Source organism: Anser anser (genome assembly GCF_964211835.1).
Source record: "Anser anser genome assembly, chromosome: 13".
NCBI lineage: Eukaryota > Metazoa > Chordata > Aves > Anseriformes > Anatidae > Anser > Anser anser.
Genome location: NC_139734.1, coordinates 6,357,523 through 6,427,565, shown reverse-complemented (window position 1 = coordinate 6,427,565; position 70,043 = coordinate 6,357,523). Strand labels below are relative to the sequence as shown.

Genomic DNA, 70,043 nt, shown 5'->3' with positions numbered 1-70,043 from the left:
GTCCAACCTCTGACCTAACACTAACAAGTCCTCCACTAAACTCACTGAACTCACTAAGTTCAACATCTAAACGTCTCTTAAAGACCTCCAGGGACGGTGACTCAACCACCTCCCTGGGCAGCCCATTCCAATGCCTAACAACCCTTTCAGTAAAGAAGTTCTTCCTAATATCCAACCTAAACCTCCCCTGGCGCAACTTTAGCCCATTCCCCCTCATCCTGTCACCAGGCACGTGGGAGAATAGACCAACCCCCACCTCTCTACAGCCTCCTTTAAGGTACCTATAGAGAACAATGAGGTCACCCCTGAGCCTCCTCTTCTCCAGGCTAAACAACCCCAGCTCCCTCAGCCGCTCCTCGTAAGACTTGTTCTCCAGACCCCTCACCAGCTTCGTCGCCCTTCTCTGGACTCGCTCAAGCACGTCCATATCCTTCTTGCAGCGAGGGGCCCAAAACTGAACACAGTACTCGAGGTGCGGCCTCACCAGAGCTGACTACAGGGGGACAATCACTTCCCTAGACCTGCTGGCCACACTGCTTCTTATACAAGCCAGGATGCTGTTGGCCTTCTTGGCCACCTGAGCTCACTGCTGGCTCATATTCAGCCGGCTGTCAACCAGTATTCCCAGGTCCTTCTCGGCCAGGCAGCTTTCCAACCACTCATCTCCCAGCCTGTAGCGCTGCTTGGGGTTGTTGTGCCCCAGGTGCAGGACCCGGCACTTGGCCTTGTTGAACTTCATACAGTTGGCCTCAGCCCATCGCTCCAGCCTATCCAGATCCTCCTGCAGAGCCTTCCTACCCTCGAGCAGATCGACACACGCACCTAACGTGGTGTCATCTGCAAACTTACTGAGGGTGCACTCGATCCCCTCATCCAGATCATCGATAAAGATATTGAAGAGGACTGGCCCCAGTACTGAGCCCTGGGGGACTCCACCAGTGACCGGCCTCCAACTGGATTTGGCTCCATTCACCACAACTCTTTGGGCCCGGCTATCCAGCCAGTTTTTAACCCAACGAAGCGTACGCCAGTCCAAGTCCCGAGCAGCCAGTTTCTTGAGGAGAATGTTGTGGCAAACGGTGTCAAAAGCCTTACTGAAGTCAAGGTAGACCACATCCACAGCCTTCCCTCATCCACCAAGCGTGTCACTTTGTCATAGAAGGAGATCAGGTTCGTCAAGCAGGACCTGCCCTTCATAAACCCATGCTGACTGGGCTTGATCGCCTGGTTGCCCTGTAAGTGCCGCGTGATGACACTCAAGATAATCTGCTCCATGAGCTTCCCTGGCATTGAGGTCAAACTAACAGGCCTGTAGTTCCCCGGGTCTACCCTACTCCTCTCATATAACACGAATGGGAAAGTTCAGTCTTGTGACTGAATACTGAAAATGAAGTTGTTATTCACTTAACACTAAAAAAAAAACCAACAATAAATAAATAAATAAAACACACACACAAAAAAAAACGGAAAACACCAGAAGACTGGTGAAGAGGAGGATATTCATTTTCAAAAAGAGATTAAAAGTGCTAAATACTTTCAGCTTGGCTTACAGATAACTGAGGGTTGACTAATATCCCATGCCGTAAACGTTTAAGAGGATGAGAAATTATTGACGATACAAGGAAGGAGTACTGGAAGTAAAAGGATCAAATTAAATATAGGAAAGTTAACTATCTGTCAAATAATTGTCATAATGGAAATGTGACAGGCAAAAAAAACCAAACACATAATGTGATAGTCAATAGCCCCTCATTTATGATATTTAGAATTAAAATGGCTAAGATATGAGAAGGCAATCTGAACTGAAAAATCTGGCATATATATAAATATATGTACCTAACTATACATATAAAATGAGTATTTTACTTGATAGAAAATTGTATAATTAGTATTTTTAATATTCTATTTTTATGAACTAAACATGCAGATTTATAACTTCCATTTTATGTAGTAATGCATTTTTTTTTCTCTACTTTTAAGGCTAGTAAGGTACTTAACATATTTGAAAGTATTTTCCCTGCATGTTTTTTTGCCTTTACCTCCTCTTCCTCATTTTACGACTCTCCAAGGCTGTTAGTTTTGATTTCCTCCCCCTACTGTTTTACTGTTTTTACCAGTTCTGGTCTTCCAACTCTGATTCTCTGAAACCAGTAATGATTACTTCTATCTGCACAAGGCACTCACTGCACAAACCCTGAGAGAGACAGAAAGAAGAGGCCATGTACTTTGATGGGAAACATCTCAAAGTAATCTAACCAGGATAACAAAGCTCATGACGTAGACGCAGAAAGCTAACTGAAGAGTTTTTATAAACTTAAATTGTTCAAAGTAGCTTGCTATGAAAAAAATATGCATGTGTTTTTCATAGATTTAGCTATAGAAGCAGAAGATTTCCTTGTATAACGCAGACAAAAATCGATGCCTGGTCCAGAGTTTGCAGTCAGAATAAATGACAGAAAAAGCTCAGTAGAAAAAAGAGAAGCTACAAGAATGGTAATAACTCACCGCAGAGATTTGTGAATAGAATGGTTGAAGTTTTTCTAAACTACTTCCCAAAGCACCATAAAATATTATGTTGCTAATATTAAAATTCTAAAATAATAAATGCTAAAATACTGCTGCAAACTAATATCACGTTAATCTGAGAGGTGTACTTGTGTATACTCTGTAGTATGGTCACCAGTCTTTCCATGAATGGTGTAGACAGCAAACCAGGTCTTGAGAACACTTTCACTATACCCTAACATGCTGTACAGCTATATCAGGGATGTCTCAGTATCCCTAACAGCACACTGAAGATAAAACAAATGAAGACACCGCTGACATACTGGGTGTTGGCATGAAGACTAATTTGTTAATGTTTTCTCAACACTTTGAAAGCATCATCTGGCTAATAAATAAGTACTCACATAAGTGAGTACTTAGGTTTTTCCTGCAAGAATCATACATCAGGGCATAGTGCGGACCCACAAAAACTCTGCTGTGGAAGTATTATATACCTCATAAAAATCTAGGCATTTCAGAAGCAATAAACCAGAATTAATTTATTTATTTCAAAATAGATGAACAGGAGGGGAAATATAGTCAGAATGGACGAAAAATGACATTTGCAGATGGATGCGAACTGTGAAATACAGTGAGGGAATGAACTGCAATAAAACAAGGTTTTATAAGAAGCTATAAAATTGGTTCAGATGATTCTCACAGGTATATTGATTCAGACCTTTTGAAGCACCTGTTGTTATCCCAGAATCCTCAAAGCCAAAGTTGATATCATTCCTTATAAGCTCATTCTCATCCTGGACGTGTTTGATTATGACTGTGTTTAATCCTGATCAAGAAATAGTAACAAGCCACATGCTTATTTATAGTCTCGGAAAAAGCAGAGTTGGCAATATGCGTGCTTATATGAAGAGTTTCACTGTGTGAAGAATTAATCCAAATGGAGGAAATATCGCTAATAGGTAGACTATAGGGTTGCGACTTCTTTCTGCTGACATACCAGAAGAACAATTAAGAAATCCCATTTATTGTACAGGCAGAAGATAGCTCCAGCTTACTGCATCCAAGGAGAAAAGCATTTCTAAAGATAGTATTAAGGTGCACTAAACCCTAAGGGGAGTGTTAAAATGAGTTAAGAATCCAAAGTTACGAATCACGGGAAACTCTTGGGAAGGAAAGGTCTGAAAGAAAAGCTGGGGACAGCTTGGATACGTATGTCCCAACTGAAGATCCCCTTTTGGTGAAAGCTAAACCCAGGACAAGCATTTCACTTATGGATCTCAGCCACAAAGCTATGACACCATCTGTCAGCTGGATAGCTGGAGGAAGCAGAGAAAAGCTCAGAGCTGATCTAAAGCATAGCTAGATAAAAACATGTTCTTAATATATTGCTTCCTGCCTGCCTCTAAATATAGGAACTGTGTTGTTAATATATGGACTTCCATATGCAGTTTCTTCCTTCATTTTTACCTTCTCTTCATATTGCCTTAGGGATGGTTTCAGTGTATTTGGTAAACAGTAAGGTGGTTCCCAGGTATGGGCACAATATGATGGTCCTCGAGTCCGTCTTAGTGCTCTATTGCACAGTGCCTGGTGCAACTTCCAGCTCTTACAGGCAGCTACAACACTATGGGCACATCTCTATGAAGCTTCACAAAGTGGTTTTGGAGCTGGTAATAGGTGTTGATGTGGAAGAGATGTCTCTCTGTGATCAAATTCAGTGGAAGCTCATTAGCATTCAGCAAGGCAATTGAGATGGTGCCTGCACACTGAGGAATCACAGCAAATTTGAACCAACTGAGAATTAGTGAAACTGCAGAGGGTATAACTCATTATTTACAATTGGACTGCTCTAGCAATTTTGTATAATGAACTATTGCACTAATAATGAGTGGACTTATTCTTTCAGATGAAAGATGCACCTTTTGTCATATGCCTGACCATCTTTCAGTTTTACAGTCTTAAACTGACACACTTTTGCTCTTTGTTCAGGTTCGCCCTGGAGAAACCTCAAAACTTCCAGTTACTTCTGATGTGTGGCCGTTCTTTAAGCATTCTAGTCCCTCAGTAAAAAGAAACCTAAACTACACTGCAGCAGGATATTAAAGCTCTCTAGCATTATGCCCTCAAATCTCTGAGTTTTCTGTTTCCTAAGGGCTGCAGCTCTGGCCTCATTTAGATCCTTGCAGCTTTGACAGCTTGGCACACATACATGAAATGTCTTAGCCATGTAAGTGGAATAAAACTATCTGTAAAAATCCGTCAAGGCTACGCTCGCAGGAGATTTGCACTACGGCAGAGAAGTACTTGAAGTGGAATACGCATGGTGGTGATATCCTGAGATTTACATATAAAATATCAGAATCGTGAATATGCACAAGTCCAGTGGTTAAGCTTACGGCTTACAACCAAAACACTGGAGTCAGCTACACTCTGTCAGTTATGTACAGGGAACTGTTAACAAATGGCAGTTAGAATTTAAAACCTTTAATAAAGTCTAAATAATAAAACAGGTTTCAGATACTTTTTCCTCTTTAAAGGTGTTTAATATGATTACAACATTGGAATGAACTTCACTTATATTGACAAGTACTTATTTCTTCCAGCTGTAATAAAGCGGGGCACAATTTCATAAAGACTATTTCTTGAGCTAAGATGTGTAATTATTAAATGGTCCTATAAAAAGGATGGAATCAACTCTGAATGCTAAATAATCCACATGCCAAGGGGAGACGGACAACTGTATTTCAAATGGGAACATTGATGATTCCACTTACAGCATGCATCAGACTAAATGAAAGTGTCCCCAGAGTTGTGGAAATCAAACTGAAACCAGAAGTCAGGCTAGAGGTTATAGAAAAGTGACAATATCCTACTCAGTCGTAATTTGTAATCAACAATATGAGAAGGTAAAGAACACAAGGAAGGGAGTGCTTCACTGAAGTATATTAAGAGAAAATTAATGGGAAGAAATTTGAGAAAAAAATGGGAAAATAGGACAAGTTTGTGAGGGGAAGAAAAGAGAAACCTTCCCTCAGACTGATATGAAATTAGTTTTGACAAATATAATGTGTTGAAAGGCACAGTCCTGATTTGGAGATAGTTACTGTTACACTTATTTCTTGAAAAATATTAACTCCTATTATTCCTAAGACCTTACCTTTAAGGGCAGAGCAGCTACACACATTTGAGGTGCAGTGTGAATTACATTTTGCAGACAAATAACGAGTGTAAATGAACTATATACTGAAATGTATGATTGCGTTACAGAAGTGTCTTTTAGGCTTTCTTCTTAAAAATATGTTTCTGTTAACCTCACTACATAGACTGAAGCACAAAAACAGATTTTCCACTATGACTTCTCCTGTGTTTTTTAATGGTAAACAGCTTACATGTTATATTACTATATTGTTGGCTATTTTACAAGTTATTTAAAACGTATCATATTATTTGTATTACAAATATCACAGGGCTACAGAACTATCCAACATCCTAACTAGAATGCCAACCACTGAAAAAGATTGTTTAACTTCTCATTTTATATCCACAAACACCCTAATTACCAGTGACTAATGATTTGAAGTATTTCCATTTTTGTTGATTCAAACACTTGAACAGAGCTGGATAGCGTTAACACTATGCTAAGCATATATCTCTTGAAAAATTGCGCCCCATTACAATGTCTCGAAGACCGGCGAGAAAAAAATAACCCAACCAAAATTAGTAATTAAAAAAATCCACATCTCAATGAAATATTATGAAGTCACACCGATAGCATATACAGTATCATATATAATCAGCAGCATGGCATTTCTTTAATATTATGGGGCTGATGATGGTTTCAGCTTGCTAAGAGGCAATGAAGAATAATTTGATGACTCACTCATGTTTCTGAGGATTCCTTGAGCTTTAAATGCCTCAAGCATTAACAGCTTCACTATGCTGTTAATAAAGAGGCTTACAAAGTAGTACCATGAATTTTCCTCAAATAAGGATAGTTTGTTTATGCTTTCCTTCTGTTGTTCTTCAATAGTTTTTTTTTTTTTAAATAAGTAATATAGAACAGCTAATTATTTAAACATACACTGAGGATCAGCATCAATATATGAACATTATATACTGTATGAACCTAAAAATAAATTCTCCTGTTTGTTAGTACTGAAAGCAGTGACTAGAGCAGATGGCTAGTCTACAGTGTTAAATGAAAAAATGGAAAATAACACTCCATTTACTCTTAAATGATAGAACATGAAAATAATTTTTTTCATATCAGCACATTTTCCAATAGAGCCTCACTGAGAAAGGAATTGCAAATGTATGTAATGCAATGCATTGAAAAGTAATCAGAGCATTCATTTAACAGCAAACACTGAATTCATTACCAGCTTGATAAGAGACTCAGTCCTGCAACACATGCTAACATAACTGTATCTTTAAAGATATAATCTGCAACTGTGTTTTTGTATCAGCATGAGAGAGGATTTTTAAGCACAGATCTACAGGGAGGGGAAAAACACTCATTAAAGCTCTTGCATGAATTAGTCTCACCAGAAGGCAAATTCTTGTAATTGTCGCAGGGAATTTAATAGGGCTGTGGTGTCTATGGAATGCTGTATGAAAGCTGCTAATAAAGATCGAGGAGCGAATTAATTCATGCATTTAGCCAACAGCCAGCAGTGCTGGTTTGATGAGTACTAAGATGCTCTAATCCTTGCAGCTTCTGGGAAATAGCAGGGGCACCATCACACCCCTCAGCGTATCCCATGTTAGGGGATTTCCAGGTGCTAAAGGTATGTCTGGCAAAGGCTGTGGGGAATTCCAGCATTTCAGAGAGAAGGCATCCAACTGATGCAAGCAAAAGCTGCCTATCAGAAAGGTCCACTGGGACCTACTGACACCTGAGGTAACTGACTACAAACGCTGATGGTTTATTTCCTCTTGAACATACCTAATGGCTTAAAAAAGGAAGATGTTATCTTTGCTGTTTGTGTAGTCAGGATAAAATCAGACCTAAACTCATCAGGATGAACCCCATCACAGAACTATCCAGTAGATGGCAGTTAACATAACAAGTTTTGTGGAGCCACAAACCTATCTGTTCTGTCAACAGAACAGTTCCTTATAGCTCAAGGAAAGAGCTCCTGAACAGCTTAGGGCAGAAGCAGTATCCTGTATTTACATGAAGTCACAGTGGGAATGCCTGCAGGTTTTACATACATCAGTTACGCTTGTGTTCAGCACGATCAGCGGCCCTGTTTGTGCGGAGGGCTGCGGAGGGCAGGATCACCAGCATGACCTAGGAGGTGAGGACGGGGCTTGTACAAGCCATAGGGAGAGAAGGCTGAGGGATGATGCAATTGCTGTCTTCAAGTAGAGAGTTTCCTCTTTCTCAAGAAATTGCTATTTCCCTTCCATTTTTTTATCTTTAGCATGGAACACAGAAATACAAAATACTTTTATATTTCATGCCCCATCAAATCCTTTCCTATCGCTTTGATACCAAGTCCAACATCAGCACATGCAGAGTTGCACACACAAACCAGTTGTCATTAAACTGACCACATAGATTCAAGATAGGAACAACAGAAGTACACTTCCTATGCAAGTATGATAATCACTGAGAAGAAAACATATACTTTCAGTCTACACTACACACTTTGTCTTTCTGTACTAAGAAATGACTTTCAGAGACTAAGGGCAGTATTGGAGAAAATATTTAGAAGTATTGTTGCTGGTTTTGCCTATACCATAAATGAATTTGTCTTCTCAGCTCTCCCCATCTCTGTGTTATCTTCCTTCCCCTGCATTTAATATATTTTCTTGTCCCCAGGGGACTGGAAGTATTAACTTTAAATACAAAGCAGATAGTTAAAGTCTGATATATTGACATTAATTACTGGCCATGCAGTGTCACCTAATTAACAGTTTGAATTTTAGAAGTTTCAGTGCTTGGTTAAAAATAAGCATTCAGAGAACTGTAACTAGGATACAGTACAATTTACATGTGTTTGAAATTTAAGTCTTGACAGTTAACAAACCTAAAGTCAAAGAAAAAAAATACACCAAACTTGACCTGACTGTATGAATGTCAAGAAGATGGAATGTAATACGTCAGCTTATTAATCCCATAAAACAGTCTTTTTATAAATAATACTATGCCTGGTATACAACTCCTGATTTTCCCGGAAAATGGATAGAGCTTGGTTCTGCTTCAATGTCTAGACACATGGTGATTAAGTTAGGCTTCCGATTAAATAATCTCTGACTTCTACTAACATGTGGCCTGGATAGCACCATGTTATAACATGTCCCTCTCCACCTAAGAGAAGTCAACTGTTTTTCCTCTGAACTTCATTAGGCAGGGCTGGCACAGCACTGGGATCTTAGAAGATGCTTCCTCAGACAGCAGTGGTACAGGCACGTGAGATTCTGGCCTAGAGGAGGCAGCAATGGGATTAGCATCAAAAACTCGGCCAACAGTATGTTCTTGAAGGAAAAACCTTAGACATGAACCCAGTTGTGTATTTTCTCCCTTATGTGACACACTTGTTGAAGTCAGTAATGAACTTTTCACTGAATTCAGTGTAAGTGTGATTGCTCTTCAATTGTTACAGGTATTGTAGTTCACTTGCGTTCTGGTACCAACTCAAGGTCCCTCCTAGGAAGGAGGGAATGCCAAGTGGGTCAGGTGTTTTAATAAACTATTATTAGTCCCTGTCTTAACAAGTTTATGCATATTAATTTAGAGACAAAACGGGCACAGTTAAAAGGACAAATGTTTAAGGTATTAGAAATTTAGTTAGCATACGTCTGCTGGAAAGCTGCCATGATGCTCTGATACGACACCAGCACAGAACCTGCCATCCTCTGAGCTTTATGGCACTAAAACGGGTTCCAGCACTCTGTGTGGACACCTGTGCTGGTATTGGAGTTTCTGCAGTTATAATGCCCATTTTTTCAGACTAGTGGTCTGTCCTCCCAACTAGCTCTTGCCCATATCCTCATTCCACGAGTTATCATCTTCATAGTCTGTAGTTTCCCAACAGATACGCTCTTTAGTTAAGTAATAAAGCACAAAAGTGTTAAAATTTGCCTCCAAGCATATTGCAAAATGCTTCTTACTCTGGCTCACCTTTTGTTTAGTGTCTCTGTGTTTTGCTAGCCTAGATGGTCTGCTGCTTGACACTTCAGCAGCAATTCCTCTCAGTTTGATGGGAAATAGTCAAACCAGAGCGCAGGAAATATTGCCATTTTTTTCGGTTTTGTCTCTAGAACAGCTGCTACAGGTAAATTCTTCCCTCCTCTTCCCCTGTCAAACAGAATAAAAAAATTACATAAATTTCCCAAATATATATATATATCAAATGACAAAAGAGGATGAATTGTTTCTGAAGCCTCACTTCTGGTAATAAAAAAAGAAAGAAAGATTCACATAAATCTAACAATTGGGCCTTTGTATTCAGGAGAAATTCACAGCTACAGATTCAGACTTGGCTAAATCATACCTCTTCTGTGAACCTGCTACTATCCATTTCTACAATAGCTTCCAGTTTCCCATCCCTCAGTTTGTCTTTCAGCTTGTTATCTCTCTGGGGTGTTGCTCATCTTTAATAAAGTCAAGAGTCTTGCAGTCACCTCCTAGTGAACTGAACAGACTAATACTCCAATTCCCACAATTGAAAGTTTTGTCTGTAATTTAAGATTAGGTTCTGTTTTCATACTGAATTTTGCTGATATTCAGAGAAATGCATTTGTAGGTACATTAGGCAAAAGTGAATATACATAAATGTTTATTGCAGCAGATGGCTACACAGACTGCTGCAGTCATTCCACCTTCTCATCAGTTTTGTCTTCTGTTCTCTCTGTGCTACATTTTTAAGTAAGCCACAATCCCACAGTAAGTTCTTGTTAAGTGTTGTTTTAACTCTGCAGAGTTCCTGCAGGTTTGGTTCTCAGTTAAATAGATTGACAAGTTAATTAAGATGTGCCAAGGCTTTGATTTTTTTTTTTTAATCCTCTTCTCCTAACAGACATCTGCCTACAAAATTACTGATATACATCCCTTAATTATTGCAGAATCAAAATGTGCAAGTCAAATGAGGGATGTGTGTTTGTGCCTCTTTGTTTAAGGCTCTGCCAGCACTTCTATTACCAGCACCACTGTCAGGAGTTCACAAATTCATTGTTTAGAAAACATCCTGCCTGAAACTTTGCACGTGAAACATGAGCACAGCAGTTTTTTGCCCTACTGAAAAGTAGTTTACAAAGCCTAGGTTGAGTGTTTATAGACGAAATGATGAAAACCGTCATTTCTGTGTCAGCTTAGTTCAGAATCCCTCATAATTTTCCTCACTTATAGGTCATAGGCAGCATATAGGGCAGGTGAGGAAACTATTTGCTTATATCAGGAAAAGTGCAGCCAGCAGGACCATGGAGGTGATCATACCCCTGTACTCTGCTCTAGTGAGGCTGCACCTCGAGTGCTGTATTTGGCTTTGGGCCCCTCAGTACAAGAAGGACATCGAGGCCCAGGAACATGGCCAGAGAAGGGCTACGAAGCTGGTGAAGGGCCTGGGACACAAGTCCTGTGAGGAGCGGCTGAGGGCACTGGGGGTGTTTGGTCTGGAGAAGAGGAGGCTCAGGGCAGACCTCATTGCTCTCTACAAGTACCTGAAAGGAAGGTGTGGGGAGCTGGGGGTCAGCCTCTTCTCACAGGTAACTAGTGATAGGACTAGAGGGAATGGCCTCAAGTTGCCCCTGGGGAGGTTCAGGTTGGAAATGAGGAGAAATTTCTTCTCAGAAAGAGCAGTCAGGCATTGGGACGGGTTGCCCAGGGAGGTGGTGGCGTCACCATCCGTGGGGGTGTTCAAGGAAAGGCTGGATGTGGTGCTTAGGGACATGGTTTAGTGAGTGACATTGGTGGTAGGGGGATGGTTGGACCACATGATCTTGGAGAGCTTTCCCAACCCTAATGATTCTGTGATTCTACAGTTCTATGAAAGCACACTACATTGTATGACATTTCATGATCTTCGGTATGGAGCAGCACCTGTGTAACGATGTGAAGCAGCAGAGGCTAAACCAGTTTACTCCAGTATATTTGGGGTTAAAATCACCAAATAGCCCTTTAACACGCTCCGAACAGGCCAGCGGGGACACCGCGGAGGTAAAGGCAGGGCTGCCGAGGGGCAGAGGAGCCCCAGCCCCACTCCAGGGGCAGCCATCACCCCACAGCTACCCAACCCGAGGGCCGGGCAGCGGCGTGGGGCCTGCTCGGGCCCCACACGGGGCTTGAGGGACGAGATCGTGAAGGGAAAGAACCGTGAGGAGGCCATGGCGGGAGGACGGCGGGCGGCGGAGGGCTAGCCTCCCCTGAGGGACTCCCCATTCGCCTCAGCCGAGGCCACGCCGCCACCAGCGCCCCCCCGCGCCGCTCCCCGCCGCTTGAGCGGCAGCGCGGGCGTCCATTAGGGCGGCGGCGCTCCCCCACGGCCCGCCCCTCGGCGGCGCAAGCCGGGGGCCGGCGCTGAGCACGCGTGGCTGCCGGTGGGGCCGGGGCCCGGCGCATGGAGGCGATGCCCTGCCGCAACCAGCGCCTCGGCCCCGCGCCCGGCCCGCAGGACGAGCAGCAGCCGCCGGTGGTGTTGGCGGCGGCGGGCGGCGGCTGCTCGCGGTTGATCCGCTTCGCGGAACCCGATGAGGGCGGCGAGAGCAGCCCCAGCCCGGATAGCAGCAGCAGCAGCAATAACAACGGGGGGGTGCTGGTGGAAGTGCGCAGCCCCGCGGCGGAGATCGGGGCGCAGCTGAAGCTGCTGCCGATGAACGACCAGATCCGGGAGCTGCAGACCATCATCAGGGACAAGTGAGCGCCGGGAGGCCGCGCGGCGGGGCCTGGCGAGAAACCGGCGGGCGGCGGGGAGCGAGCGAGGGAGGGACGGGCGGCTCCGGCCGCGCTGGGGCGCTGGGGGGCGCTGAGAGGAACGGGCAGGGCTGAGGGGGGCACCGAGGGGCTGAGGGGGGTGTTGGGGGGCAGAGGGGGGCTGGAGGGGACTGAGAGGGGTGGGGGGGGCTGGGGGACGCGGCCCCAGGTGGGGAGGGGAGCGGGACCTGAGGGGAGCCCCCCTCACCGGCTGCCCGTGACAGAGACACCGTAAAGTCAGAGAGTGGCTCGGGTTGGAAGGGACCTCAAAAACCATCTAGTTCTAGCCATGGAGAGCGCCCAGATTGGATCCGGGAGTGATACAGCGCAGAGGAGGGTTTTGCTGAGGGGCCCCTACCTCCTTAGGACGCTGCCCTTTCTGAAGGCAATGTTTTCCGTGCTTGTCGCTTTCTGTCACCAAGTCAGTGCTGCCACCACACCTGGTGGGACACGCAGCTGTCATCCCGCTTCTGCAGCTCTTCAGGGCAAAAATCTCCATGAGATTGGGCCCTGCTGCTGAGCACCTCCGACACGAGGTGCTTAAGGCACAGGGAAGCAGCAGGTCTCGCATCGCACCTCATGTCAGGAGCTCTCCTCCCACCCGTCCTGTTGGTGTCTGATTGTTCTGCACGTGGAAGGTGATACTACAGCGTGTTAAATTTAGCGTGCAATGTAACACAAACGTATGTAGAGGGCATCCATTGAAAGCACAATTTGCCTCCTGTGATGCGAGAAGCCCCAGCAGATACAGAGGTGGGGAACAGTTTGTCAGTGGAGTGTTCCAGGTTCCCAATAAACCCTTCCTGTCCTGCAACACACGGGCTTCCAACATCTGCAGTAACCAGTTTGATTCTTCCCCTTATTTCTTCTCTGTTCTATCTGCATAGGCTATGTTTTGGTATTTCCCAGCTCTTGAGTACTTAACTTTGCAACTGCAATACCACTAACGTATTTTTATGTAGAACTAATCATCAAAGACAATACCTATGTTAATTGTGCTGGCTTAGATGTGCCTTGTTACCTTAAATTAGGGATTTTTGACTCTTCAAAGCGTTGTGGAAAAAGCTGATCTCATTGCAGGCAGGAGCACACGGAGCTAGTGCTGGCTTGCTGCAAGGAGGGCAGTTGTGGCAAGACCACACAAAAGATCTCTGCAGGTAAGAATGTCTTCTGGCAGCCTTCCTGCAGAGCAGAAAGGGAAGTTTTACGTGGGCCAAGCAGAGAGACAGTGAGGCAATCCAAACTCTGCTTGTTGCATGGCCTACAGAAGGGTTTAAGGTTAGTGAAAAGGAAATAACATGTGGCTTTGATATCTAGGTAAATACTAGCAATGTAGTTACTGTACCCACCTAGGTATTTTTATTATTGTTGCAAGTAAATTTTTAAGTCTTGCAAATATATTGAACAAGTTTCTGGGTGTATTGAATTTAACCAGAAAACAGCGGCTGATATTTTAACTCTGAGGAGATGTTTTTTTTTTAGAGTTGCATCAGGCCATTGCACAAGACTCTAGTAAGGCGAGGTGTAGAGTAAGCCTTGGAAATAATGAATCGCTCCTAGCAGCTGCAGTGCCAGCGCACCACGCTTTATTCTAAACGTGGCACTGCCCTAGCAGTGGGGATGTAGCCGTCGCTTCCAAGCTCCCTTCCTGCGCAGCGAGGAAAGCTGGACAGCAGGCTGCTCAGAAAGGCTTTGTGTGTAACAACGGCAAGGAAACACTGTTTTTATATTCTGGCTCAGAAAGGCAGTGGCATTTCAGTGAAGAAAAGGCCTCAGATGGGCCTACTTTAATGCCCGTGGTTCAGAAAGATGGTAAAATGTGTGCTCAGCTGCACAGGTGCGAGTATTTCTTATGCAGGGGTTAGAAACTGTTGCAGTGACCTTTCCTTGAGCAGGTGTGTGTTCTGCCTTACGAGGACTCTGTCCAACTGTGCCATTCCAACCAAGTGCTAAAAGAAGCTCTTCATAAGAAGTTTCATAGTTATGAATAAGGCGCTACGGCTAAGAGGAGTTAATGGTCAAAAAATCTGATTTAAACTGACAAAAGGCTGTGTTTGTATACAATGGAGAAGAGGGAAAAGCTGTGTCGCTACAGGGCAGTTAGATACCATTAGTGTAGCTCTGTGTCTGGAGTAGAAAAGGACAGGCAGTCCCACAGCTGGGCAAGTTCAAGGGGGGCATTGGGATTACTTAATGCTCGTAAACACAGATGTTCCAGGTACAGCAATCATGGGAAGGGCAGAAATTACAAAGCAAGCTGCTGGGAGAAACACCAAAAGGAGGAGAAAACAGTCAGTTTGGGGCTATTCCTGTGCAGTGAGGAAGGGATAGTCATTCTTGGTGCAGTGCAAGCTCTAATCAGGCATGTTTACATCAGCCTAAGGATGGACAGGCTGGATGCAGAAGACCTTAGGGACTCTGTGTTGCCCATAGAATGAGCCGCACAGAAAAGTGGAAAGGAATTCAGGATTCAGAGGAATGCAACACAGCCTTTCAATTGGAATAACTGTCCAGTAAAAAAACAAGACAAAAATCACCTTCATGTTGCTGGTCTCACGTCCTGTGGCAGGTTCAGAGATGGCTAACTGAATCAGCAGTGAGCATTTCATAGGCTAAAATTACAGTTTATGTACTTAGTTTCATTTTATGTAGCTGTAACTGCAGTTAATGAGGTCTGCGAGCCAGAATTAGGGAGGCAGAGAGGTGGCCTCGGCTTGTGTGCGTGGGTGTTTTCCCCTGGCTCGCTCAGTTCTGGAGCCTTGTCTGTGCCAAATGGGTGGGCAGGTGCCTGCTGACACTGTCGGGCGTGAATTCTGAGTCCTCTCTTAAACTGATGAGTTTAAGTACAGAGTGCCCGGGAGCAGACAGTCAGAGCCTCTTCTGAGGAGGGTGTGACCTCGCAGTGGTGTCTGGCCTGCACAGGTTGGAACCAGCGATCTGGAAGCTGAAATGAATAGTGTGGCAATGTGCAGCCCAGAGCGCTGGTTTCTGCGGGAGGAAATTCATTAGCTGAGATGGGTAGTGCCATCTGAACTCCCAGTTTAACAACAGACGTGATTTAAATGTAGGTATTTAAGGGTTGTTGTGTCTTTTATGTGAGATCATTGTGCTGTGTTCTGCTGCGGCTTCTTATTCCCCAGGGAGCGGAGCGGACGGCACGGCAGTGCAGACAGCAGAGCAGACAGCAGAGCAGCAGGACGCGCAGTCCTGACTGCTATACAGAGCGCGATGATTCAACAGCGTGCCACTCAGCTGTGATGAGCAGAGATGGCTTTGCTGCGGGCAGGCAGGTTGGGATCCCTTTCACATAGCACCCCCCATAGTGGCACTGAAATACCGAGTACGTACACACACGGCTCTGGTCCTCCCTCAGAGAGAGGATGTGCTCCTGTTCTCAGCTGCATCAGTGCCTACACTTCTTATAAAGGTCTTTTATGAACTCTGTTTGGGGAAGCAGCTTTTTTCCAGCCTTGCCTTCACAGCACCCTGCTGTCTCTGGGGGAGTTCTCTTGCAAGGTGAATGGGAGAAACAGGAATTACCAAAGTGTGTCAGACCACGACCTGCCTCCAGCCTTGGCAGTGGTTGGAACCAGTCCCAGTTACTTTATTAAGAAGTTTGTAGTCTGCTGTAGATCATTACTTTGTATCCTTGTATCTGATTTTTAAGGTGAGCAGTTCCAGCGTTTTCACATGAACCTTTTTTTCCTGGCCCCTAGAAATTAATTTTCTCATGATGTGGGGCTTGAAATCCGGTGACAGCTTTCCAGCTGAAGGTGTGCACAAGATCTGTCATTTTCAGTATTATTATTATTTGTCTCTAATTTTTATGCATGCCACCACTATTGTCCTCCATCCCCTTAAAAACCAGACAGAACTGACCAAGGGTGTTCTGTGAACAGAGTGTAAAAACATCAGCCTCCCTGTGTGAGGACAGAGTAGTTCGTTTAAAGCCTCGTAATCTGTATTAATAGCCCACAGTATTCACTCTAAACTTTTATTGCTTTGCAATCAAAACCAGAGTCGTGACATGGTCAGGTTTGTCTTACCCCCTTTCATGAAATACGGGTAAGTTTTCTGACATGCTGTGCTCTAGTCTGGAAAAACCTAAGAATACACCACCTACACACTGTGCTACTTACTGTCATATTTTTTTTTTATATTTGCACACACCACAGTTGGGAATATGAATCCCTTTAAAAATCTTAACAAAATCAGTTTGTGTGATTGCAAGCTTGTTTCTTGGTTATTTGATGGGGCTTTCTTCAGTTCTGGTTTTCTGATTAACATCAAAGTAGCAGAACATTAAGAATATCCTGTCATTGCTAGAAAGAGCAAAAAACAAACAGCATTTTGAATAACAAATACTGTAGTGCTAGCACAAGGAAAGAAATCAGATTAGGCTGCTAGTCTTTTAAAACCTCATTTTCTTAATGTGGCAAGGTGATACTAGTAGTACAGGGAGCAGGCAGACACACATCCTGACTTCCACTCTTGTAAATAGAAGATGTTGCAGAACCTTGGGGATTAAGTGTAAAACTATCTGTGGTATTTCAAGAGACATCCAGAGAATCTTAGCTTGAAGATGAGAGAGGGCTGTGCCTGGTGTGATTAACAGAAAGTTTCACTGAAAGTGACCTGCCTGTGATGGTGATTCCTTGTCAGAGGATTTTTAAGGCTAACATGCTGGAAAGGTCGTCTCCTTAGCTGGAAGTTTGTCCTACTTCTGTGCGGTGAGAGTTGGTCTTGACCCGGGAAGCCAGGTGTTCCAACCTGGCTTTACGACTGCAGCTGTCAACGTGGCACGTTCGCACAGCATGGAGCAGGAAGAGGTGAGCTTACCCTTCCTGTCTTCTGGACGGGCCACCAGCCAGCAGGCGTGGTAGCAAAAAGTTCCACCTAAGCCAGGAGAGAGGGGTTTTCACAGCGCTGCTTGCTTACCCCTGCGCATTTTAGGCTCAGGCTCACTAGGCTTATCACACTGTGAATGAGTTTCAGATAAGATACGATATCCTGCTTGTCAGGTGCATTGGGTCAGTCTCAGCGCTTGGGACCTGCTTCATCATTGTCCTGTGGTTCGATTGACTTAAGAACGGGCAAAGCAAAGCTCTCCTGCTTACAGCTGTAGAGAACCTACCAGGCTGGCACAGGTCAGAGCTGCTGAGGTGTTTTGGAAGCAAGCTGGCATGGTGGTACAATGGAAAGCCTACAGAATATCCTGCTGGTGTTTTCGTGCTTCAGTTGCTACGTGTGCAGTGCAGCGACATGGCCAGTGGTAAGAGACAAAGCCCCGCGTGAGCTCACTGCACCTCAGGCTTCTCCACCCGGTACAAAATACACACGGTAGGATCTCTGGGGGATAAAGTTGGAATGTGGCAGACCTTTCTCCAAACTGCCTCTGGAAAATATTGTCCTTCGTGTAACATTATATTTAAGCAATGTTCTTAATTGTTCCCCAATTTAAAATAGAAATTGTTACCTTTTTCAGGACAGCCAGTAGAGGAGACTTCGTATTTTCTGCTGATCGTCTGGTAGGTGAAGAATTTCTTCTTGAAGTTGTGCTGTGTAATTCTTTTATAAAATGGTCTTGTGAGCTACAATGTTAGTGTGAGGGCAACTTTTCTAAACAAAGGAAATTGCTGTTTGACAGCAACTTTCTGTATAGGGATTCTGTTCTTTGTTACAGTGTTTTCATCTCAAAGGGTTCCAGAAACTAAGTTATTATCAAATACTTCAGTACAGTGAGAAGTAGCAACATGAGAATGCAATTTAAAAACAGATGCACAGAGGCTGTAGATAATTTAGTGTTAGTTTGAAACAGTACTTTTGATCTTGTCAACAATTTCTTACAGTCTAGATGTCAACGACTGATTGCGTGCAGAGCACCTCCTGACACTTGTTGTGTGGTAGATGAGCAGCTCTGGGTGCATCCACCCTGGGAACGGGCTTTTAACCATGTGGTAGTTGCTAGCAGGGACAAAGCAATTTGAAACTCACACATTCTGGTAAGTCAGGACAAGGGCTGGTGGGAATGCAGCAGTTATCTCACGTAAATTAAATGCTTAAAGAAGCCCACAACACTTGCTACCACAAGTGTACTGGATACGCCCCTGTATTCAAGAGGGTGTTTCCTATTTGAGACTCCAGATTCGTTACTGAGGAAAGCCTTTCCTTCTCCCTCTAACAAATATCAGTCCAGAGAGCATTCAGTCACCGGCGCTATTTGCTAAACCAGCCAGGTGTTCTGTGATGAGCCCAGTCTTAATCCATGCCTGATGCAGGCTTGCTCAGGGCTTACATACGACCCCGACCTGACGTGTGACTGCAGTGCTTTTTATCTCTGCAGCTTGTTCCACTTTCCCCGCTGCTTTTCCCTTCTCGAGAATGTTTCTGCCTCTTCCGTTCTCTAGGATCAGTGAAAGCCTGAGCCAACAAAACTCATCACTGTTACTGTTGGGTCAAGTTACCGACTGCAGTGTCCCTCTTTGCCTTCATAAGGGACAGGCAGAAAGCCACAGTCCCACCTTCTTTCTGTGCCGGCAGTGCTCAGCAGATGTAACGTCCTTCACAGCGCTGGACAAGTGGGAACAGCACAGGAAGCATCCACAGCCTGTGCTAAACCAGCTCAGCTGTGGGTCGTTCTTCCTGTTTTTTTTTTTTTTTTTTGTGGTTTCAGCTTTTCACATGCTTAAATGTGTAGATGAGATTCAGACAGCCAACATCAGCAACCCCACATACTTACAGGGTGCGGGTCTCCAGTCCAGAGTCAGGCCCCTTCCTGAACAGCACTCCTCTCTGGTTAATATTCTTATTTTACCTTGTAGCAGCTTCCTGTCTTGTCAGGAGCATTCCTTCCTATCAACTTCTTCGAACTAAAGCGAAGCAATAAAGATTCCTGTTCTGTACTTTAAAAATGAGATAGATAATGGCTATCCTGTTACAGACAGGAGAACCCTTACAGGTCCCAGCTGTACTTCAGCACCACTAATTAGTGTGACGGGCCTCCCCCACGTACCTTCTCACTCTGTTTGGAGGTGGTTTGCTGGTCTGCTTTTCATTTTGTAAGAGGAATATTATGAGAAACAGTGTGTGACTGTCCCATTTTCTGTATGGTATCACAGTTGGACATGGGACGTGGGCTCTAGTAGATGTACAGACACTGTTAAGATGTGCTGTGTGTTTTTCATCTGACTAGCAGACAGCTGATTAATGACACGATGCAGTCTGAAAACAAGAAACAAATGCATGGAGTTGTAGAGTAGCAAAACCTCATTGCAGAGAGAAAATGAGAATGGAGTTAAGCTTGCCACTAGTTTGGCAGTTAATAGTGGCAAGTATCTTGTAAGGTCACAATAGGAAGAAGGTTCAAGGAGGGATTTGATGAATTGATAGTGGTACAGTTTTTCCATCTGGCAGTTTGTTTCTCACAGAAGGGGATGACAAAAGAAATGTTCAAAGATATTTGTGGAAGAAGGGAGTTAAGAGGTGGTAAAGGTTAGCAGAACATTCCCAAAAGCAACTGCTGGTGGTGTGGTCCTGCAGCTGCAAGATGGGGGGCTGAAATCATGAATAAGATGACAAACCATCTTGTGTCTGGGAAGGAGAAGAGGCAGGCGTGGGAAGTAAGCCTGTAGCACAAGAAAGGATTGATCGTTACGACTCGCGGTAGTAGATATCTGAACAGATAGACCAGAAAGTGCTAGGGAGAGCAAGCTGAGAACCAGCAGCAGAGAACTCTGCAAAAGGCTCACGGTGAGCCCTTGTACATGTGCTGCCATGCATATGAAAGGAGACTTTCACTGATGGCACCTTGCAGCTTTTCTGCAGAATTAGTGAGGAGCTCACCAAGCCCCAGGCATTTGTACTGAGACAGCCTGAGAATTATTTTAGGGAGCCCTGCTTGGTAGGCAGCACTGGATAAATTGGGTTCAGTCAAGCTGCATGCAGCCGGGTGGGCACTACAGCAGCTTGTTGTGGGCCCAGAGCCCAGGTAAGTGACAGGAAGAGGGGACATCTCCCAGAGAGACACCAGGCATCGTGTGCCTCGAGTTTGGGCAAGGACCAAGCACAGTTGCCTTGCAGCCTGGACTCAGGCAGGGGTTTGTCATCTACACAGCACTGCCCCGCAGCCTCAGCCGACAAGTAGGGTGAAGATAACGTTGGTCACTCTGGAATTTAGAATAGAAAAGTTGGAAGGGACTTTCAAAGATCATCTAGTCCAAGTGATTTTCTAAAAATTAATTTTTAATCTATTTACATTCTAGTTTATCGGCATTTCATTGCTTCACCTCTTTCCAAACTGCAGGCAGGCACAAGAGTTGTGACATGCAGCCACTCAGGATTACAGTTATCTGCTCAGGTGTCTCTAGAAGGGCTCTCCCTTTTCAAGGTTTGTCTGCTCAGAGACACGCCATCCCTCACTGCACCTCGGCTGGCTTCCTTAGCAATTGCACCTCTTGTAAATGAGAGTGCTGGCAGCTGCTTTCTCTAGGTGCCTCTATCCCAATTTCTCTGTTCATGGACCCTGAAGGACTGGTCCAACCTGATTTCTTCAGTGGTATTTGAGACTGGTAAGGAGACTTGATCCATGTGTTTAATTGGCTGAGAAAGGGTAGGGTCACTAACATCTTAACATCCTCAAAACACTTACGTGGTAGTTAGCTACAACTCCTCAGACTCGTATTAGCTGTGGCTTTTCCTAGCAGTGCTAACACACCTCATGCTACTGACGGTTCAAAGCAAACAGCATTTCCCTTGCTTACTGCAGAGGTAACCTTAAACATGTAACTGTAATAAATGAGCACACTGACTATATAATTTTGCATATCAGCATATATGCATAACCTAAAACTTCAGCAGAAGTCTGTGAGCCATGACAGTTTAACTAGGCCTGCTAGAACTTAATATTGTTAGCTCCCTCCCTCCTCCCAAAACCTTGTCAAAGAGGGACTTTTAGTTTACTAACTCCTAATGCAGTCTGTGTGCGTGCTAGGAACTGGGGCAGGATGGAAGAACAGAAAAACCTTCCAGCCTGCCCTGCTTCTGGAGTGTCTGAAGTGAGCTCAGCCCCAGGGGCAGTCACCTCATTTCTTCCATTATACAGTGACTTTTGCTTAATAGGTTTCATCTTTGGCTTGGCAGTAGCTTTCCTTGAGCAGTCCTGGCCTTTGAATCTTTGGCCCACCAGCAGAGAGAATTTTGTATATCTGCAATACCCAGAGCATCTTTCCTGGGCAGTCATTCTGGGCTGAGATGGATGCATTTCGTACCTTCACCTGGGGTACAGCACAGGTTTCCTGCCCTTTGGAGAGACGTGTGACACGCCAGCCACATCTCCAGGAGCGATGTCCCCAGTGCAGCTGGGCCGTCTGCACCCTGTGAACATGCAGGGGCTGAGCGGAGTGTGTGGAGCAATCAGAGCTGCCAGGTGCCAGGAGAAGGGGGTGATAAAGAGACTTGTAGATCCACTGACACGTCTTTGGGCGCTGGGTGGTGTGTTTACAGCGCTGCAGCTCCTGCGGCTGTTCTGGGCAGCCCTGCTGCAGCTTCTTCTTGGAAATACAGATGTTAAAACAGGCCTTAGGGCCTAGCTGATGGGGAACTGAAAGAAGGGGAATTTTCCTTTTTTTCTCACTGATATTTTCTGTCAGCAACATAAAGTTAACCATGGGTGGTTCACTTGTTGAGAAACATTTGTCTCTGCTGGCTTTACCTGCCAGACAGAAGTTAAGCCAGCTTTATGAAGGCATTGTAGATGTACCCCTGCCCCCGTTCTGTTTTTTATTGCCTTCATTTGGTGTGTGGACAAAACATACACATTGCCCTATAAAAGGCCTTTAAAGTCTATCCCTAACTACTAGTAAAAGAGGATGTTCTTGGCTGTTAGGTGTTCACCTAGTACTTGCAGAAACTCCTAACATTTAGTATCTTATCTGGCTAGATAACAAACCCCTTTAAGCTGCTTTCTCTGGTTCTACAGATCAGACTTGTGGTTGAAGAGGGACTGAACCAACTGCCATACACGGAATGCACGGTGACCACGCCAACAGGTACGTGGGAAACTACTCCGCCAGGTAGGACTGGAAGTGGAAGCTGAATTAATATAACAATGTGGAACTGGTACAAGAGGCTGGAACAACGTAACATTCAGGCTAGAGTACAGAGTTAAGGTCCCCTCAAGGGATTAAAAAAAAAAAGCTAAAAGATGTGTGATGACAGGACTGAGCAGAACACAGTCACAGAGGTGTCACCTTACAACGGTTTTAAATTGGTCATGCAAAACTGTGATAAAAACTTTAGCAGTGTATGTGCAAGATCAACTTACTTGCCCCTATCACACCATCGAATTAAAACTGATGACATTTCACGTGCCCGTTACAGAAAAAAGTGCTCAGCACAAGGAGTTTTGTCATGCCAGCGTAAATCTGCCTCTGTTGCAACCGTGAGTGATGGTAAGCAGGAAATAAAAAGTGGCTGTGTTGACGTTAGAGGAAACCCACTGCAGTACTTCTGGTTTGCTCCTATTAACCGTAAAAGATATGTAAGGTTGCATGGGTTACTCAGAGGTAGTGTAGCTGCTGCTCAGTGCATCAGCCATGTCTGGGGAACCTCAAGCACACCCAGGGCATCTGCAGTACCCCTGCAGGACAGGCACCAGCTGAGTCCTCCTCCCCTTGAGGATTTTGCTGGCATTTTCTGCAGCCTGAGAGCAGCTCTGTACATCCTCTCATTCACTCTACCCCTCTGCCCTTCACCGTAAATCATCTGTATGTCTTTACCCTACTTTTAGTTACAGAAAAGATGGCCTGAAAACACTTGGTGCTGAAGCTAGCTGGAGTTTAGGAAGGCGCTCAGGCGCCACAGTCACTTACCTTTGCTCGCTTTTAACTAAAACAGCAGCTACTTCTTGAGGCCTGGCTTCACATCAGTCCCAGGTCAGTTGGTGAGGGGTGGTTTGATGGCTGTCGGCTGTCTGCGTTACCCAGTTTGTCTGGCAGGTCCCCTGCGAGTAATGCCCTCCCGAAGCTCTGCAGTTGTTTCTCAGTGAGCCACTCGCCTGCCTGTGGGGAACGAGCGCCTTGGGCCTGGCCCTCTGGGCACACGTTGCTGTGGTGCACAGGCTGTTGTCTGCTGTTACTGCTAGCCCTGCTGTCAGGGCGTCAGCCCTTTCACCCTTACCCGTGCCCAAGGAGGGAGCTAAAATGGCCTCAGATGCGCTCATCCAACAGGGAGTGTGCCCTGAGAACACAGACACTTACCTACCAATTGTTGCTTATTTGTACTTAACTCTTTCCCTCCAAGCATTTGCAAGCTGCCGTCAGCACAGACGATTTGTACTTTCAGAAGCAGAATGTCCCTCGAGGCCAGCAATGAAATGCCCTGTCGGCTCTCCTTTAAAAGGAGCCTTTGGCCTTTTTTCAGCCAGGCAGGAGAATATGAAAAGCCCATAAAAACACTGCCACATATTCTTCTCTGCAGTGGTACTGGGCAAGTTCAGGTTAGATCTGAAGAACTACGAGTGGGCTTATCTTGCTTTGCTGCCTTTGAATTCATAACCTTGAACTCACAGTACTGGCGATCTCTCTTTCGTACACATACCCTTGCCCACATCTGTTCTTCAGTGATCAGGAACGCAATTAGAGTAGCATCATATTTTGGTTATGCCTCTTCACCTGCAGCACTGGAGTGCATTTACTTGGTTACTTAGGGCACGTACCATTTATCTTTATTTTGGATAACATCCTTCATCTAAAATAATGACCTGAATGTTTGAGTTATAAAACATACAGACAGGATCACACCTGTGCCGCTCTTCTGAAGTAACCGTTACGAGTAAGTTCTTTCATGGTTCTGGTCCCGTTCCCATGGCTTGTTTGAGGAGTGCAGGATGTGGCGTGCAGGTGGGGCCACGCCTCCTGTTGAGACATGCCGAGCTCAGCACCGGTCCCTGGGTCTGCAGGGGAATCTTGTTTCCATTCACACCAGGATCACTTAAAACAGGATGGGACAGGGGAGCGATCCCTGCCACTGACCCTTGGTTTCTTTCCTCTTTTAGGATACAAGTACGAAGGAGTGAAATTTGAAAAGGGAAACTGTGGAGTGAGCATAATGAGAAGCGGTAGGCAGTTTTTGGTTGTTGAATAGGTGTGAATTAAATGCTTTTGAAACCAGTAACCAGCTTCCTTCTGAAAACGTGCAACAAACTTCCCTACAGCAAAGGTTTCCCCCCTGACTGCTAGCTGACATTCTGTAATCAAGGCTACCTAAGAAAGAATGGCAAGTAATACGTTTCTTCAACATCTCAGCAAATAGCAGCAGCAGACTTCATCTGACCTCTTCTTTAACAACCATTAACTCTGAGAGGCCAGGCCAACTCTCCTTCCTCGTTTGCCACTAGTTTTTCCTCCTCAAAGATAGCTCTCCAAATAAACCATGCTCCGTGGTGCTAGAGGCAGTACTCTTTTGTCCAAAACTATGTCAAGCTTTTTATGATATAAAATCCAGTGGCTCCGCAGGTTCATGTACTATGTTTTTTTACCACGGTGTGGCTATGCAGAGCTCAAAGTTTTTTTTCAAACCACATATGAATTATGATATTATTTGTTTTGATATTTCTATTTCTCTCCTTTGAAAACCTGCTTAGCGCTAGAACCTGGGAACACAAATACCTGCGAGCCAAATGACACAGAGTAGGCTTGTTTTTCTGTCTAAACAGAGATAACGAAAATAGCTTAAGGTCTTTTTGAAACTTGAAAGCAAGAAAAAAAAAGCTCCTTTCGAGAACTGTTCATCAACACAGTATTGGGACAGTCTATTTAATTGTAACAGCTTCTTGTTGTGCTCTTTGTTATCACGTATTTTTTTTTTTTTTTGCTCATTTTGAGGCGAAGCAATGGAACAAGGTTTACGGGATTGCTGTCGATCGATCCGCATTGGAAAAATCCTGATACAGAGCGATGAGGAGACTCAAAGAGCAAAAGTATACTATGCTAAGTTTCCCCCAGACATTTACAGGAGAAAAGTTCTTCTTATGTACCCAATACTAAGTAAGTGTCTGTATTATTTACGGTGACTGTTCTGTATTTAAATTAAAGCTTCTGAATTTCAGGGGCTTTTGTTAGATTTTGGCTTGATTTAGGTGACATAGTAGGAACTTGATCAGGCTGCGCCAGAATGTACATCAGTCAGCCCACATCAGTGTGAACGCAAAGCAGATCTCTTGGGTTTGGCTGCACTTGTGAGAAAGGTAGATGTGTTCAATTCCAATGGCAAAATTTTTAAAAAATGAACTTATATGAGAAAAGACTTCAAATAGTATTTTCACTATTAAAAGACTTTTTGAGGAATAATCCTAAAGTAAATTATTTTAAAGTTAAATGCAATTAAAACCACAAAATATATCATTGTGGTAAGGACTTTGTCAGGATGAAAGAAATTTTCCAGCCTAAGATGTAATTCTGGTTCTGCACATGGAGCTCTTAATTGCTAACTTATTATTTTAGATGAGTTTTCTTGCCTCAGGGCTTTAATAAAATCCACTGACTTCAGTGTTTAAAACCTGGCAGAGTCGGCTATTTGGGTGTAAAGATTAAATTCCTTCATCAGGAGACAAACATTTTCAATTATTAACATTTGCCGAGGTGACAGTCGACCAGTGGGGACAGGACAGTATCGTCGTTCAGCCCCACACCAGGATTGGTGCAGGTAGCCCCGGCTGGCTTAGGAAGAGTTCTTCCAGCAGGAAAACAAAAATCTCACTTTTTCCCCTTTTAGGTACTGGTAATACTGTAATTGAGGCTGTCAAAGTTCTTATAGAACACGGTGTGCAACCAAGTGTCATTATCCTGCTAAGCCTATTCTCCACACCGCATGGTAAGTCGAGGGGCTGTGCGGGGGGCAGAGGTGCTTGCACCTGTCGTTCAGTGGGGAAGGCGTCCGGCAGTCCCGCGCTCCAGGCAGCTGTGAAGAGCTCCTGCCTTGCGAATAAGGACACCAGCAGCACTCTGCTCAGGAAGGATTTTTTTCCCCTCTGAATTTTGAAACTGAGAGCGAACACTGGCATGTGTGGCATGGGCAGGGGAGAAGGATAGCAGAACGAAAAGGGCCTGTTACCCGTAACGGCAAAACTGCAACTGGTGAAGCATTCCTATAAGCAGGAATAGGTAAAGAAAATGCTTCAACGGCGCACAGAGCACTGTAAGTCTTCCCTGTTGCTCCAAAGCACAGCAGCCCATGGTCAGCCACCAACTAACACCAATTCTACAGAAAGCATGATGTAAAATAAGCTACAGAACTGGACTGTCTGCACGTTAAAGATCTTTAAATTTAAAAGATGACCCTAAAAAGGAATATCTGTTTCTCTAAGTAGGAAAATGGATCTTGTGGGTTTTAAAAATTGGCCGTGGCAGAAATCACTATCAAAAAATCAACCATGCTGTAGAGAGTTATTTCTGGCAGTCAGTAACGAAAATAATGATTGAATTAATTAGTGAATAGATTAGTTTGGGAAGTTAAATGTATGGTGGAGAAAAGAAAAATCCCAGTAAGAAAACCCAATCCACTGAATTCTGGAAGTTTTTCCTCACATGCAGGCAGATAAGCCAGAAATGAGGCAGAAGAACAGAGACAGGCTCACCTACAGAGTTCTGCTTACCTTGCTGTAACACGTGGTGCTGAAATACAGCTGCGGTGCGGCGCTGATTTCTTTGAGTTCTCTTCTCTCTCTCCAAAGGTGCCAAATCGATCATCCAGGAATTCCCAGAGATCACAATTTTAACTACAGAAGTTCATCCTGTTGCGCCAACACACTTTGGACAGAAGTATTTTGGAACGGACTGACGCACTTGGAACAAAGCGATATGACTGTATGATAGTACAAACGAGGTTTTTTTCTACATTTTATTATTATTTGTAGCAGAGTTGGTTGAGGGCATGTTTAAAAAATCTTTTTGGCCAAAGGCGGAAATACTTGACCTAGATTTCTTCTGGTTGGTTACTGCCTGAACACTGAACCAAGCACAGTAACAAAGCACTCTGAATCATTGCAAAGTCAAGCATCTTCATGTTGTACTCGTATAAACTGCTACACTCTCTGCTTTAATTTATTTATTCTTCCATAGCCTGTTTTGTGGCTGCTTGCAAAAGCGAAATAAAACAACTAAATCATGAAGGTGTGTCCTTCATTTCTAGTGCTGACGTTGACATCGCTCCAGGTTAGGCAGCACAGCCACTCTTACTAATTCCAGTACAACAGGTGCACTCAGTAGCAGCCACACTGCATTCCTGGCACAATTTTCAGTCTTGGGAGGGTGGCCAAGAACTAAAGATATAACTCTCTGAATTTTGCTCTAAATAGATTATTTTCAAATGGTAGAACATCTGCAGTTACCTTGATCCGTAGTACTGAAGAAAGAATCTTCCTGTTGCGGTGTATGTGCCCTAATGGGGTGGGAATTGAGAATGGGAGAAGTGCTGTCTACAGAAATTCTGCTCACACTGTGGTTGAGTTTTGCCTCTTAAAGTTTCCATGGATGAATCAGTATCACTGACTGTTGTAAAGAAAAGTAAATGTCAAAAAGCTGGGCTCAAATTCTAGCTCTGTTCACAGAGCAGCAGGGCTTAAAGTCAAAAGCCCTGCTCCTCATTAAAGCCCTGGTCCTCATTAATTTGCACCCTTCCAAAACAGCCAGTGCAGTGATTGTATGAATCAGACCAGGCATAAATCTATGGCCAAATACTTGCTTTCTTAGTCTTTATCATATGTGCTGGTAAGGACACAATATGCAAACTAGCTCGTATCTTACCTTACTCTAACTTTTGGAGAATTAACATACAAAGAAAACGTAGTCCATTATTACTTTTTAAATATTCTAAAAAGTGCGGGATTACACAATATCATCGCAGGCTTGTTACCTCTTCGCAAAGGGCTGGAATGTAAGGCCTGGGCTGCTCCAACCAATGCCTTGTAAGACAAGGGGGCAGGATTTAATTAACCTATTTTTTTGATACAAATGAAGAACCTTCCCCACTCTAGACAGTAATTCCAATTAATTAAGATTCTGTAAGGCTTCCAGAAAGAGAGTATTTTCCCTCGTCATGGGCTAAGTCATAGGAAATAATCACTCACAAGTATAATAAATTAACCAAAAATGGTTTTAATGCAGGCCTTGCCTGCAGTACAGTATAAACTGTGCAGGCTTCCTAGTATAAACCATAATAGAAAATGACAAAGCAGAATGTACAGTATATCCAGCTGTAGAAACCATACAAACACTCGGAAAATGCTAGTGAAACATACACAAAGCATTCATATTAAAGACAATGTTTGTCAGACAATAAAAACAAGTATCCAAAGCTTTTGTAAAAACCCATTTGATATCAAAAGTCTCAATGCTGGCAACAGCATTTAACTCCTGAACCCTACTACACATCCCAAATGCTGTCAGCAGACCGTTTGCAATGTTCCCTGGAAAACATTTACTTCCTATTAAATTAAGGGATAAGAAATTAGTATTAAACAACCCAACACTGAGTGTCATGTCCTCTGCCGAACAGAATAGTGTTGACTGTATGCAAAGTTTGCAGACTCAAGATATGTATAAATACCAACACCAGGCCATCCTGGTTTCCTAAAACGCAACTGAATATAATAATAAATGAAATTTATTTTACTATTTTGAATAATTTAGTAGTTATTGGCACAGAGCCCACTAAGCCAGTCTTCCTTGATATGAGAAGTTCTTTATACTACAGTGGTTTACAGTGAAAGTTCTGACCCAGTTGGAGAGGTAGTATATCGGCTCCCAAATGGAGCTTCCTAATCCAAAACCAGCCTGATTCTCAGCTGAAAAACAGCTGGACAGGTAGAATACGTTATAGCAACCTGATCCTTTCTGTTTTATGTTACTAGCAAGAGGGAAGCCGCAACAGAAGCTCCCAGCTCCTAACAATGCAATCTGGAATTACTGGGGATAGCTTGAGTCTACATGATCAGTGAGCATAACAGAAGTTACACATTAACGTAATTATTGCAAAAGAAGAATGCCTGCGCATGGAGTTAATTCAGAAGAGCACCACATGTTCCACCTACCTCTTCACACAATCTCTGAGTCAGAAATATCTTATCTCCTCCTCGTGGAGGCCACGTCTGCACCCGCCCGGGTTCGTTACATCAGCAGGATGCCAGGTGTCTATACGAGAACCTCCTGCTTGTACACATCCTGGATCCTCCAGGAACAGGCACGACAAAGAAAACAAACCAACGTTTTCAAGAATCCACTGGATTTTTGTGTCTTTTATAAATTTAGGAAAATGGTGATCTGAGGAGGTGCAGCACACAACCCTAATTCAGAACAGAGATGGGGAGGACGAAGTGGTTTTTTTCCTCTCTCCAGGTTTCCCATGGGATTTAGCCCCAACGAAAAGTTTAAGTCTACTGAGTATTGAAATAGCAGAAATTCCATCAGGTAGAACACCTTTGTGTTACATAACCTGTTTGATATTAGCATTTGATGCAATCAGGTGTCTTTGTTGCTGTTTTTTTTTTTTTTTTTTAAGCACAATTGGAATAAGAAGCAAGGATAATCCCCTTGTACTTTTTTTCCTTAACATAAACCTTTTTTTTTTCTGAACAGTAGCTGTTATCCACTAAAGCTTTACACATGCTGCTGTAAATCTTAACCTTACACAGAAAAAAATTAATCAAGCAGCATGAAGGCGTAACCAGCTTATACGCTCATATTAGAAAAGTAAACTTACGTTGTACTTCACAAGGTTTACATTTCAAACTGAAGCTAGAACATGAAGAAATAAGATTTATAGGAAAGAGAAAAGCAATGCCGGAAGGTGGATCCCACTGCCCTGAGCAAAGCAAGCTGAGCCCGAACAATGAAAATCACAAAACGATACCTGACAAACATTAATTACAAACAAAATACATGGCCCAACTGTTTAAAATGACACCTACTCATCTTGTTAGTATCCAAAGAAAACAGCACAAACAGCTGAAAGCTGATATACTGGAGCTATGCGTTCGGGAGGAAGAGCGTAAAGGGAGATGGAGAAAGGACAGTTAAGAATAAAACTGCAGCAGTGGGTATGGTCTCAGTGTTAATTACCAGAAAAGGAACTAACGCATTAAGCAGGAAGAGTACATAATAATGCCACAACCTGGAAACGCTCGTCACTGCCAAACCGTTTGACAGACCATTACTTTTAATGACAGAAGCCACCCTACCATGAGTACGCTTTAATTGATGGCTTCGGAACAGGTTTATTTTTACACATGTTCTGTAACAAAACAGAAGCTGATAGAATTGGAAAAATATCAATAAAATCCAGGTATGTTCAAGTACTATGGATTGATTTCAAAAATTTGTACCACAAGAGTCACTGAAATGAAAATGTGACTCTTAAGTTAATTAATTCTGGCTTAACAAACAAGGTCAACAGCACCTCCTTAGCCTGCTAATTCAACACGTTCAGGAATGAGCCAGCTATGCAAACAGCAAATCTGTTCTGCTGGCTTAGTGACTACGCTGGAGGCAGCTGGTCCCTGAATACATCCCCACACATCTTCCTCTACATCTAACTACGGGGAGGAAAAGGTTAAATTCTATTTTTCCCTGATGCTTTACATTCATACTATGTTACAAAACCCGATGCATAAAGTCTGTAACTACTACTAAGTTGTGCTTTCAGTCCACCCAGCATACAGAATATAAAAACCACAGTTTCAGATTTTGCTGAATCACATCTCTGGTTTGTTCCAGGAAGTAAACATTCATTGCTACAGTGCTATTAAAAAGCTTCCTGGCCTCCATCAGCTACAGCACACTACATGCACTAGTACAGGCCTACGAAAACACAGTACTGCTCCTTGCTTAAAGGAATACAATCTTATTCTACTCCAAAACCACAGGGTACCAATTCAGCAAGAGAAAAAAAAAATGCAGTGCAGTGATGCTTATTAAAGTCCTAATTCCTTGGACAACACTCACTGGCCAGGGACAGGACTTAATGTAATGCAATCCACGGAGACATCAATGTGATGTCTGCTCTAAGGGAACTGTACCTGAATGTAAATGGGAGAGACGGGGAGAGGTGAGGAGGTGGCTGTTACTGGTAAATTATTTTGGAGCATTAGCTTCAGAGAACAGGGATATCTACCCTGCAGACTGCACCAGTGGATTTTACCCCTTAAAGGGGTAAAATTTTATTTGCATGTTAAAAAATCTAAAATGCACTCAGCTGAATACTTTACCTGGTTTGTTACCTGCAGCAGTGATTACAGGCAGCCTGAGGAATTTGTGTTCCAGTGCATTTACCTGGTATATTTGACAGAACCTCACGCATCCTGCATTTACCACATTCTTTGTATACAATTTTCTTTCAGAAGCTAAGCAAACAAAAAGCCAATTTAAAAAGTAAACAGGAGCCCAGCCATAGGTAGCAGGGGGTGCAATAAAAATGACTGCTTTTATGCTGCCCAGATCTCTAGTTAACAGTCTTCTTAAAGGCCAAAAATGCCAGCTGAAAACACTGTGTTCTTCTTAGTAGGTCATCTGGAATGATGTCTGAAGCATCAGCTGCACTAATGCACTGAGCAGAAAGATCTCAGTAGCAGTATGTGGAGGAACACTAAGCTTCCCCAGGGAGACCCAGCTGTTCATTTACAGGCTGCCCTGAAGAACACAGGCTCATTGTGGCTTCAGCAGCCACCCCCCAGACTCTGCATTCCTGGGCACCATCACCTGCACGGCAGCTTTCTGCACTCGGCTTTAACCTGGGGAGGCAGAGGAACCTGCCCAACTATTCCGCTGCGCTTGAATTCAGCATATACAGTCCAAATACTAGGCTGTAGGAAGGGCATCTCCTCCAACTCAGCAGAAGAGAACAAAATGGAGTTTGTTCAGTCACTCAGACACACCAGGATTTGTCCGCTTCAGTATTTGTTTCATGTTTCATTCTGAAGCTTTCAGAATCTGACAGGTGTGAATGTTGACTTATGGCTCTGCAGCTATCAAATTATTTATCATTTCCACCTGCACAAGAGTTTGTTCTAGCTAAGCGAGGCTGAGCAGCTTTTAAGAAAAGGAAAATTTGCCATTACTAACCACAAGAAAAATTACTTAATATGAGTATGTTAACGAAAGGTGTCAAAGCATCATTTAAGCACCTGGAAACCTTTTAAAGCTGCTTCTAAGTCTGAGCTGGAAAGCTGCATTATCATAAAAACATCTGTTTTAATAATAATTAGAAGACAAAATAGATTTTACTGGCTAAGGAACAAAGCTGCAGCTAGACAGCAGGCAGGGATCTGCCCGTAGATCTTCTAGGCAGCTCTTCTGCTGCTGTCTGGCAGAGAAACAACCCTGCAAGGATGGCACGGCTGTGAACAGAACCAAATCCAGAACAGACACAAGAACCTGCTCAGAAACTCTTGTAAATCCACTTGGCTTCAAACACAGCTTTGATGTTCCTGTCTTAAAAACACATTTCAGTTGACAGGATGGAAAGCAGAGTTAGCGATTTATCCTCCTGCTTTTATAAACAAGGAATTTAACAGTTTAAAGGCACAAATACACAAGTAATGGTGCTACATTCGTATACATTTCCTGCTCTGTTTAACTGCCACCTACCCCTCTAGAATACATTTTGCCAGCCAAGAAGTGACCAATTCTACTGCCACCTTTGACAGCTTAAGATCCAGCACAGGATTTCTATAAGAAATGAAGGTTTAGATTTAATAGGAAAAATAGTTTTGTTGGTTGACAGCTGTCTGATGAGAGAGCCACCCACCAGAAGTGGTAACATTCAAAGAGCCTTCGGCAACAGCCAGAGGAGGAAGGAGAGTAACCTACACTGCGACTGGGAGAACCCGCCCCAATTCCCAAGACCTCATCTTCAGCAATAACAACACATTCTACAGAGTCTACCGCCTCTTCTAAACCTAAATATAGAGTTTGATGTATAAAATATCTGTCCAAAGGGCACGGTTTATACCAGGTAGTTAAACTTCTACTCTTATGGACAAAAATCTCTGCAAGAGTCTCTTCTATCTCACTAACACATTTCCACTGGTAACAGCAGCAGAGTAAATAGAGGAGAAAAGACAAGTATGTAGCCAAGGCCTTTGTCACCAAACAGATACTTACCAGGTAATTTCTCCTGACAACTGCTTCTGTAGTCAAAGTCAATACAAATGGGCTGATGAACAAACAAAATCAGGATAGAAAACACTAACAAATGATCTTAGACACAGTATACTAACACATTAAACATGCACCTAATTCAAACATGAGATGGAGTTGCCAGGTCTGATTCATGCAGATAAAAGAACGACTCGGATCTAGAAAAATGCATGTCATCCTGCCAGCAAATTCTCAGTTCTATTCCACAGAGTAAAAACAGCAATACATTCCTTTGACTGCCAATGGAGTAAAATAAAGAAAAAAAACCATAATCACCTCTCGGTGCTGAAACACCTTTAAAATACCAGTCAATACATTTACTGAGGAAGAAGTTTGAAATAATCAAGTTCACCAAATGTCTCTTCAGCATTATGGGATTAAAACCACTGCTGTGGAGTGTAAACTCCAAACACTACTGTTGGAGCTAAACATTCAGTGCACATTTCTAGCTCATGTGTTTCAAATTTACTTCTTCCTTTCTTCCTTTCTGACTCCATGAACACAAAAATTTCCATCAAACACTGATCCAGGAATGAGTTGATAATGCTCTAATTACCATGCAAACTCTGTCATTTTAGCCCTAGTAATTAATGCACATTGTAATGTCTAAAACATCCATTTGCATTTTAGGTACCTGCAAGTAGGCTTGGGCTTAAAGGGCACTGTAACTCAAAATCTAATGTAATTACACTTTCCTAGAAAAAAAAGCATCTATGGCCACAATATTCTTGAATCTTGATACTGGTAATGTGAATATTTTGTTTTCGTACACAGTTGCACATGTATATATACATGTTCAGCACTTTGTTTTTCAACAAACATATATCCAACTATCAATTTAGTGCCAAATTTAAATGAGTCTGTCTCTCCTTGAGTTGAACTGACTCAGAACTTTAAGCACATTAGAAAATGCCACTTGTCAGAGAAGGTTGGAGAATCAGTCTCAATATAAATACCATCCCCAAGAATATTATGGCTTGGAAGAATTTTGAGAACTCAAGTCCCTGATGTTTGCAAAATGAAAAGGCCTTTGGAAATACACTCGCATCAATACTTTTTACCTATTTTGAATAAAAAATATATATTATCTATAAAATAAAGAGAGCAGGCCAAAGAAGATCGGCCAGAATCACTCTATAAAACTTCTGTTCACTCCATAACTTAAACTTATAAAGCCTTGAAACATCTGGATAGCGGGATTTCTGGAGAAGCACTCTAGAATGCAGATTCCAATCAGATGATACTTCATGATGTTTTCTCATCTTGAAGATCCACTTATTTTCTGCCCCTCACAACTGAAGTCCATGCAAAGAAAAGGGATGTCGACTCCTGAGAGGAAAGCTGAAATTCAAATAAAGAAAAATGTGTAACTATAAAAGCACTGATCTGATCAGAAATATATGTCTAGTCTTGACTTTGAGCATCATTTTAAAGCCATGCAGAGTAACAGGGAAAGTGCTGCTTTTTCACCCCCCCAGTGGAATGGCAGTACGTAGTCCTCATTGGCTATCTACAGAAGAAACACTGAGGTTTTTTCTTCTCAGTGGCAGAAAATGGGATCACACATACAATATGCAAGAAGCCCATTTATAAAAACTTTGAGTTGCTCACAGTGCTTTAACTCTCAACACAGAGTTAGTCAACATCCAGACCACGTAGAGAGGCGAGTTCTATCTAATTACTCCACCCGCTGCACGTAGGACAGCAGAAGATACTCCTTGAATCTTAGGCAACAATACTACACTGTGAAAAGGCTTCGTGGAGACCAAAGAGGACACCGCGTGCAGCTGATTGAAAGAATATATGTGCAGGATACCTCCCCCCTGTTACGAAAGTCAGGACAAATTATCAACCAGTGAACGTTCTGGTAGCAGCAAACCGTATCATCTGTTGTTGCCCCCAGAATGAAAGAAAACTAAATAAGAGCAATGGGTGATGTGGGTATTACCAGCTACTTCCATTTACTCACAAGTGCATAGAGCACAGTGTGGCTGTTCTCACCCTCAGTTGCTTTCAAGACCTTATCTCCACCATCCCTCACCTTTCACAAGCCACGGAACAGACTTTTGTTCTTGTAATTAAACAACGTAGGGGCAAGAATCATTCCTGCCGCATTCAACAGAGGAGCTGCCAGGGTTGTATCCTCCCCTAATAAACAGTGTTTTTGGCTCTTGTGTAAACCATGCAAATGTCCAGCCCAGGGCTACTAGAGAGACACTATTTTCTTTTAGGTTCTCTTAAACAATGTATTTCTGGACAAGATGGAGAAATATTGGTGAAATACTGCTATGCTCAGTTGCATCAACACGACATTCTGGTGAAAGGGTCTTTGCCCTTCTGTGAGGAACAGGTTGCCCACATAAGCTGCGGATGCCCCATCCCTGGCAGTGCCCAAGGCCAGGCTGGATGGGGCTTTGGGCAACCTCATCTAGTGGGAGGTATCCCTGCCCATGGCAAAGGGTTGGAATTAGATGATCTTTAAGCCCCCTTCCAATCCAAACCATTCTATGATTCTATCACAGCCCCACCACTCTAAAGCCTTTGACATGTTAAATGACTGCCCAAGTGTCAAGTGAGATACGCCACTGTTAAAGTCAAAACCTGTCCAAGATTACCTACCAAATTCCCTGCAGAATGGTTGTTCTGAAGATAACCAAGAAAGATATACTGACCTTTCTGAACAAGCTTTGTACTGCCACCATTTTCAAACCGCTATGTCTCCCTTTCTATGGCAAGGGATGAAGCTTCAGTGGAATCTATACAAGGAAAAACAAAGTAGTTAGAGATAAGTGAATCTGTTTTTCTCACTAAGAATGTATTTTTCACTAAGTATGGGAGCGTGTCTTTAAGAATCATTCCAAACAAAAATAGACAACCACTTGTCAGAGCTAACTTAACAGCAGTATATTAACTGAGATTACTCTATTATTGGTTTCATCTATTTCATAACCGTGTCACAAACTGTAAAGCCACTATGACAAATAAAGATCTTTCAGTTTTAATGGAACATTTCAGACCCTTCTGATTAGAAAATTATACTGGTTTACTTATATTGTGTGAGATGTAATCTAAAAACTCTAACCTTAGAGCTTCATTTGCTGATGCCTTACAAAACAGGAAAAGCAGTGGTGAGAACACAAGCAAGAGTAAAACATCATCATTTGTGTCTATGATGAACTCTCCCCAAACCCTTCTGTCAGAAGGGAGTGAGGGCACCAGAGCTTACTGAACCAGGAAACCACGTTCGCTGAATACATTCGCATTAGTACAGCAGAGGTAGAAATACATAATATATTAATATATGGAATATATCATCATTCACGATAGTTTATTCCTAACATTTTCACTTGCAAAATAAAAACATCACGTTTCTATAAATACACATAGTCTAAACCTTGGAAAACTGAAAGCAGTGCAGGTCAGATGTAAGCCAGAGGTAAGCAGAACAGAAATCTCTACTTTAAACCTATAAGGTTGAGGCAGTTCGGCTTGTTTAATGTGGTGAAGAGGAAGCTCAGGGTCAACCTAATAGCGGTCTACAATTACTTGTAGACTGTTTAAAACAACTAGTTTATCAACTAGTCTGAAAGCAGCTCATACCTCATGTTTACTGGAAATAGCATCCTTCTAATTGTAGGTGACAATCACTTTTTGTTCTAACTGTAGAACTGTGTTATTACAGCCACCTATGCATGAGAACCTCAAAAACAGTCTATATGCATAGATCTGTCTTCACAGCCTGCCTGAGAGGAAGATTATCATACTGCACTTCTCGCCACCTGCAAAACACGGTTAGGTGAAACAAACTGTCCTATCAAAAAAAGGAAACAGAAAGACACCCAACAACAACAACAAAAAAATCTGCAGCAGCTGTAGGATGAAGATTCAATTCCCTAATGTAACTTATAGAGTTGTTCCCATGCCTGTTAAAAACAGGATTTCAAAACTGTATTGTTCTGTAGACATCTTAACTGACCTGGCGCCGTTCAGTTTTAAAATCCAGAGCTCACTGTTATACATGATGGTCAAAATGCAAGAGTGGCATCAAACAGTGTCAAAAATCAACTTGGCACAGAACTTTCTTAAGGTAAAGGAAGAAAAACAAACAGCAAACACTTCCCCCTTACCACTCAACAATAGGTACACAATAAATAAATTTGCCTAGGCCTTTTGTTTCTTTATTATGCATACAAGGAACCACTGCTATTTCCATATTTATTAGCATAGACATCTATTTTATCACGCAAAATCTATTTATTCAGATGGGAAGTTCCAGGCAACAGCCTTTTATACTGCATACCTTTAGAAAAAAATAAGTTTGAAGTGCCAAAGGGAACTGATAAAAGGATATATAGATCTGCTACCCTGGGATATGTGCCTCGCTGAAATTTCACTACCAACTTCTTACGGAATATCTTTTTTTTGAGTAATTCATTTAGCAGCTGCAGGTCTGATCCACATACAAAACCATATTGGTTTTACTAAATATATTTGCCAATGCATTTGGTTAAACTGATGCGGATTCCTGCACAGGTACCCCTCTGTCGTTTGAAAACTGATTAGAATGCAGTCAGTGATGCAAGGTTTAGCACTGCTTTAACTTAATCCTTCTTCTGCCAGATGCAATTTAAACATTTATATCACGCCTGAAATCCAGAGATGCAAATCTAGTCTTTTGTCTCAGTTTACTGGATTGCACAATACACCATTGTACTGTCTGAGCAATCTCTGCTCGCTTCCAGCATTTAAGTAGCTTTTTTAATTTCTCGATGGATAGAAATTTAATCCCTACAATCACAACAGATGACTTCTCTACTCAAAGGACTGCTACGCCAAATTAGCTGGTATCGCAGGACATGATGCTCCTTTAATTAGACTCCTACCAATCTGAATTGAAATTCCAAGCACATGCCTTCAGACACCTGAAGCTTCATCACATCAACAGAGATCACCAACTTCCGCCTATTTCTCAGGATATGCTGGTTTCTGCTGGAAAGATGTTACTTAGTGCAGATGACAAATTTTTGAAGATGAGAACAATCGGAGAAAGATTTGATTCATACTGGAGCCTTTTGTACAAGTTAAAATGAAACATATTATTAAATTATTAATCAATCTAAGAAATCAGATGTTGCTATGAATGTACACAAATGGCTGTCCTACCCTAGGCTCCATGAGACAAAGAGCACAAGCATTCACAGTACCGACACATCCGCGACCAACGCGTCAAATGCATTATAGATGAATTCTTTGAAAAAACTGATAACCTTATAAAAGCTGCCAGCATGTGATTTGGGCTAGCTCACTGGCTAGACAGATTAAACAGATGCCTGTGAATAAGGGATGAGCATTAATAAATCTGAAAAAAAAATATCATTTTACCATGACTTTGGAAGCAAATGTTTTCACTCTCTGGCTAAGAAATGAAACAAAAGGTTCCCCACAATAATTTTTTGCCCCTAAGTGAAACATTAAAAGCCTTAGCAAGTCAGGAGATATATATAAACCAAAAATCCAACCAGTAAGGGCGCACACACATTTAAATATCTGTATCACAGAAAAAAAGGACAACCTTATGGATAAGATGACTGAGAAGGTGGCCTGTACGCTCTTGGGACCCCAGATGAAGCTACCTCACCTCCTTGCTGTCAGTTGGGTTTGTCCTCTCCTCATGAATCTCCAAGTCCCCTTAATGACTGATGAGGAGAGCCCTCATTACTATGCCCTGCTACATAACAGAGGTGCATGAGCAATTGCAGGTGAAACTCCAGGAGAAGAGAGACCCCACTTAAATACAACAGGGCAGTTATTACTCTGATCTTGATGCAGCTGGCAGTGCCATCTCCTAAGACTGCAGGATCGAAATACCTGCCTTTCTGTGCTTACTCAGCTCCAGCTTTGTCTATGGGTGATTAATGTCCAGGTGATGTCTCCCCCAGCACCTTTTACATTACTCGAAATGATAAAGAGACGTTTGTTATCTGCACAGGCACAATGGTACAGTGACAAGTTTAGAAAAAATGCTCCAAGAGATAGATTTATCATGTATCAGAAAACTACTTTAAAATATTTTACATGCGTTGTTATTGAATCAGTTGTGACCCTACCCGGTGGTCATGGAGTGAAGACTCAGGCATCCCTTGTCTGCTACAGAGCTTTTTGATGAAAGCTCTTGTGCATCCCTGCACTTGTGAAACTAGATCATTGACAGAGATGAAAGCTGCATTATAACTGGAAGCCACGCTGGTCTGCAGCACCGGCCACAGCAACATCCAGGGAAGGGCGCTAGCTTCCTCCCCTCCCAGCCACACACACTCCCCCTAATCCCCTTGAGGGATTTTATCTTGCAAAATTCAGATGTTCAGACTGAGGTGACAGGAGGATTTGGCTGTTTGTAAGAAGAATAAGGGAAGTGGATTCCTCTCAATGTTTGCACTAGCAGCTGAATTCCAGCTCCAAATCACTTATTTGTAGACACACAAGACACATTGTCCTTACCTAGGGCATTGTTTTATTTCTTGTTCCCATCTTTACTTCACACTCTCTACAGAAAGAAAACAAAAAACCCTCCAGTCGTGGCCCGAGGTCCATAGACTAACAGCTAGCCATCCCCTCATGGAATGTGCTCAGCCTGTTTTCTCACTTTTGTGTTTACCTGTGCACAGCCTCAGTTTGGCTTTTGTAAGACAGAAAGATGTTCTATTCTACCGTTGTTACAGCTTTACAGGTTCTTGGATTAAAATTACAAACGTTTTTTTCACCAAGAAAGACTAGTAAAGGCCATTTATTTCATAAGCACTACAAACTGTGGGACTTCATCTAAGCTCCAGATTCAGATTCTGGGATCCGACTTAGCCAAAATTCATGTCACTGTCAAACATTTTCATACTTACGAATTAATTTTTTATTCAGAGAATTTTTGTACTTTGGAAAAGTTGGAAGAACTTCAGATTGATTCCTAAAGGAGTTATTTTAAGCATCATAAGCAATACACAGAGATGCCATATTTTGTTATTTTTACAGTCAATTTGTGTTACCTTATCACTGCCAAAATATATAGAACAAAACAGGAGGAACAGATAGTTTTCTACCCACACAAACACTAACTAATTAAAGCAGTTAATCTGAAGTAAAGCTGAAATGAGCCTCTTTAGCCCTATTCACAAAATCCTGGAGAGTACACTTTCCCAGCAGTACATGCAGCATGCCTTGGAAAAAACATAGGCTGTTTATTTTGCAGTGGAACAAATGGTTGCAAGTAAGACCTAACCAGAGACTGAAGAGCAAACACTGTGCTGCTCAGATTAAAGAGCTCGTTGCACGGTATTTCACGCACCTATACAAAAATTCACGTGGAAAGTTCTTGTTTTCCCTTTTAACCAAGACAACTGCCTTCCTCATGGGTTCCCAAACATATATTGTGCACCTATCATTAAAATGTATGCCATGAGAGGGGACATGATTGGCAAAGTTTCTGAAAACCGTTCTGTAGCAATAAAGAAAGCGACTATGGAAACCAAGTCTCTGAACAATAAAGCAGTGGTATTTGGTTCTCCAAGTATACTTGCTTGATCCATTAATTACAACAACCTTAGAATTAAACATGCTTTCACCATTCTGTAGAAGTGAAAAGAACAGGGAGCTTATGATGTTTCTTTCAAGGGAATCTAATTGTCTTTCCTATAGCATGTAGTAATGTTGCTGTCAGTTTTACTGTTACTATAAATGTGGATGACATCCTTGGTCTACAGAAAAAAAACAAAACAAAAAAATATGAACTCTCGCTTAACTTAGCAGCAGGATTTCTGAATCCTGGTAACATGATAAATATGAACCCTGACATCAACCCTGATATTCTGCTACATACTGTATTCTCCAACGACCAAAGCCTGGTGATAAATATGTAAGAAAAAAACCCTCACGTTCGAGCAGAGAATAGTAGTAGTAACAAACCATTAAACTAATTTTGGATGCATCTCACAAAAATCAAAGAACGGATATACATATAAAGTCCTTTTTCTAATAGGACATCCATAGCATAAAAAATACTTTATCATTTCAGAAACAATACAATAGATTACAACAATACAACAATACAATAGAAACAGTACAATAGATTTAATCAATCTATTGTATAAACATGCCAGTTCACCCAGAATTGCTCTTAGCATATATATTTTATAAAGATTAGATAGCACATAGATAGGTACTGTCTAATCTGTAAGTGTTATAGCGTCAAAAACAGATGAACTTTTATCCTCTTGTACTAAAACTGAACAAAGTATAAAGTAGCTTCCTAAATGTAACACTACATTCAGGTGCTTGCATGCACATTTTCAAACTCTCAGAGGATAAATGCACGTAAAAACCTCTTAGTCTTTTTATTTTTGTAGGCACAGCTTTATGTCTCCAGTAACTGTGTTGCACACAACAGCGTTTATATATAAATACATTCAGTTTGTGGAAATTTCAATTTCTTTCTGCAACTTCTAACAACCTCTCAGTCCATTTATTTTCAAGTATAAAGCTACTACTAAAAAAACAAACAAATAAACCACACACCTGATTTCAAAGTAGGGCTTATTTTTAGTGTGTGTTCATTAGTCGAGTCAGAGCTGCCTAGTGATTTAACCAACGCACTTTTTTTTTTAATTTGATTAGCTCTCACAATTCAGGAATTAGTCACTGTAGCTTAAGACACAACTCATTTCCTTTAGGGCTACCTTACCATGAGGCTCTTCATCTATTCCATCATCTTCCCACTGCTCTTCATTTGCTAGGAGAGGATTCTGAGCTTCACACAAAGCTCTCATTGGGAAAAAATGTCCATCACCCTGGCTGCATACAAAAATATAAAAATGCTGTAAAGAAGTAGCAAGTGATTCTGAAGGATTATTATTTCTACACATGTTCTTTCTGCCTCTGCAAACAAAGTCTTCTTTTGCCTGAATATCCAATGTTTACTTAATATGCTTTAAAGCTTTGAAAAATACTGTGTTTATTTTTTGTGGCAGCTGAGATACTAAATTTTACTAATTTCAAACCTGAATTCCTTCAAGCTTTTTGGAGAATAAAATTAAAACCTATGTCCTGAATGAAGTAATTTCTAGCAGAATTTAAACGTGTAACTTGATCAAGATATTTGGACATAACAGAAAAAAAAAAAAACTTACGGACAGCTAGAAGTGAGAGGGAACTACGGAAAATATTTATGTAGAAAGAGCAATTTTACCTGTTTTTATCTATGCCATAGACTCTTCAGAGCAGAAATTATACTTAAGTGTTTGAATGATGCCCAATAGGAAATGGCCCCAATCTTAGTTAAATGTTACTGAAAGACAAGACCAACTTTCCTGTGACCTAAACATGTAAATAACATGGGAAAAAAATACCCCATGCAAAAAATCTAAAACTGGAAAAGCTGTTATTCCTTTACTCTACCAAATATAAATGTGTTTGTGTGTCAGTAATTTGTTTGATATCCAGAAATTCATGTAAAATAAACTAACAAGGTTAAAAACAGGATGTTACATATTGGTCTGCCCCATATTTCAATTCTTAACATCCAGCAGCCTATACAGAGGAACTGTAAATTAGCTGAAGTACCTTTCTCTTCTGATAATTTATCCTTACCCAAGGAAAATAATCTGGGTGTTCTCCCTAGGATTACTACATGCTCTGTTAACGTGCCTCTGACTAGCATTCTGCGCTGCCTTTCATTAACAGAAAGACTTCCTGTGCTAATCTTTTCCCTTGGACTATTCTTAGAAGCAGAAAACAGATGGCACTTGGGATGCAGCTGGGTCTTAGATCTTATACACCACTACTTGAAAAAGTTTCAAGTTGCTGTGCTATGAAGTTATTTTAAATTGTGTGCAATAACTAAAGGAATTTAATTGGAGTATACTTTACTGCTGGTCGACTAAGTGCCAAAATGACACCTTCTCCTAAATTAAATAGCATAAATCGTTTCAGCCACAGGAGTCTGAGGATGAAGAAATCAGCATTTTTGCAGTGAACACCCATCCGCACGTTGCCAGGAGTCTAAAAAGAAAGTTCAAACACCCTGTGCAGTGCGTTTACGTGACAGAAAGCTTTCACTTCCAGACTTCTTGTGTACAGGATTAACACAGATGGTGCTTGCTGGTGCATTTACAGCGATGTACAATAGCAGGCAGCCAAGCCACACAGTAATAGACATAACATGTGAGGCCATAAGAGAGATTTAGAAGTCAGTCCCTTTAGTTAATTCTATCAGCTTTTAGCACTGACTTGATTATTACTTACCTAGAGGCAATAGGCAGCAACCACAGCTTTTTTTCTTCTCCAAACACTTGTTGAAGATTCTTTACAAAGCCAAGATTGAATCCGTTTTTATCTGGGCCATTTTGAAACACTGGAGCTGAGAAAGCCTCTACATACAGATGCAATTTCAGTGAAAAAATGAAAATCAACGCCAAATACAATGAAACAGGACTGTGCATGTTGTAGCCATCTAAGGACAACATTATTTGCCAAATTATTAGCTAGCATTACAAAGACACAAAGTGTGAAAATAATAGGTTTTTTATTTTGCAAGCCTGTAATGACTTTCAAACTGAAGGTAGGAATTTGGTCTTGGAAAATTAACTGCATGGAATAATCAAACTGAACTAAAATCAGTCTGTTTAATCTACAAGAGAGAGTTAGAAGATCTTTGCATGAAATTTGTTGAAATAAAGTGGGTAGAAATTTCTAAATCAAAAATCTGCAGAATTAAGTACGTCTGTCTTCAATGCATAGTGCAGAAGTGGGACTGGAGACTTAAATTGCCTCATTCGTTAATGATATAACGCACGAACATATGCAGATAGGCCCTCTGTTATGGTGAGAAATAAAATTAAAAAAGAAAGAGAGGGGAGGAGAACCTCGAGTACACTAGAAACAATTTTATCTACCTTCTAAGCTGCTGCAGAGGTCTGATGTTTTGGGCTAGATGAGCTTCAGTGCCCCTTGAAATGAGTTTTAAAGTTAATAATTATACAAAATCTGAGTATTTGCTCAAACTCTTGACACTGTTTTGTTATAGAACTTTATCCAAAAATCTTTAAAAATTGAACAGCTTATATGAAGAAAGAAAAAGAAATCACTCCATAAAATCATACTGCTTCAGATTTTAATTTCAATGGCTTAATTTTACAGTCCTAATCTCTTTGCCTTTGTCACTGAAGATGGACACTGTTTCTCCCAACCTCACTAGGCTTAGGATGCACTCCAGCATATGAGCATAAACAACCATTATTCCTGAAAAGCTGCACTCATTTTACAGCAAACGTAGTTACACATATGCATAACATTTGTATAATTGGACTCTTACACTTTAAAGCTCTAGTTTCCCTAACAAAGCTTTTGTCACATCAGCTAATAAATGCAGCTCATTTGCAGCAAGAAATTTCTGCAGCACTGTGCCAAGACCTTAAATCCTCCTCCCCTCACAAGCCAGCAAGAACATACAGTAGAACAGTATTTTTTCCCCTCTTTCTTGTTACAGCACTGCTTAATGGAGTGTCTCACCTAAGGAAGACACAAGAGCCTTACCTAAAGTAGATCTGTTTCTACTGACAAGCCAACAATGGTAGCCAAACAGAAACATAAGGCTTACAAAGAACATAACCGCCACAAAGAGAAGGAAAAGGACGTGAAATTTGGAACGTCCATTAGTCAGTTCTCCCTAGAAAGAGAAGAAACACAGAACAACTGATAAGAACAAATAAAAGCTGATAATTCTTTCTTCCTAGAGAAGAAAGATATCCTCTAGAATACTTATTTTGAGTTATCAAACTACTATACAAAAAGTTGCATCTTACTATAAAAAGCAAGAAAAGACAAAGAAGTGATCTGATTCACTTCCCCTCCCATAACCAAAGCTGAAGGAGTGGTATGCTACTAATTTTCTACATGTGACAGAGCCAGTAAAATCACACCGTCTTCCCACCTGGGCACAAGACTGTCCTGTGTCCACAGGGAAACAGGCAGGCACAAGCTCTTGAATTCCTCCGTATAAGTATACATCTACAGATGGGCTGTGGGGACCCCAAAGCAAAAAAAAAAATACCTCTAAGCATTTGTACACCATACATATGCAAGCAGAGAGTTAAAGTCTCTGTGCCTTTCTTAGCATAAAAAATAATTCCTGCCAGTGTTTCATGAATATCTCAGGAGGCATTTTAGGTAGGTGATTAGACATTTAAAAAAAAAACAAAAAGGAATTAATAAGTTAATGCACAGCAAAATTAAGTTACTTAAACGCTGTCATTTAGAGTTGACAGCACAGGGGACATTAAAGAAAAAAGACCAGACACATAAGGTCTCCCTTAGCTTACTGGAGTTGCCAGGTGGCATTACTTGCACATAAATGATCATTGATAACTGAATAAGAAGCATGATTTATTTCCATCAACTTTTAAATCAAGAAAGGAGTCATATGGGGATTAGAAATTGAACAAGTTTTTTTGACATTGTTCAGTAAATATGTACAGATCAGTGCTAGGCTGTTATGCTTTGCTATCAGAACAGAGAAGGGAGCTGATACTCTTCAAAACATGAAGCTGCTGGAAACCGTCAGTTAGAGTGAACAGTATGGTGGCAACCCCAGGTTCTGCAGTCTACACCTTCCTTTACTTGCTCTATCCCTATGGGCAAGGGACCTAATCCTTAAGACAGGAATACAGACAAAGGTAAAAGAAATATGCCCAGGCAGTTCAGGAAACAACATAAAAGAAAAACACCCACCCACAATTAATGGTTTCCTGTAATAAGACAGAACTACGTAGGAGGCATTCTTGCAACCACTTTAAAGGCATCAAATGTTGACTGCTAAGAATTTCTACCTAGAAGACAACTGTTTCCATAATCAGCAGAAGTTGGTTGTTGTTGGCTTTTTACACCCCCCCTCCTCCCCCCCAATAAGGAGGTCTGACCAGCCAACAACAGCTGTATTTTGATGTGGGAAGATTAACCACATTTATGTCTAAGAGGCTAACCTAACTCAAGCTGTGTTTATCCCTGTGCAACACCTCTGACCCTGGTGATAGGGCTGATGATATACCCTAATGTATATTGAAAAATCACCAGAACATTTTAGTAAACTGCAATCCTGGGCTCTCTTTCAGTGAAGTGTATCTTCTTTGGAATGACATTTGAGTTTTCTAAGCTAATAAACTTGTGATAAATTCAAAAGAATCTGAGATACACATGTTCATATACATTTGTACAAGAAAGAACTTCTTTTCCAGAAGCTACCCCTACGATTTGAAATTCCCAAAGTCTATTTTCTCCTCACTGTGTGCAGTTCAGACATATTGGGAGTTACACTCAAATACGGGCTCAAAAAAACCCACATCTTATGGAACAAACACAAACCCTCCATTGACTGAAAGCAAACAAGTACCTAGAGTGCCTAAATCCCACCAGCTCGGAAGATACAAAAAAGTAACCAGATTCCATGACTTACTGTACAATACTTAATGAAATACTTGAAGACTGTTGCAGCAATATACAGGCAATACAACAAAGAATAGGCTAAGAAGAGTAGGAAGAACTTGTAGTTAGAGAATCCAATGCAGTTATTCACCCTAGAGAACAAAAGCAAAGTTAGAATCGGGATATGTGCAGCACGCTTATAACACAGTTAACTGCTACATTGTGGGGGAGGTTATTAACCCTCTTCATTATAGAATGTAATTTCATCAATAAACAGCTCCCCTTAGTGGTCTAAATGAAATATAACTGAAGTCTTTTTGCTTTTCACTTGAAGACTTGTTCTGCCAAGTAAAAAAAACATAGTTCGTGTTTTCGAGAGCTGTTTTAAAGTTGGTACTGCTGGTAAATTTGTCACAGAGGCAGATCCTAATTGCTCCTGTCTGTTTCTGGTCTGCAGAGGTAATCAGATCTGGGATTTCTGTTTTACTTCTATTCATTAGCACAGCTCAGAAACCAGATTCACTACTTGTTTGATTACATATAAAACAAATCAAACAAATTTGATTCTAATTCTCCATGCACAGGGCAACTCTAAAAAGAAACAAGGGAGTGCAGAAAAAAACATAGGCATTTCTTTCATAACTCATGTTTGAAAAACCCCCTAAATTTAGGAATGCCACAGGTGTTCAGGTGGGGAAGTGTCTGTGTTGCTTTTGATTTCTGAGATCTTCCTTTTTAAAAAAGGAGAACTCTAAGAGATTTAGTGGCAGCAATTCTCAAAAAGAATAAAGCTTAATGTTTCCATGCACCATTCTACACAAAGTATCTTTGACCACACACAGGTGGCAGGCTTCATTTCACAAACAAATTGCATGCAAATATTATTATTGAAAGCAACCACCAACTGCATGCTCAAAGTACTACATAACCAAAATTAAGGGGTAAGTTGAAGTCCATTTACAATTTGAGTAATAGTCACAGTGAATTAGCAGATGGATTTTAAATTCCATCTATAAAACAGCTTTTTACATGCAGTTAATAGAACAAACATGAATGATCTGCCTTTCAAAAATAAAAATGTTTCAGGCGATTTCAAAGGGTAATTATTTTATAAATCTCCCAATATGGTCTAAACTGAAAGAGGCATACAGACGCTATTCTAAGGAATAAATATATCTAAACAGTCTCCTTTTTCAGAAAATTACGAACCAGTATCTAGGACATACCATGGACAGTGATGATCCATTTTTAGCACACATCTGCAAAAGGACAAAAAGGAAAAATGGAAGACTTATATTTGGTACATAATTGGCAACTGCAATCAGTAGCAGAAGCCCCCCCTTTTTTTGGGCAGATTTCCACATGACACAAACTCAAGACGATACTCTCGTTGAATTTTTTTCAGGTAGGTATAATTTTAAGATAGAACATCTATTACTTTTTCAAGATCTGCCAATGTCTTTGGTATTCTGCAAGATAAAAAAAATATAATGGTTCCTGCCCTACAGCACTTAAAACTTTTGCAAAACACCACTTGTAAAGGCCTACTATATTAAAAAGTAGAAATTGCACTTTATTTAACCAGCTACAGGCAATCGGTTAATCTTTCATCAGACAGCAAGCTTTCTATCAACTTAACACTCACAGATTGGTAGGTGTGGGAACTGCAAACACTTCAGGGCCACAAAGAGCAGAATGCAAACCTTCATGCTGTCACACACGTACATACGCTGTTGGCTGCAGCTGGAACGGAGGTACTTGCGTACCTTTACATCAAAGTATGCAAAAAGATATGTGAAGAACCGGCACATTCACATAACTTAGTGGGTACGTTCATTTCAGTGACAAACAATCCATTAACTTACATAGCACAAACAGAACAATGGTGACAACGATCTGGTTTTATTAGCTGGCATCTGTCACAGAATCGAATACCTGCAATTAAAGACACGTTAATAGCAAATAATAGAGGTGTTGGTCTTTTTTTCGTTTGTTTGTTTTTTGCATATTCTTAAATATTCTGCTCATTTTCAAACTACCTATATTCTTTTCCTTTATCTTTGTAAAAGATGAGTGCATTTGCAGCTGAGATTTGCTGCCAGTTCATAATCGGATCAGGAGTGCTCACAGTTATTCTAGAGACTTGCAGATGCAGGGAACTCTCCTCACTGTGAAGCATGCGATCAGCATAAAACCACTAAAACGGAACTGTACATTTCCTTCTGGCTTCTACATTTACTCAGACTTCCAATACATTCCATGTTGATAATTGGCTATACAGCAGCTCCTTACTTCAGAATTCTTTGGCTTGTCTGACAGAAACGAACAGGCCAGAACTTCCAGTCTGAAAATGGATTTCCTTTACGCTTGGAAAGGAATGCAGTATGCATTTACTCACAGAACAATTCAGTGAATAGATTTTTGGACCTTATGCCCTGCATCTCTAAGCTACACTCTTTTTAAAGTAAAAATCACTACAGATTTTGGTATATTATTATTATTACTACTGCGACTATTAAACTCACACAATGTAAGTATGCTGTTGAACTCTAAGTACAAAGGCTAACATACTGCTACTCAGAGCCAGAACTTGGTACTCCACTGAAGATGAACCAGGTGTTAAAGGCTTTTTTTTTGGTTTTCCCAAACATAAAACCTGACAGGAAATATATGAAAATTCTTCGTACAAAAGCTATGCAGTGTATGCAGTGGCATCAGGATATACTATAATCTGGATTGCCAGCATACGCTACTTTAGCCTGCCTGATTAGATTTAGAGAAACAAAACTCTCTGCTTAGCTGACCTCCATTCCCCGTTCTTGTGTACACTGGCAACTTCCTGGCAATGTCGGCAAGAATCTGCCTCTGCACTTCTGGCCTTTCTTCATTTTCGTAGCGTTCTTTGTCAGCATAGGACATATGGTACTAGAAGCAGAAGTCATGAGAGAACCAGTTAGTCATGAGTAGAGGAGAGAATTTTTCAAATCTAGCCAAGTTTGGAAACATTTTTATCTCACACTCCTTCTAACAGGATTAATCTAACAGGAAAATATATTGGTTAAGGAGATAAAGTGAGAGAATAAGTGCTGGACAAGCAGAATACTACACATTACATCAGGAAAAAAAGCCTAAGTGAAATTAAGATCACAAAGCAACATACTCTAATTGCTACTACTGTTGCTGCTTTAGACTTTTTCACAAATAGCATTAATAACAGTGATAATGATATTTCAAGCACTTTCCTTGTGAGCAAGAACTTGTCCCCCAGCTATATTTTTCTAACACTGGAATTAGTTATTTATAAACTCATATTCTTGTAATTTGGATTAGATTATGGCCATGAATATTTCAAGAGCCACACTCCATCATCCTTTTCTATTGCTCTAAACACAGTGTGTTATTGGTATTTTATAAAGAGTAACACAAAATGCAAAATAATTCAATCTGACCACCACAAAAAAGTAAATATTTGGCAGAAAAACAACAGAAACAAATGTCTGCCTGACTGTCTTGCGCTCTAAATCATACTCTTGCCCTAAGATAAGCTACCTACGTCAAAAAACAATATCATATCCTTAGCTAAAGTATAACTTCCAAAATAACATGCTATTGTCACCGTGCACCCATTTCTTTTCACTGTAGTATATTCTTGTATTTATCTTTTATGATGCTGTTGACCAGGGAAGTAACAAGTACTGGTGTTACTGGAGCTAAGCATCACCTAGCATATGCTATGCACATAGCCACAGTCCTCACTGTCGCAGCCATGTAACATCAGAATTTCATCATGTTTAAAATTAAAATGATTCTTCTATTCCTCACTGTCACAAGAACAAGCCTGACAAATGGGATGAGCTTAACTGCTATAAAGAAGCCTACTCCAACTAGCAAAGGGTTACAGGCAGTGCTGAGCCTTGGAGGCACACAGAATGGTCCCACCACAACAATCCAGCTGTGGAGATCAAGAAACCCCACTGCCATTAGAAATGCACCCGTTTCTACTTGTGCTGTGACATCTTCAAGGAAGACAGAAAAATAAAGCCATAGTTCCTTACTCACAGGACTCCAGTATGGCTAGGTTAAGCAAGGTTCTCAGGATTTCACTTCCAACTTGTTAGATGTTTAGAGATCAAAGCCGCTATAAGTATGTAAGTTAATAATCATAAATCCTATTATTCTCAACATTAAAAATCCTACCTGTTCCTGGAACACCTAAAAAGTGTAGCTTTATATTTAACACCATGTCTGATTTAAATCATGCTCTTTGGGGAGTCAAAGGATTCTCAGAACAGTAAACTACTCAGTTTTTATGGATAACTCTAGGTTATCTTTTTTGAGTTTTCATTAGTATCCCTGCTTCACTCTACAATGAATGCAAAATGTTTGGATTCTCACCTTTTTGCCTGGCTGCACTGGGAGAGTAAAAATAGACTTCCAATACGTCCACACAAAGAGCACAAAGAGAACATGGAATATTAGAAGATAGGCCACTAAAAAAAACAAAAACAAAAAACAAAAACAAGAGCAGAATAATTTCTTAAGGAAAAGTTTCATTTACAATGGGCACAATTCCAATCTTTCACAACAATGACAAAAAAAAGAGGAAAAAAGGGAAGTTTATATTTCAACCAGTATTACAGCACAGCTAAACCTTAGGGCCAAGAGGTCAGTAGAACTTGAGGGCCCTGTGGCTGCAGTGAGGGGATACCTATCTCACAAACCTCCCCATCTCCACTCAGCCCACTTGTATGGGTAGAGAAGCACACAGCTATGAGAGATGTCAACCCACAGGGCAGGCAACACCACTGCCACTGGGCATGGCAGGATTCCTGCCTCTTTTCCACGTCCTGGGCACGGGCAAAACAGAACTGGCTGGTGCTGAGCAGCATGAAGGCTAAATACTGCGATACTCCAGCATCTCCAAGCTTTGGGTTCCGTTGCTACTGAATGCACTTATACTCACAGTACCATGTGATCCCTGTACTGCTCATCCATGCAATGCATTTTTTATCACTTACAATATTTGAAAGAAATAGCATGCTCCAGCAGAGCTTTACATTACCAGAGAAGTCAAATGTCTTATTCAACATCTTTTGGCCTGCCACAGTTGGTACGATAAGATAAAACAGGAAAACACCCCTCAAAATAAGGAAAACAGGTCTTATGATTACTGAGAAAGAATTGTAATCCACTGGACACAACATGGCCACATGAAATCCGGCATGCCTCAGAGTAACCTTATTTCAATAAACAAAGTCTTTGGGCATGCGCAAGGCATATGGTGGTTCAGAAAGTCACATTCAGAAAGGATAATTATCCTTCAGCTACATGAACTATTTATTTCTTTAACAGTCAAGACTCACTAAGACATCTCAAACAGTTTTATTTAAACACACTATGTAATTACAGTAATATCTTCATTTTCCCTGTTTCTTTTAAACTTCAAATTCAACAAACTAAGATTAAGTAACTACTACTAGTGGAAAGAGAAATCTAAAATCCAAACAATTCCTAACTTTGCAGATTGACTGTGTGAAAATGCTTTGAGAGTTTTTGAAGAGATGGCAGGAATGTGATGGGCTGTGGGACTGATCACGTGAATCAATGATAATTCATTACTGTGCTCTTAAGTTTGAGATGTAATCCTCATGCTACGTGTAGATGGAGCCCAATCATTTTTAAATCAGTATTTAAGGGGAAAAATCTTACAACTGTTTAATTTAATCGATAAAGCAAAACAGCATATATTACAGGAAGCTGACCTAGAGATGCATGAAAATATTTGGCAACTAGTAACTTTTTTTTGCTGAACAAACATTAACATCACGCTTTCTGTAGTTCCTCTATAAGAGTTTCAAGTACTGGGACAGCCCTCAAGTGGAAGGAGAATTTACTTAATGCAGGAATCCAGAGGATCCTTCAAGTGTTAGCTGGCACTGTTCTCCACGGAACAGTTTGCCATCCAAAAACGGCAACACCTTCTGCTACGCTTCATAACCATGCCAAAGGAAATGGAGGTAAGAGGCCATAGGTATGAGCCAAATGCCTAATGCCAAAGATAGCAGATGAATACTAAAATGGCCACTAACTCCTTACTCTTAGAACATACCGTGGCCTCCAATGATGCAGCACTGGAAAAGGTCTCAACAAGCTGTCTTGCTGCTCTGCTGGAGGCGTTCGGTGACCACCGACACCGCCTCAGGGCTTTCAGAGCAATGCCGGTTGCAGCACGACCACGTGTACCTGAGAAACGCTGAGGTCGAGCAATAATGGCACAGAAACCTTTGCTCCAACTCCTCTGTGGCAGTAACTCAGTTACTATGTTCCTACTGATGTATGGTTATTGCTAACTGAAACCGGCAACATTTGTTTTTGCAAAAGCCTCCCTATACAAAGCATAAGAAATAGCTTTCACTGGAAGATTAAATAAAACAAGAAAAATAAAAAAAGGCAAGCCACAGAACAGAATTGATCTTTTTTGTTTAGCTTATGAAAGCAGCTCTGGAAGCCTAAAATAGAAAGGAAGAAGAGATGCGTGGGCATATAGGGACAGATGTGTATAGTTTTTTTATTTATTTTTTTATATTTTTTTTGAAGGAGATCATGGCCTTTTCATGTTGTTGTTCATATACTGCAACTAAACCGGGGTATTTCCCAATATATCCAAAAGTTACAGCATTTCTAACAACGCATGATGTATATACGTCCTGATGATGTGTAATTACAGGAGGGAAACACTGCAAGAATATGTAAGTTGAAAAAAAAGTTACCGGACTGTATTTTTGGTATTTTAATTAAAACATTCATGAATCTTTTTACACAAGCACTTAACATCACATTAAAAATTAAATGTACATACCTTTTTCCACAGGGTTGCTGAGAGTCACTGAAAAAGAAAAAAAACCATATGCTTACACAGCAAATAGTATTCCCAGTAAGGTTTGTGCCAAATGACATTTCTAACTAGAAATACTTGGGTTTATTTTTTTCAAAAAAAAAGTTCAAATTCAACACAGCAGACTAAAAAATCCTACAGTTTAGCATTCAAAGTATCCATAACAATTGTTTACTTACAAATGACATCCACAAGACGTTCAGTCACTGCTACTTATGCTGTACTTTCCCTTGTTATAAAACACACGTATATTTGTACGTTAAAAGTACCACAAACAAAGAAACAAATCCACTGGTGACAGTCCTACTGCCCTGATACTGCCAAGATTATCTAGCAACTGCCCAAGTAGCATCTGTATGGATGTACTTATAAGCCTGCTTTCCACTGATCTCTCAGTGGTCTTGATCCTCCACAGTAAGCCATGCCCTAATTCATTTCTCCATCAGCATAAATAAAAATTAGCTATTGTCTTGGCTTTGCTTTGTCAGATACAAAGGATACGCGGTAACAACACAATGGTTTTCACAGCTCCTACTCGCAGTTTTTAAAACCCCTCCTTGCCTGACTGTAACAGTCCCTACTAACAACGCTACCTAGAGCAAACAGCAATGCGTGCACTGCTCTGCGTCTACTCATCCTGACTACTTTTAAAGTCAATGAAAGCCATCATCCAAGTTTAACAGAAAAGATAAGGACAGTGGCCACAGCTCACCTCCCCGGTCACAGTGATCTTAGAGAAACAAGATTGTATTGTTAAATGACTCGAAGATTTTCACCTACCTGTGATGATCCCCCCCCCTTTTTTTTTTTTTTTTTTACACAGATGGGAAATAAATGATTGAGATCGCAGCTTTTCACTTCTAGCCTGCGGCCAGCACCTGCAGAAACTCTACCCCTCAAGACTCACTCTGTCATCCTACTTGAAAACAAATAACCTTGGAAAAGGTAAATCAGATTAGGAACTAATAGAAGTAGCTGTCCTCAAAACCATGCTAATAAACAACTTTGATCTGCAATCTTCGTGATATAAAAATGTAAATGAAAAGAGACTAAATATTTGTTGTGCCTCTGTGTACTCAATTACAGATGAGAAAGACCGTCAGGAAACTTTCAGTTTTTCCTTTCATTTGTTGCAAATCAACCTACAAAGACCACATCAGCTTTTCACAAATACTGCTCTATTCCCTCCTGAAGTTCACACCATACTTGCTGCAGAGCTCTCCTAATTTTACCTGAGAAAAGAGCAAACTCCGAAGCAAAGGTTACACAGAAGTTTTATCCCAGTACACGAGGTCATTGTGCCCACTGTGGCAGCAACCACCAAGCAGCCACAAAGCCACAGCCTGCTCTGGAGTGTCAGCTGTTGGCTGTACCAGTCACCAAGCGTTTAAATCCCAGCACCATGAGGCATCTCAGGACATCACCTCGCACTGTTTTCAACCCTCAGCAGTATGCGCTACTAAAGATGAAGATCAGGAATTAAAACAGAGTGTCTACAATTTGCATGCCTGCAACAACTAAAATGGCAATACACAATGGGAATCTGAAGGAAAAAAGAAAAACCACCAGAGAAACCCTTAGAAAATTTCCTTATGTTGGGAATTTGGGCAGGAGGGAACGTCCTGAGCACTGATTTTCAGGTAACTGCATATGCCAATAGTTAAGGTTCAAATCCTATAACTCAATTTACTCATTTTGACTTTTGTATAGATAACCTCTTCCGCATGCAAATAAAATACCTGAGAGAGAAGGGTGAGGCAAAAAAAGCAGACAGTTGTGGGTAAAGCAGTGATTTTAAGCTGTGAGCTTAGGCAATGAGCTGGGCTCCTGCCAGTCTAAGGCGTATTTTCAGAATAACACAATCCCAATCCAAATCCCACTTAATTCAGCAGTCTTGTCTAACGGCTGCACTGAGACTTGGAATTAGGCAGTGTTAAGTATTACTGTATTTACACAGTGTTTCAGGAGTATACCCTAATTTTTTTTTGTCACGTGGTTTAGTCAATGGTTGTAGAGCTACTGGATATTGCCATGTGTTTTGGAGAAATTGCTCCATGTGAATTCCCAAAAGAAAATGCCCCCAGTTTTAGAGACGGAGTAAAATGTCATGGAGTACTTGGAGTTCTTAGCTGCAAATTAAACCAGATCAAAGCTTTTCTTTTTTGTCCCCATGGAGAAGAAACAATAGCTCTTACTGCACCACCACCCCTGTGGTCACCTCCTTTCAGTTTGCTGTGCCATGCTAGAAGGCGACACAGAGACAGCCCAAGGTGCCCTTCTGAGAGCCTCTGCCCCCACTACCTGACTTTGCTCTGCCCAAGAGGCACCACCTGCTTCTCCCCACAGCCTCCCAAGCTCCCAGCTTTTGTCTCCACCTCTGCCAGACCCTCCTAGGGAAGGCTTTTTGCACCCACACCGTGCCAGGACGTAATAAACAGGATAAAGTTCACAACTTATTATGTGGCTTCACGGCTACGTTAAGCTACAAATTCACTAGCCGCGACCTAAAATTTTATGTCTAAGCGTGCTGTTTTCTGTGTTAACGCACCAACTTGGTGAGCGTTCCTCAAGCAACCCTTCCCGAAACACGGGGAACAAACCGCAGCGCCCAGCATCCCCCTGCCTCGCTCCCTGCTTCCCCCGGAGGCCGCAGCGCTACCGGGCGGCGGCGGCAGCTCCCGGGGGACAGGCGACAAGGTGCGGGGGGTTTCCACACACAGACAGACAGACACACAGACACACAGCGGGCCCGGGGCTGGGCTGACAGCCCGGCTTGGCAAGGCTCGGCCCCCCCTCGAAGGCCGGGGCCCGCCGAGGGCCGCTCCCTCCCCGCCCTGCCCGCCCCCAGCGCGGCTCACCCAGGCACAGCTCGCAGACGTAGGCGTAGTAGGACCAGAGGACGACGAGGGCGATGATGAGGACGGGCAGCCAGGCGAAGGCCCGCTGGCAGCACCGCAGTCCCCGCGACAGGGCCATGTTCCCCGCCCGAGCAGCCTGGGCGGGCGGCACCGGGCGCTGAGGCGCAAGGCGCCCCCTGGCGGCGCGGCTGAGGAGTGAGGGGAGCGCCGGTAACGGCCGGGCCCGAGCCTCGGGGCGCTGAGGGACGCGGGCGCTCTTGGTGTAGTTACACGAGTCGCTGCGCACAGCCTTTTTTTGCCCTAGTTTAAGGCCAGACGAGGAGCCCAGACTGCGATGTCTGCGCACCCGCGCTGAGATGTCCTCGCTCCTGCCAGCAATGCTGCAAGGAGAGCCCCGGGAAGCACAGCAGCCTTTTCTAGAACCACAGAAGCATTCAGTTTGGAAAAGACCCTTAACATCAAGCCCAGCCATCAGCTAACTACCAAGTCCAACGCTACACCATGTCCCTAAGCACCACATCCACACGTCTCTGAAAGGGGACTCCACCGCCTCCCAGGGCGGCCCCTTCCAATGCCCAACAACCCTCTCTGGGAAGAAATTCTTCCTCATATTCAATCTAAACCTCCCCTGGTGCAACCTGAGGCCGTTGCCTCACATCCTATAGCTTGTCACCTGAGAAAAGAGACTGGCACCCTCCTGCTGCAGCCACCTGTCAGGCAGTTGTAGAGAGCAATAAGGTGTCCCCTCAGCCTCCTCTGCCCCAGGCTAAACACCTCCAGTTCCCTCAGCAGCTCCTCGTACATCTTGTTTTCTTCACATGGCATCCCTGTGGCACTTCATAGGCCTCATACGCTCAGGCGTCGTTCCTCTGTGTTGTGGTGGATGAGTCCTTATACTAAAAGCTCTTATTGGTAATTACACAACTTGTACTTTGTTCATCTTGTTCATCTAGTTTTTCTTGTGGGATACCTTTTGCTGACACCACCAACTCTGTATTCTCAGACTTCTCAGCACAAAACCAGGTTACACAGTAACACTAGATTCAAGATAACCTGTGGAACAGAACTAGCATCCCCTCTACAAGCTGATAACATGGCATTTGTTGTAAAAAATAAATACACCATCTCAACTCCCCACACCTCACCCAAGCCTGTTCCACAACCACCTTTGAACTCCCATAGGAATCTGTCATTTCCACATTCAGTAACATGTTCTGAATTAATGCTTCAAGTCAATTAAATCCACTGTATTGCCCCTGTTAAGGAAATTAGTTTTCTCATCAAGAGAGATTTATCGAATAGAATGTACTGCTGATAAAGCCCTGGTGCAATTTGCCACACTTTCCAGTCACCTCTTTATTTTATTTTTTTCTCCCTTAGAATAGACTGCCTATTGTCGGTATCAAGCTTGCAGTCTGTCTCTATCAAATTTTCCCTCTTTTTGAGTGTAGATACTGCATTTGCCATTCTCCTGCCAAAATCCTAGCTTAAACATCAGTTACAAATCCTTGGACCACACTTGTAGTTTCAAATTTATTTCTTTCAATGTTTTAAGATGGAGATGATCTACAACCTTTGTTAAAGAATTTGATCAGTAATGAGGTGACAGCTACCTTAATCTCCTTCTCTACCCCACTCAGAGCCTATATGGTCATTATTCTTTTCTTGTCCAGGCTACTAAACTTTGTGTTCAGTACAAATCTGAACTTTCGGGTATTTGTTTTAAATTTCTGCTTGTGGTCCAGCCTAACCAGACTTTTGGATAATCCCTACTATCAAAAATTATTTGAAGAGATCATAATGTTCATTGGTCTGAGCTGCCTGTAACCCTAAACACTGAATCTCAGGCATCCAGCGACTGAGATCCACAGTCTAGGTCCTAGCTAAAGTCAGTGGAAAGAGAAATGTCCCCTTCCAGGGCATTCAGGAGGAGATTTGGGACAAGCAAACAAGATGTTCTGAGGATTCTCAATCATTTGATCTGAACACCTGCTTGCCGTCTCCTCCTTCCACACACTGCACAGAGCTGAGGAGCCAACAATTTTGCCAGCAATGTATTTTTCCAACAGTAAGATTTAAAAACAGCTTTTGTGAGCTAAATCTCTACCTTAAGCAACGCGTAGAATCTTTCCTCTCCCAAAATCTCAGAACTACCAATCATACAGATGGGAGGCACAGCATGTCTACGGTTCATTTTTCATGCCTGTGTGTTTATGAGGCAGGAAGGCAACCTGTCCAACAGATAGCAGTGGAACTCTGTAAAAGTGAGCAGACATTTTCAGATAATACCTCTGTAAATAAAATTAAGACTATTTTTATTGTTCAACAGCCAATTTCTCGATGTGTTCTAAGATCCACATGGATCGTCTTCAAAATTCTTTTGTTTCATGGGGTTCCAGGGGAGACTTAGTCATATAAACACAAGCTCGTCTGAGATTTGAGATTCCCAAATACAGCTCTTTAAAACAAAAATAATCATGCGACCTTGAAATGTTGTAATTTTTATACTGTATTTTTTTTGCACGAGTATTTCAAATAATAGCTCTCCACTTGAAATTGCCAGCTGGAGTTGCTTAAAACTGGTACAAGCTATCTTGTGCCCTTTTCAGAAATCAACACTAGAGATGTTATTCAAAATAAGTGTTGAATCTGAAGTTGAGTTACAGCCAATTTTATACAGTAAAGAAAGCCGTCTCTGGATGTGCAGCATAATCAGGCTCCATAGCAACTACAACAGCTACAAGTAGCCTGATTAACAAGAATGGTTTAGGAAACATGGAATTATCCTAACCCATATTTATACTTAATCTATGAAGTTGCATTCTGACCATGAGCAGTTTTCCAATAATACACACCACACAGCTCTTTAAACAGGGAAGGAAACTTCTTTAGAGTTCAAAAAGCTGTGATTTCATCCACCTGCATGACTAGACTATTTAAAACTACTGTCAAAGAATCCAGCAAAAACTAATGAAGACAAAAAAATCAAGTACTAGCAGCTTTAGGGTAATTTAAAAAAGCTTTAAACTTAACTTTTCTACTGCAGAAAACTCTAAAGGACTACATGTACCAATTTCACCAAAATGGCTGTTATTCATTCGAGGAAAAGCTCCAGGGAAAACCTACATATGGAAGAAAATCCTTAATAGTGTTGCCCTTTTAAAAGTCATGACTGGAAACTGCAGTTTATATTTTCAGTGTTGAACATGAAACTGAGCACAGACTACAGTAGACATTTCAAAATGGCACCCAACTCCAGAAAATCAAAGTCGGGTAAGTTACTTTCACCGCTTTTAATTTCAAAACCTTGCATAAATTTGTAATATATGCAAGCCCTGTAGGTATGTGGAAAGATAGCTAAAAAGCAGTCATAAATAGCAATAAGCCAAAGCTATATATCACTTTTCAAACTACTTTTGACCTGGTGTGTGTAAAATAAATGCAAAATGTTTGTTACTGTCAGATAGATATCTATCCAGGTATATTACCCATTGCTTATCAGTAATAGAGACATCCAAGAATTTGTGATAATCCATGACCTTAAAATGGAACCAACGACAACCCTGGCTGTCAGCTGAGAGCCCCACATTCCCACCTGCCCTGGTGATCTGGAAAGGGCCAGTGGGCCTGAAAGCTGGCCCATTTTATCATTTACTGATGGACCACAGTAACTAGATAAATCTTCCAACGCACGCTAAGACCAACCCTATCTGATCTGGGCTTTATATCAGGAATGCTGCACCCCAGCTTCCGCAGAATAGTTAGACTAGGATTTTTCAGAAAAAAAATGGAAATGAAACAGCTGATTACAGAGAGGAAAAAAAAAGTGTTGGTCCAGGGCCAGCCCATACAAGCTCCGTAACTGCTAATTAACATCTTGGCTGTTGTCCAGACTGTTGTGTGTAGTTACTGCAGCGTGAACCACAGTTCACATGGTTCACAAAAGCAGGAGCAGCTTTTTGCCGTGGCTGGAGATTCCTGGTAGCCTTCATGGTTTGTTGCAAATAGGCTGAGACTCAGCAATTCTGTCCGACTGCTGTCGTATCAAAAAGTTCAAAGGACTAATGGGCCAAGGAGACAGAATTACAGAACACTTTTAAAAAGAAAAATTGCACGCAACTGATCATCTTCAGACTTCAAAAGAGATCCTGTTACTTGTACTGGTGACTTCTCAGAAAGAGTCACATTTTACAAAAGCTTTCCCTTCTCCTTCCCGTTTTTCTAGCTAAGTAGTGGGAGAAGGCTAAAGTTTAATGAGAATTGATTGGTACTAATCTACCAGAAAAATGTGCTTTGCCATATTCAGTAAGAACTCTCCACATGTCCTAAGATGTCATATTTACACATCAATGTCCTCTCCCTTCCTGGAAATCCCAGGAAAACCTATTTTTCATTACTTTTGGAAGGACTCTGCAGCTCTGTACTGTGACTTCTGCACTTTATGTGGGTTTGTACACACATACAATGGTCTTATCGTACGTTTATCCACATAATAAGATAGCATTATGGTACTATCTTGCAGTGGATAAAGTAAATTTAGGAAACTGTTAGAAAGTACTCGCCTAACATAAATCTGAAAAGCTCTGCTGAAGTGAGTAGAGCTGTGGTTGTACATTCCAGCTTAAGATCTCTCTCTACAGCTCTGGGACAGCAATCATTTGGACAACTATCCTACCACAATATTAAAACCAAAGTGGACTGAATCCCCCCACACCCCATAGGTTTCCCAATTTCCTTTGTCTGGCAGGGTAGTATCTGCCCTGCCTTTGAATGGTGTCATTGCTCTGAGTCATCACCAGCTTCCTGCTCTCTCAGATGCCTCAGCCACCACTTCAACATTTAAACACAACTTGATGTGGAAATACGTGCAGGGTATCCGGAGCACGTAACAGGGTCTATCAGCCCAGATTGCAAGCAAAGCCGTTTTGAATATTACAAAACTTGCAATTATCACCAAGTGAAAAAGCAGCCATTTGCAGCAAAATCTGTCTCGTTACTACAAAATGCAGTCATCTTGTCTGTAACTATATAGGAACATATGGTGAACGAGTGCTTACACCATTAGAGGGTGCCGGAGTCCGTATGATACTGATCTGCATTGCAGGCCATCCAGTTCTGTAGCTGCTCGTTCTCTGCAGGGACAGACAGCGCTCTGATATGGGTCTCAGTGCTGGTGACTACAGAAAGATAAGTCGTAAGAAAGTTTTGAAGGAAAAATCATAAGCTTGTTATGTCACATTTAGAGCCTTGCCCAAATACTGTTTGAAATATTTTCCCCCCAGCTCTTCTCTTCAGGTAACCCAGAGAGAGCAGAAATCTTAATAAACACACTTGTGCTACAGGTTTAGCTAGAAAGTCACATGAAGTGCTACAAATGCAACATTCCCTATTTTCTGAGTTCTTCGTTTTGCACCCTAAATAGCATCCTTTTAATAGGACAGTTAATACAGACCATTCCATACCTTTTTAAGAGCAAAATACCGAAACAGATTTAACTCCAGATACCTGCAACAAACCTGTCTTCCCCATCCTCCTTCCTCCCCTGAAATTATCAAGTGAACCCTAAACTTTTATCACAGACATTTACTATTTGACACCGCGATGATTAAATCTCTGTATTTTTCCAGTATATGGAATCCTTGCCCTGTGTGGAACCCTCAGAAGAAGGAAAGGGAGGCTGAGGACAAACCCTGGGTACGGACCTATTGTACAGCAGTTACAGCAATGCCAAGAGCACAGTGTGCTGCTGCTGCTGCTTTGCTGCTATGCAAATCTTGGACTTCAAAATGGGCACGCACGTAATAGTTGCAGCACAGGTAATTTCATAAGGGGAATACAAATAAAAGAAAAGCTTCCTTTTTGGTGGCTTAAATCAGTTAAGTGTCAGTGCGGTTCTCAAAACCAAACCAGAAGCATTTCTCAAGCCAAATGGCTTCACCAATCCTCAGCCATGATGCACACTGAGCAAACTCCTAAAGTTTCAAAAGAGCATCCCATGGCTTCTTACAATGTGTTGGCCCACATTATCCCAAAGAGCAGCCCTACAAATCAGAGCCCAGTTCTGTTCCAGGACGTGCACGCAGAAATGGGAACAATGTCATCGAACCTCCAACAGAAGTACAGTCCTTTTGATCCTTGATTCTTACATTGACCCAGTTCATACGTGCGTACTGTAGCAGGACACCGGTTTCTGGCTTCTAAAATAGCTGTATTTTATGGTGTTTATTTTATTTTATTTTTTCATTTATATCTTTTTCAATCAACCTCTGGTATCTATTTTCCCTCTCACTGCTGAGCTTTGTAACTAGATAAACACACTTGTAGCCAGTTAATTATTTCCTTATCTTTTAAAAGAAAATATTGTGAAGTTTTGGGTCTTCTGAACACAGCGAAGCTTCAGCAAAACTTTTTTTTTTTGACTCAAATCAATGCCATCTTTCAAGAATGAGATACAGGCAATGTGTAAACTCACCAGGTTTTGCAAATTGATTGTTTTGCAGATCTTTGGACATGGCAGACACGATTTCAGACCTGCACAGCAGCGCTGACTGTAGGCAGGAAGCATATGCCATGTGTAATATTTTAATTTCCTGGTAGCAGCAATTCTTACAGGCACAATAGCAGGTTTGTTTGTTTTTTCTTCTTCATCAGGTCTTTTATTAACATTCTGTTAGATCTCTTGACTGCACCTGGCCTGTTGGTGACTGAGCATAATGGCATCTTTGCCCTGGGCTCTCGGAGACAGTGCATACGGATAGGAAAGGCAACAGATAATATGGATGCAAATTTCAAATTACTACTTTCGTCCCTGGGGCAGTTAAAAAGGACAAATCTCAAGTAAATAAGAAGAATAACACAACTGTGTTTTTAGTTCATACTGAAGGTATGGACTTGAATACAGCATTCATGGGCCTTGTGGTATTTTCCTTTGCAAAATACAGAATACAAATTTATTTCAGTCTGGGGTAACTACTCTCCTGATGAAAGCTTAGTCCAGGGGCAGATCATCAAGAGCACCATGTTTACCAGCCAAGGCTTAAAGAAGAACCAGTCACTTGCACAGGGTCGAGATACCAGAAATCCAGCAATGTGGATTTCAAGTCTGATGACCTGATGAGCACACATTAATGATCACTAGCACAGAACACACTGATTTGGACTAATCACTGCAAGGAGCAGTCTATAATGAATTGAAAGGGAGGCATTTTCAACACTCAAGTCAATGTTCTCTTGTCTACAGAACCAGTCACATGAAAAAGGCAACTGTCTTTTTCTATTTATCTTATTTTGTCTTACTGCACTTTTTTTTTTCCTTCCTCCCTCTCCCCTTTTCATGGTTTCATACTGATAAAGCATCTAGGTATACCACAGAACTGATCTGGTGTGACCCCAGCAGCATACTGGTATTCAACCTATGAAAGTAAAGAACAACCTGAACCTCTGAGCTGGAAAGATTTATCAGGCTTTGCTATTCCTGAGATAGAGCTCTCTTGAACAGTAATGTACATACTTCCCTACCTAGCTGCCTCACATCTTCCACAGCATTCAAGTACATGATAAATGTCAGTGCTGTAGAAACCTCTCAAACATACTGCTACCTCCTCCACAAACTGCCAAGAGAGGCTTTGTAAGAAAAATGAGCTTCATTTTTAGGTATTTTTTAAAAATCAGTACCATAATTACTGACTTGATGTGTTTTCTTACTCTTTTCTCCATTAATGCATACTCATCTCCTGGAGGAGGCTCCAGCCTCATTTGCATCTGATGTTTCTTCCCAACTTCAGAACATGTGTCAGTCTGGCAATCAGTTTGAAGACAGAATTAATTAAATTAGATTAGCAGAATGAATTCCATAATACCCTGGGAAGTCTGATATTTGTAATCAGCTATGTAGCTATTGCTAGGATACCGGAATTGCTTGTTGTTTTTTTTTTAGAATAAAAAGGTCTACTAAAAAGCTTGCCTTTCTAAAACTACAATTCCAAGGTATACAGAAGTTTAGTTGGTCCTAGAAGCAATTCTGTGGTGCTTTCATATAAATAATATATTAACTATATTAACTCCTGATTCAGAAAATGCATGAAAAAATCCACAAGCATCTACTAACATACCTATCAGATAATTCCTAAAACAAAACATAACATAGCTGATGAATGTTCAGTTCCATGAGCTTTTTCCTCATCTACAAGCTGCATATGCATAGAAAGCATTGCAGACACACAGATGACAAAACCCATCTATTAAGTACCTTAGGATTAGTCTGCATGCCAGGCAGCAACAGATCATCCTCTACAATATAAAAAATATACAACATTGAAATATAAAGGACTCAGTGATGAAGTTTGTGCCACCTTAACTAGATTGACTGGAAAGGACCAAATTTCTGATTCCACCCTCAAGTTCTTTTCTCAATTTCCTATCTGTAGTCCCATAGAAAGTACTGAAGAGTTCTAACTTCCCCTCCAGAGCTCAACTGTAATTACTTCTAGAAGGCTTTTTCATCCTTAATTGTCATTTATCCAAGTTATAATTATTTAATCCTTTAATCTTTTTTCAAAAGTCAATCATGAGCTCTTCCCTACTGTTTTACTTTTCACAATGTTCAGCCACCTCAGCAGTAACAGACATACTCCAGCAATAACTGCGATACGTGCAGGGCATCATTTTCTGGTGGTAATCACCCAGAGGTACCTCTTCCCAACTGTCCTTAGCAGACTCCTTCAGTTAACTGCACTGCTCTTTGGCTCTTTCTGTACACAGTGTTCTACTGGATAATTAATTTTAATTATGTTATGAAGATAATGTCCATTTTCTTTATTTTTTTGCCTTCAATTCCAGTGTACATCTCCTTCACTTTGATTATCTGGATAAAGACTTGGTGGTAGAGAAGCTATGGGTATAGAAAAGTCTATAGCTGATGAAATATCGTTGAAGCAATCAGAAAGAAAGGCCACATTATCCAAATGGTTTTATTATGGTTTTTCAACTGGCAAAGTGCTGGTGAAAGTCTGCTTGCACTGCAGCTGATTTTCAAAATCATGTTTTAATTCCTAGCAGAGACGATTTCTCTCCTCTACACTGGCATACAATCTATCTTAGCTTCAGCCCAAAGTTACAGTAACTTCTGTTCACTGGGATACAACTGAGTCCTGCTGCAGCTTTATGAGAGCAGTGAAGCTGTATCAGTGTTGAATGACCTGTTCACCCTATCATTAATCTCCAAATAAATCTATTCCATCTAAAAACAGGACACGAGAAAATACCTACGATTGTCACCTTTTGTCTTCAGTGTACAAAAAACAAGTGTAGTGGTTAAGCCTGCTGTTGACCGTCCAAGTCATTTTTCTCTTGCCTTATGCAAGCTCTGGCTAGTCTCGATTCTGACTGCTACAGATGTAATGGATGTTGTGAATTATGGCTGATGACCCTGAGAAAAATGCAATTTATTGTCAATTGTCCATTATAATCTGTGGGAAAAACAAAATAATTTTCTTGAAATGTTGTGTGAAAAACAAGTTTTGGCCCAAATTTTTCGGAACATAACATAACCACTAGATTCACTCTTCTCTTGTAATGCCGATGAGCCCCAGGAGTGCTTATAAATATTGGCAGACTGAAGTAGGCAGTATTTTGCCAGTTTTTTCCTGTTGAATTATAGTTAGTGTTTTTAACATAGTGATACATAACAACGCCCTTAATGCTATTCCTTGGAACTTCATCCTGAAATTGTGTTTCAACTCCCTTCAATCCTAGGACACGAAGATCAGCTAGCACTATTGCTGCCAAAAAGTAGTTAATGAACTTGCTGATAGACCCCGAGAAGGGGGTCTGCATTTCAAACAGCTGCACTTCAACCGCAGCAGCAGGAAGAAAACTCATTTTTGTACTTCCAAGTCTTAATCACTTTTGTTCCATGTATATCAATGAGATTGACTTAAAAGTAGCATTCAAGGTGTCCTGTTTCTGAAATTCTTACCAAAACAGTTTCTGTGTCTCTACCAGGCTCTATTCAGACTGAGATGAATGTGCAAGAAGACAGCTGAAACACACTGTAGACAAATCCTCCTGAGACTTCACATGAGGCTAAGAGCCTGTTGCTTTTCTTTCAATAATTAGCTCATACTCAGTTGATTGTTATGTTGAGATCTAAAATTTCATTTCATCTCAATTGGTATTTGCCTCTATCTGGACACTCTCTGGATTAACGCTGTCACACTATTTCAACAGAAGTCTTGTGAATGAAGAAATGAAATGCATGCAGGGACACAGAGCTCATTCATCATCATGGCTATGTTAATTAGAAACTCTGCAGTCTTCCCAATAATGCAGTTTGGGTTATATTTTTCAAATCTGTTCCTGTACTATCAATGGAAAGTTTGCTTTTCTACAGTTTCTGCTAGCATACCAACATATTTAGGAATGCTTCTAGAGAACCAAATACAGAGTCAGTGCCTACACTGCACCAGGGATGACAGATATGTTACCAGTGCATCGACCATAAGTTTGTGAGATGCTAAATGCTGTGGAAATGGCACAATATCATAACTGAGACTGAAGCATCAAACCTGGCTGGATCCGTAGTACATTGAATCACGAGTTGTATGTTTAAAGTATCAGACTTCTCAGGGTTGCTGTTTTCCTCGGGACAACAGCCCACACATGGAATATTATCCTGTTTTTCAACCTTCTAGTTTGGTTGAAGTTATTTCTCCTAACAAAACCTTTTCATCCCAAATTGAAACCATGGGTAGCGCGGCCTTCTGAACCACTAATGAGATGTGGCTGTGGGAATCCTCAAGACCAGTAAGTTTGAATCTTGAAAGGTATTTGTGTTTATGTAGTGGAAATATGAGAAAGCATATTTTGACTAATAGTATCACCCTAGAGGGAAACATACTTGTTATAAATATGTTCCATTGCAATTGCTGGAAATCTAACAAGATTGCCATAAACAGGACTTACATCAATGTTTCTGCTTGACCTTTCTGGGAGAATAAAAGTACCTTCTGGGAATGCAAAACAAATGAATTTTTTGGAAACAAAATGAGTAACACAGCCCTTCCTCTTTATAAAATGGAGCTCCGCTATAGCTGCTGCTGCTTAGTAACAGTTCCTCAAAATGATTCATAAAAGCACCAGATGTAAAGGTGCACACGTGTGTTTAACTCCAGGCTCTGATGCGAAACTCAGAAACACTCATGCTGTAGGTATGAGAATTTCAGATTTTAGATGAATAGCATTTTCGAAATGAAAACCATATCCTTCTAGACATGGATAAGCTATGCAATCAACTCCCCTGACATTCTTGTTTCTGCCAGTTGATGTGCTGTTGGAACTGCAATAGCTGTTGCACAGCATTTCCTGGTGCTTTCCTAAAACAGCTAGATTATGCCTTCGATAGCTCTCTTCTACATTTTCTCCTTAGGAGAATATCTTGTCTAGAACAGAAAATCGGCTAGAAATAATGTGATGAAAACCCAGAATTTTGGGGAACTTGGTTAATCTACAAAAATACTATCAGCACCACTGAAGTTGAGTATATTTAATAGGACTGGAAGGGTACTAAGACACTTCATGCCAATAATCCTTAGTCCTTCTGTCCATAATTAAATATTATAGCCTGAACCCTTACCCAGCTCAAGCTGCTGAGGGAAGAAACGTGAATTCCTCAATGCAACATCCTCTTCATAAAGGATCTTTAAAAGAGAATAAATAATTTAAAGCCAGTTAGAATTTCTGATGCACTTATTGCCCAGCAAACACCAAAACTCCACCACGTTTCTCTTATATGATTCTATGATTCTTGCAGAGCCCGATAATGCGAAGTGAGCAGTTCCCCACGCCGCTCACAAACCCTCCTGAGTAGACCTCTGCTTGGCAAGGCAGGCTTAAACCCAGCCAGGAGCCCTGCCAGCAACAGCACAGACCCAGCGCATTTCTACGTTGGCTCTTCTCCGGTGGCCTCTGCCAACTGGCTCCCGAACCGTGGCGGAGCACAGAGCAAACTCCTTCACTTAACCCCCTGCCACAACCCAGCAGAGACCAAAGGCTGGCTCCCAGCCTCTCCATGAGAAGATCTCACCTTTCTCAAAAAGCCCTGGAACTAGAGAGTGTGGACTGCACAGCAGCACTCGTGCAAGCGTTAGCAAATACATGCTGTCCGGCTTTTCAGAAGACATCAGTAGATAGAGTTATCCCCACTCACCCCATCCTACACTTCACCTCTCCTGCCTCTCTCTCCACACACCCATGTGTTAAAATTAAGTGGGTCTTAACAGATCCGTAAGTGGGATATACCCAAGTGTTTCCAATTTACCCTCAGTGAACTTGAATGAAAAACATTTGAAAATGAAATTCTTCGTGAAATCTTACAGCCTTGCTACAGCATATGGAGCTAATTTCAAATAGCACTTTGATAATGTCATGATCTGTTAGAAAGTGTTCACCTTATACTGAAGATATTATAAACTCGGTTGCATCACTCAGTATACGTTCATCTTATGATCCATAAGAAAGCTATTTAGCGGATTGTGAAATACGAACTTTGGCCAGAGCTAATTTAGAAAGCTCGGTGTACTGTGGATGGTGGAGCTCATTTCTTCTGTGAGCTCCGTATTATTCAACTGTTCACAGCTAGTAAATTCACATCTAATAAGCTGCAAAAGTTATCGGATGAAACCCAGCCTATTGTAATCCCCACATGAAGCAAATAACTGCTGAAAAATTAGTTCCAGCATGCATAACATATTTTCGCAAACAGCATCTGATAAAGGAATTGGCTTTATTAACAACTAACTTACAAATCACACAACGGAGAAAACACAAAATCTGTTCTATCTCTCCAGGCCACAGCATTTCTCAAATGCTTACCAGGAAAGAAAAGGGCTTAACTGGAAACAAAAGCATGTACAGACCACATCTCCCGGCGGGCACATAGCTTGGAAAGGGCAACACGGCGGTAGAACGATGGTGGAGTAGAACGGATTTAGTAGAAGGGATTTGCAGGACATGAAACACAGGCGAAAAGGTGCTGGTGCTAATGAAAGCCTTGCTGTAGGGCTGCTGTAAGAGGCATCGACAATGCCGAGGAGGCCATATTCATAAGTTTAGCCAAACAGTTCCTTTCTCTGGATTTAGGAATAATAGGTTTACAGCCCGCTTCTCGAGCCAAGGGCCAAAGATTCCTATTGTGAGTCCAACTACCTCTGGGTTCTCCCGAA

At 41.6% G+C, this 70,043-nt stretch overlaps 2 protein-coding genes across 3 annotated transcripts; one reads left to right on the top strand and one right to left on the bottom strand.

Annotated features, from left to right (window-relative positions):
* Positions 1 to 11,904: 11,904 nt before the first annotated feature.
* On the top strand, positions 11,905 to 27,587 carry UPRT (uracil phosphoribosyltransferase homolog). Its single transcript, XM_083797066.1, has 7 exons — positions 11,905 to 12,364; positions 17,907 to 17,949; positions 22,398 to 22,467; positions 24,474 to 24,536; positions 25,303 to 25,464; positions 26,192 to 26,290; positions 27,150 to 27,587. The coding sequence occupies exons 1-7, from the start codon at positions 12,069 to 12,071 to the stop codon at positions 27,254 to 27,256; spliced, it is 840 nt and encodes a 279-aa protein (XP_083653192.1). The 5' UTR covers positions 11,905 to 12,068; the 3' UTR covers positions 27,257 to 27,587.
* A 968-nt stretch (positions 27,588 to 28,555) lies between these two features.
* ZDHHC15 (zDHHC palmitoyltransferase 15) lies at positions 28,556 to 57,334 on the bottom strand. 2 transcript variants are annotated; one of them, XM_083797064.1, is made up of 12 exons: positions 56,824 to 57,326; positions 53,930 to 53,956; positions 51,466 to 51,560; positions 49,875 to 49,995; positions 48,936 to 49,005; positions 48,297 to 48,329; positions 47,102 to 47,222; positions 45,187 to 45,319; positions 43,897 to 44,023; positions 42,338 to 42,447; positions 36,282 to 36,365; positions 28,556 to 34,950 (listed from the first exon to the last, which is right to left on the bottom strand). In XM_083797064.1, the coding sequence occupies exons 1-11, from the start codon at positions 57,293 to 57,295 to the stop codon at positions 36,322 to 36,324; spliced, it is 1,353 nt and encodes a 450-aa protein (XP_083653190.1). In that variant the 5' UTR covers positions 57,296 to 57,326; the 3' UTR covers positions 28,556 to 34,950; positions 36,282 to 36,321. The 2 variants fall into 2 exon arrangements, with proteins under 2 accessions (XP_083653190.1, XP_083653191.1); XM_083797065.1 differs by lacking the exons at positions 28,556 to 34,950; positions 36,282 to 36,365; positions 42,338 to 42,447; positions 43,897 to 44,023 and adding an exon at positions 44,030 to 44,600 and having other exon boundaries at positions 56,824 to 57,334.
* Positions 57,335 to 70,043: the final 12,709 nt, after the last annotated feature.

What these genes read in the sequence shown, in the direction of transcription:
- UPRT (XM_083797066.1), top strand. Translation starts at nt 12,069, where the DNA reads ATGGAGGCGATGCCCTGCCGCAACCAGCGCCTCGGCCCCGCGCCCGGC. An exon ending in CAGACCATCATCAGGGACAA is followed by an intron (nt 12,365 to 17,906) that starts GTGAGCGCCGGG and finishes TACCTTTTTCAG; the next exon opens with GACAGCCAGTAGAGGAGACT. An exon ending in TCTTATGTACCCAATACTAA is followed by an intron (nt 25,465 to 26,191) that starts GTAAGTGTCTGT and finishes TTCCCCTTTTAG; the next exon opens with GTACTGGTAATACTGTAATT.
- ZDHHC15 (XM_083797064.1), bottom strand. Translation starts at nt 57,295, where the DNA reads ATGGCTGGGCTTGATGTTAAGGGTCTTTTCCAAACTGAATGCTTCTGT. An exon ending in CACAAGAACGGGGAATGGAG is followed by an intron (nt 49,006 to 49,874) that starts GTCAGCTAAGCA and finishes CTTTAATTGCAG; the next exon opens with GTATTCGATTCTGTGACAGA. An exon ending in TTGCTGCCTATTGCCTCTAG is followed by an intron (nt 42,448 to 43,896) that starts GTAAGTAATAAT and finishes TTTTGTATGCAG; the next exon opens with CCAGGGTGATGGACATTTTT.